Source organism: Carcharodon carcharias, chromosome 17 (genome assembly GCF_017639515.1).
Source record: "Carcharodon carcharias isolate sCarCar2 chromosome 17, sCarCar2.pri, whole genome shotgun sequence".
Taxonomy (NCBI): Eukaryota; Metazoa; Chordata; class Chondrichthyes; order Lamniformes; family Lamnidae; genus Carcharodon; species Carcharodon carcharias.
Genome location: NC_054483.1, coordinates 20,261,664 through 20,322,611, shown reverse-complemented (window position 1 = coordinate 20,322,611; position 60,948 = coordinate 20,261,664). Strand labels below are relative to the sequence as shown.

At 42.8% G+C, this 60,948-nt stretch overlaps 1 protein-coding gene across 2 annotated transcripts; it reads right to left on the bottom strand.

Annotated features, from left to right (window-relative positions):
• Positions 1 to 9,176: 9,176 nt before the first annotated feature.
• Positions 9,177 to 50,910, bottom strand: LOC121290009 (receptor expression-enhancing protein 1-like). 2 transcript variants are annotated; one of them, XM_041210131.1, is made up of 8 exons: positions 50,528 to 50,910; positions 30,056 to 30,128; positions 22,626 to 22,702; positions 21,783 to 21,903; positions 16,419 to 16,532; positions 14,984 to 15,137; positions 13,236 to 13,426; positions 9,177 to 11,652 (listed from the first exon to the last, which is right to left on the bottom strand). In XM_041210131.1, the coding sequence occupies exons 1-8, from the start codon at positions 50,557 to 50,559 to the stop codon at positions 11,584 to 11,586; spliced, it is 831 nt and encodes a 276-aa protein (XP_041066065.1). In that variant the 5' UTR covers positions 50,560 to 50,910; the 3' UTR covers positions 9,177 to 11,583. The 2 variants fall into 2 exon arrangements, with proteins under 2 accessions (XP_041066065.1, XP_041066064.1); XM_041210130.1 differs by lacking the exon at positions 50,528 to 50,910 and adding an exon at positions 47,157 to 47,267.
• Between the last annotated feature and the right edge of the window lie 10,038 nt (positions 50,911 to 60,948).

Sequence of the window (60,948 nt, the reverse complement as noted above, 5' to 3'; positions counted from 1 at the left end):
CCATTCTTACCTGGTCTGACCTAGCTGTGACTCCAATGTGGTTGACTCTTAAGTGCCCTCTGAAATGGTCTAGCAAGCCACTCAGATGGGCAACAAATGCTGGCCTTGTCAGTGATGCCCACGTCCCATTGAAGAATAAATAATAAAAAAAAAATTCAATCAATGGTGGGTCATTGGCAAGGGAAAGCCAGTGTCTTGTCAAAATGACAAGCTTGCCAAAGAGGCATTACACATCCAATATTGAAAGGATAATAGGATGCAAAAAAATTACTTTCAGAAACAATCAACATGTGTTAATATAGTTATCCTCTACCTCAGCATGTCACAAAGTGCTTTAACTGAAATGTGTTCACTACTGTGATGTAGGAAACGCCACGCCATACAGCACACAGCAAGCTCCCACAAACACAGAAGTGTTTTCATGATGCCATTTTAAGGGCATGCTGGGAACTCTCCTTTTTAGAAATAGCACCATGGGATCTTTAAAATACACTTTTAACAGTGCTGCACTCAACTATCAAGAAGTGACAATAAAAATGGCTGAATCTCAACCCAGCAATGTTCAACAGCTTGCATAAGATAGCAACACAAGGTGGTTCAGGCACTGGGTGAAGGTTGAAATGCAAACCAACAGCACTTAAGATGAAATCTGCACACCATTGATTCATTAAAATGGTCCAACGGGTTCATTTGTGGTTTAAAGAAGCAAAAGAGGCACTTGAGAGTTTTTTTCAAAATACCCTAATAAATGCGAGGAATCAGGGTCATGTTTTAAGAACATACGAAACAGGGGCAGAAGTAAGCCACTTGGCCCATCGAACCTGCTCTGCCATTCAATAAGATAATGGCTGTATTACTAATTCCATATTCCCATCTACCCCCGATAACCTTTGATTCCCTAGTCTAACAAGAATCTATCTACCTCCACTTTAAAAATATCCAATGACCCCACCTCCACCACCTTCCGAGGCAGAGAGTTCCAAAATCACACGATTCTCTGAGAAAAAAATTTCTCCTCATCTCTGTCATAAAAAGGTGACCCCTAATTTTAAAAACAATTTCCCACATTATACCCCATCTGTCAGATTTTTGCCCACTTATCTGTCCGCAACCACCTTATGTCTTCGTCACAACCTACTTTTCTACCTATCTTTGTGTCATCTGCAATTTTAGCTGCCTTGCCTTTGCTCCCCTGATCTGAATCATTGAAGTAAATTGTAAAAAGTTCAGGCCTCAGCACAGACCCCTTGGGACTCTGCTCATCACATCCTGCCAATCAGACAAAGACCCATTTATGCATACTCTCTATTTTCTGCCAGCCAGCCAATCTTATATCTATGCAAATATGTTGCCCGCTACACCACAAGCTTTTATATTTTGTAATAACCTTTGATCGGATATCTTATCAAATGCCTTCTAGAAATCCAAGTACAGTACGCCTATAGGTTCCACTTTGTCCAGAGCACATATCACTCTTTCAAAGAACTCTAACAAATTGGCTAACCATGATTTCCCTTTTACAAAACCACGTTGGCTCTTCCCGATTACCTTGAACTTTTCTAAGTGCCTCTTTAATGGTCGACTCTAACACATTCCCCAAGACAGAGGTCAAGTTAACTGGCCTGTAGTTTCCTTGAAACTTTGTCTCCAGTGAACTTGAAACCTGAACCAGCACTTCACCCTGAGCCAACACTCGAATAGTTTTGTAACACAGGCCTTCCAAGTAACAAGGATCCACTCCTAGTGGCATCCCATCTATCGGTCTTTGCAGGTTGCTGGAGATTGCAGCATTATAGTTGAAAATGGTTTGTCGCCCCCCTAAATTTACCAACTGCAACTATCAATTTTAAATCTGTGGATTATTTTTCAAGTATTATTCAGTGTGAAAGCAAATACTATTGGCAAGTTTTTTTTTTACCATTCATTTGTCCTCTTACTCTGGATATTTTTGGCTTTTCAGTTTCCAACAACTCCCACAGTGCTTTCACTTACCCTGGTTTCATGGTGTTATCAATAATGCAATGAGAACAAACTGAGAACCCTCTTCAATGTGTTACTTATTTTATCACCCACACGCTCCCCCCATATCACTGCATCTTCACAAGGTAGGAGCACATTTTTACATTGGACGGAGACTCTGGCTTTAACCAAACATATTTGTTAGATGGTTAGAGAACAAAATAAGTAACAGCAACAAACTATATAAAAATTGAGCTATTAAACTTAACTACCTTCAAGCAGAAAATAAAACATTTTGAAAAGATGTTAATCTGCCGTAAGCAAAGGATGCAAGACACAACACTAGGGACATAGCCCCTGCTCTTATTGGGACTGAGGAATCTTCTACATCCACCTGAGGCAACAGACAGGGCTTCAATTTAATGTCTTATCTGAACGACAGCATCTCAAACAGTGCAGCACTTTCTCATTACTGCACTGCAGAATCAGCCTACATTACATACTCAAGTTCCTGCAGAGTGACTTGGCCCACAATGGTCCGATTCCAAAGCAAGAGTGCTACCCACTAAGCCAAGGCTGACGCTGAAGACATAAAAAGAAAACATGCTGGAAATACTCAGCAACTCAAGTTCTGATGAAACATTGTCAACCTGAAATGTTATTTCTTTTTCTCCACAGATTATCAGCCTGATTATCAGCATTTTTCTTTTGGTTTCAAATTTCCAGCATCTGCAATATTTTGCTTTTGTGACACTTAAGATAGTCTGTGAATTATCTTGAAAAAGTGACCAGGAGCAGTACATTTAAAATAAGCAAACCATTGCTAATTCAGTATGCATTTGAACAAATTGGCAAGTTGCTTGAATTTGAATTGTGATTGCCTTGGTACTTCTCAGGTCCACGAAGTACTGAACCAATCTTAAAGCTATCAAAAATAAGTGAGAGCAAACTCCTGCAAAGTGAAGTTGGTTTTAAAATCAGCTCATATGTAACTGAATCATCAACAAAAATGCTTAAGAGTCTAACATGTTTTGCTAATTGTTAAGGTCATTCAATAATTAAAAAGGCCAAAGGCAGAAAGCACAGGATTTGAGATGACTGTTTGAAGCACCTTTGAGCTCCAGCTAAGGATCAAGAGGAAAAGTACAACTAGTGCCAAATTCAGATTTGTGCTGAGTTACCTGACTGGGTGGTGACAGGTTGCTCAACCTGTAATAGAGTGGAATAAAACATGACTTTGTGCTTCAGAGCAGTTGCTGCAAAGTGTTTGTGTGGTGTACGTATGGTGCAACCACCTGGATCAGAGCCAGCTACGATGCTCGACTTGGTCAAGTAACATGGAATATCTGGCTTCACATGAAGAATGATGACTTGGAAGAGACACCAAAGGGCAGCTGGTGAATCAAGCCCTTTAGGTGAGGAATAGTGGGCAGGAAGACAAGTAACGAATTTATAAAGTCATTTCAATGTGTAAAAGTACCTGTGCAAGGTGTAGACAATTCTATGTTCTTCTTGTGCAGTTATCCCGAATCTACTCGCGCAGTTATCCAGAATCTACATGAAAGTCCAAAGTCCTTGAGAATCATCTACCCGCAGAAGTACAAAAGAAAAATGCCTTTGCTTCATTTTACTTCTCCACAACCTGCAATGTAACATGGCTCATTTACAGGCACAGACATAAGTCGTCTCTCCCAACTTGAGTACTCATCAGGAAGAAATGATATGTTGTTCTCAATGGGCTTTGGGCGCTGATGTATCAGCCTGCCAGGGCTGGTGCCAGTGCAGAATGAAGTATTAATAAATGTCAAACACCGCGACCCCAAAGGTGGGGGACAGGATGAGAGTTTGAAATTACAAGCCAAACTTATTAATGGTATGTAGGATTAAGGTAGTTTCAAAGAGATGGTGTGTGATAGAATAATACCACAATGTTAAGATCTTACTTCAAGCCTTCCAAAGCGCTATGACAACCTACCATATTCAGATTGTTGCAACAATCTTTGCACTGCTTTGAAATTGCCTCTCTTCCTTCTAAGCTTCAAGTGCACCAGAGCATAGATCAGATATCACAACACTAAGCAGCCCTGTACTGTTCATTGTCTACAACAATGATGAAGGGTAACTACGTAGAGTATCTGCAATGTAGAGTATGAGCTGGAATAAAAGCTACGGAAACCATGGTGAAGGCAGGGTTGGGAAGTGTGATGGAAGAAGGGACATGACTCTGCGAGTCCAATTCTCTATTTTCCAAAATCTTAACATTTTGGGATGATTTGCTTCCTAGCCTTACCTTACTGCTACAATTGATAGGTTTTTACAACTTTCACTTGCTATTGCCTGATGACAATTTCATTCATTTTACTTCCAATGGAGGAAGTTCACTGCAGTGGAATGACCTTCATTTTCTAGGGTTCCACATGCAACTGTCAAGCCTCATGTCCACGAGCATAGAATAATGTTCACTAGTGTTGCGTAAGAGGTAATGCACAAATTTAAGTTGTTGGTTGAAGAAGCCAATTGTCAACTTCAAGTTGATGCTTCATCCCAGACAATCTTGATTTTTTCTGTTATGGTGCCATCTACAGGCTCAAAGTACCACATAAAAACTCAACAATTTGAAGTGAGAATGTCTGAGAGTGACAGCCAATCCTGGAACTTCAACTCACACAGTAAAGCAAAGACATTAAGGTTCTTTCAATTGTTCTTTCATGGGAAGTGGGCAACACTGGCTAGGCCAACGTTTATTGCTCATCCCTAATTGTCCTTGAAAAGGTGGTTTTGAGGAACTTTAATGACTGCAGTGCACAAGGGAGTTCCAAGATTTTGACCCAGTTGTAGAGGAATGACAAGAGTTACAAATCAGGATGGTGTGTGGCTTGGAAGAGAACTTGAAGGTGGTTGTGTACCCATGCATCTGCTGGTTTATCTGTGTAGGTTTGGAAGGTGTTATCAAAGGAGCTTTGACAAATTGCTGCAACGCATCTTGTATATGGTACTGTTCTGGACACAAGGCCGAGATGAATTGAATTATTATTACTTTCCCCTCTTCTGCCTGTGACAGTGATAGTTACTGATGGCTCGAATGAGTTAATGAATTAAGGACCTTCATTAAAACCCATTGTACTTTGAGCAGGTAACTGTGGAACCATGAGCATAATTTTGGAAATGAGGAGTAACAAATAGCTCTGCCTTTGTCCAGAGCAGGCTGGGGCAGACATCTCATCTCGTTCTTTGTGCTGGCTTGGCTGGAATGTTCATACAATGCAAAGTGGGCATTGCATTCCAGAAGGATGATGAGTGAGCCTTTGTTCATTCGAACAACTTAGAATCTTCCATAACTACCAGTATGTGGCCAGCTGCAGCCATTTTATCAGTCCAGCAATTGTCCATTTTAAAATTAAATAGACCATAGAAGAGAAACAAATAAAGGTTCTTTTTTCTTCATGCCTTCTTGGCACGACTACACACTGCTGCCATTGTGTGTCAGTGGTGGACGGGGTGCCAATCTTCAGCAGGCCGCTTTGTCTTGGATGGTTGCGAGCTTCTTCAGTGTTGTGGGAGCTGCACTCATCTAGGCAAGTGGCGAGCATTCCATCATACCCCTGAATTGTGCCTTGTAGGTGGTGATAGTCTTTAGGGAGGTGCGTTACTTTCTACAGAATTCTCAGCCTCAGACATGCTCTTGTAAGCACAGTATTTATAGGGACGGTCCAGTTCAGTTTCTGGTCAATGATGACCCCAGATGTTGATGATGGAGAATTCAGCAACAATAGTGTCATGGAATGTCAAGGGGAGGTGCTTAGATTCTCTCTTGTTGGAGATGATCATTGCCTGGCACACAAATACAAATTGCCACTTACCAGCCCAAGCTTAAATGTTATCCATATGCAAGAACTAGACACTGACAGGAACAGGCCGGTTAGCTTAACATGCAGCACAGGGAAAATGTTAGAAGCTATTGTTAAAGGCATTATAGAGGGCACTTAGGAAAATTCAGGGTAATCAGGCAGAGTCAACATGGATTTGTGAAAGGGAAATCATGTTAACCAATTTATTGGAGATCTTTGTAGAAGTAACATGTGCTATGGATAAATGGGATGTACTATATTTCAATTTCCAGAAAGCATTTGATAAGATGCCACATCAAAGGTTAATGCAAAAAATAAAAGCTTATGCTGCAGGAGGTAACATTGGCATGGATAGAAGATTGGCTAGCTAACAGGAAACAGGGGCTAGGCATAAAAATGTCTCTTTCTGATTGGTAAGGTGTAATGAGTGGTGTGCTACAGGGATGAGGGCTGGAACCTCAACTATTCACAATTTATATTAAATGACTTGGATGAAATGACTGAAGGTATGGTTGCTAAATTTGCTGATGACACAAAGATAGGAAGGAACTAAGTTGTGAAGAGGACAGGACAAAGGGATATAGACAGGTTAAGTGAGGGGGAAAAGACCTGGGCAAAGACCTGGTAGCTGGAGTATAATGTGGAAAAGTGTGAAATTGCCAAATTTGGCTGGAAAAAATAAAAAAAAAAGCATATTGTCTATATGGTGAGACTGCAGAACTCAGATGCAGAGGGATCTCGGAATATGAGTACATGAATCGCAAAAGGCTACTATGCAGGGACAGCAAGTAACTAGGAAAGCTAACAGAAGGCTATCGTTTATTGCAAGGGGAATTGAATGCAAAAGTAGGGATGTTATGCTTCAGTTATACAGGGTATTGGCAAAACCACATTTGGAGTACTATGTACAATATTGCTTTCCTTGTTTAAAAAAGGATGCAAATGCGATGGAAGCAATTCAGAGAAGGCTGACTTAACTGATAAAAACAAAAAAAACTGCGGATGCTGGAAATCCAAAACAAAAACAGAATTACCTGGAAAAACTCAGCAGGTCTGGCAGCATTTGATGCTGCCAGACCTGCTGAGTTTTTCCAGGTAATTCTGATTTTGTTTTGACTTAACTGATGCCTGGATTGAGCAGGTTGGCTTATGAGGAAAGGTTGGGCAGGCTAGGCTTGTATCCTTTGGGGTTTATAAGAGTAAGAGGCTTCTTAACCAAAACCTACAAGACTTGAGGGGTATTGACAGGGAGGATGTGGAGAGGATGTTTTTTCTTGTGGGAGAATCTAGAACTTGGGGTCACTGTTTAAAAATAAGGGGTCACCCATTCAAGACAGATGAGGAGAAATGTTTTCTATCAGAAGGTAGTGAGTCTTTGGAATTCTCTTCCTCAAAAGGCAGTGGAAGCAGTCTTTGAATATTTTCAAGACTGAGATAGGTAGATTGATTCTTGATAAGCAAAGGTTATTGGGGGTAGGCGGGAAGGTGGAGTTGAGGTTACAATCAGATCAACCATGATCTCATTGAATGGCAGAGTAGGCACGAAGAGCTGAGTGGCCTACTCCTAATTAATATGTTCATTACCTGAGGATTCATGAGTGGTGCTAAAAATTGTGCAATCATTCACAAACATACGCACTCCTGACCAGAGGGAAGGTTATTGATGAGGGCCATGGGTTGGGCCTAGGACACCATCCTGAGTAACTCCTGCATTGATATCCTGGAACTTAGATGAGTGGCCTCCTAACAATCATTTTCCTTTGTGCTAAGTATAACTACAACCAGTGGAGAGTTTTCCCCAATTGCCATTGACTCCAGTTATGGCAGACTTTGTCAAATGCTGCCTTGATGTCAAGGGGAATTGCACACTCACCTCACCAAGTCCAGCTCTTTATCCATGATTGGACCAAGGCTGTAATGAGGTCAGGAGCTGAGTGGCCTTGGTGGAACCCAACTGGGACATGGGCAGGTTATTGCTGTCTCATTGCCACTTGACAGCATGGTTAACGTTTCATGATTTTGTTCATGAGTAATTGGATGGGTTGGATTTGTTCTGTTTTTCGTGGACAGGAAATAGCTAGAAACGTTTCCAAAATGATGGGGCAGATCAGAGTATTGTAGCGAAACTAGGACTGCTTAGCTAGGGCCTTGCTAGTTGTGGAGCACAAGTCTTCAGTAATATTGCAGGAATATTGTCAGGGCCCATAGCCTTTGCAGTATCCAGTGACTTAAGCCCTTTCTTGACATCACATGGAGCGAATCGCATTAGCTCAAGACCTGTGATGCCAAGGATCTCAGGAAAAGGCCAAGATGGATCATCCACTCGGCACTCTGGCTGAAAATGCTTCAGCCTTGTCTTTTGCACTGATGTGCTGGGCGCCCCCATCATTGAGGATATGGATATTTAGGGATCCCCCTCCTCCAGTTAAATGTTTAATTGTCTATCACCATTCATGACTGAATGTAGCAAAATTGCAGAGCTTTGATTCAATCTATAGATTTTGGATTGGATTTGCAAAGCTGTCTGTCACATGCCGCTTGTACTGTTTGACATGCCAATAGACCTGTGTTGTAGCTTCACCAGGTAGAAATTTTGAGGTATGCCTGGTGCTGCTCCTGGCATGTATTTCTGCACTTATTGAACCAGAGTTGATACCTCGGCTTGATGATAATGTAAACTAAGGGACATACCAGGCCATAAGGTTAAGATTGTTGTTGAATGCAACTCCGCTGCTGATGCCCCCAAGTGCCTCATGGATGCCCAGTTTAAAGTTGCTTGGTTAGTTTGTTCAAAACCTGTGCCATTGTGCAGGGTGGCAGTGCCATACAACACAATGGAAGGTATCCTCAATGTGAAGATGTGTCTTTGTCCTACAAGGACTGTGCCATGGTCACTCCACTCAATACTATATACATCTGCAACAGGTAGATCGGTGAGGACGAGGTCTGTGATATTGTCTAAGGTATGATTGAGAGTTTTACTCTGTCAGCCCATTGCTTGGCTAGTCTATGGGACAGCTCAATTTTTGCACCCAGATGTTTGCAAGGAAGACTTTGGAGGGTTGAAAGGGATGGGTACGCCATTGTCATTTCCAGCACTTGGGTTGATGCCGGGTTGCCCTTTCGGTTTCTTTGCTTTTTCACTTTTCTCCAAGTGGTTTGGCAAAACTGCTTGCTAGGCCATTTCATAAGGCAGTTGAGAAAACTACATAGCTTTGGGTCTGGAGTTGTATCTTGGACTGACCATGTATGGAAAGGAGACTTCCTTTCCTAAAATGAAAATGGAGGTGACAGCTGCCGAAATTATATCTATTATTGCTGAAGAGATCAAAGACTGAAAAGAAATGAGACAAACTAAAAACACCAAACAACAATTATCCAACAACTTTATTGTGAAAACAATATTGACTTTAAAAATGACCCACTTGTAAAGGATTAAGAAACAATGGATATCATACATGAATAGCAAGTAGAGATGTGGATATGAAGAGGTACTGACAGGAGGATTCTGAGTGACCAGTTGGGTTCCCTGCAGTTTGTTAGCTTAAGATTCAGTTAAGAGGAACTTCTCATTTAGCTGACAACGAACTTTGTCAGGCTTCACAAAACTTGTTCTTTCAATAAATCGTGCTTTAAAAAAAAATCAAGCGTTGACAGCCCAAAGCAGCTAAACCCAATCTGCCATCAGAGGTCTGCCTAATATACTTCAAGCCAGAAGTTGGATATCATATGAACAATTGCATGTTCCTCTGTTCAACTTAGCGACAATAGCAAAAAAAAGAGCCAGAGGAACTTGCAGTAATGAGAGCAAACTTGACGTACTTTAACAGGGATTATCCTCACTTCACATTATATACATCAGTGGTGATATCTCCCAACTGCATTGCCTGTTGGGGATCTGCTGCTGCTGAACCTGCTCACTTATCACATGGTCCTCAGCTGTCACTGGCTTATTACAAAGCCTTGCCATTCAAGAGCTGCAATTGTCTCACTTGGTAAAACGTGATGCAGAACTTATGTCCAGGTGAACAGGACAGTTTCTGCCATAACCAAAATGATGAGGTATATCCTTTTCTGTTACAAGCCCATTCTTGTGTCCCCATTCTGCAAGTCAGAGAAGAACAGTGGAAAAGGTAGCAACTTGCTATCACAGAAATGCCACTTTCCTTTTTTCAGTGGTAACATTCATTAAATATAAAATGTAACTATTTAAGACATCTTGAACTATCCAAATATAAGTCACTTGTTTGGAATTGAGACTTCAAAAGACCTGGCAAAAAAAAACTTAAGGGAGTTTTAGTGCTCATTTTAAACTGGAAAAGCAAGCATATGCTCCTTGTAGTCATTAGTAGGTAGTGGAAATTGAAGATTTTCCAGTTAAGGTGACATTTCCACCTAGATTCATGGGTATGCATGTGTGAACAGTTGCCATTATTTTGGGAAATTGCTGATGAGCTCAATGACCCAGTGCATTGATATTCATACTAATACCAACCATGACTGAAATAAGGTGGAGATCAAGGAAATTCCTTGGTTACTTTGAGGCAGAGATTCTCACCATACTGGTAAATTCTACTGCCTGAAAGACAAGCGAGATGTACGTGTAGTCCATCACACTTAGCTTACTTTTGAAATGGGGAGTACCCTAGAAGGAGATCCGTGAAGCAGAGAATACAAATATTTAGACGTTTTAAGCAACTTAAAAACATGTCAAAATTTAGCTCTAACAAACTACAGGACCGCCCAGATAGTTCCAACACCCAAGAATTGCTCCACGCAAAACCGAATTGCTAATGACATTGAAATTGCTGAAGTAAACAAATATGCTCCGTTAATAGACGATATTTGCAATGACCATGTGAGTGGATGACAAAATATCACAATGATCTTTGAGTTTTCTACCACTTGAAGCTTCACTCTAGTCTTCATCTCTTTATGTACATCAACTCACAGATGCTGCACTCCTGGCATTCTCATACATTTCAGCACATGCATATGACACATTATGTTCTGCTGCACAAACATGAAAATTCAAATGGCAGGAGGCCCTTCATTTTGACAGAGCAGTGTTTGCATTTCAAATAAATACATATTTGACAAAGAGAAAAAGATCCACACTTTTCCATGGGTTACATTTATCCCACAAGGCAGCGATATATCCACTAAAATGCAAACCATTAAGAGGAGCTTTAACTCTAAAATCATTGAAGTAGTGACAAAACAGGGATATTCTGATGTCATTAAACTCAAAATTATGGATAAAAGGCAGAAAACAAACCTCAACATTTGTGAAAGCAGTCAGTGCAAGCTCATTATCATCATCATTTTGCTGTTCCATAGTAAACTTGAGAGTAAGCCACAAACATGGCACGTTTATATTTGGAATACAACAAAAGGGAGTTCCAGACTCCCTCAGAACCACCCACACCAAGCAAGCATTCCTTGACAGGGGACAAAATAGATTTATTAAAAGAAACACTTGTAAGGTGCCCCTTGATACTCATTTGTTAATTCAATTACAGACGAGGGCTCAACACTCTTTGGCTTAAGAAGAGTTTTTGTCTTTAATGTTGGTCCAGCCTGTGGCACCATTGTCTACAGCAGAATTAGCTTTTAAAAAGGGGCATGCAACAACATGGCAAAATATTTGCCCCAGTTTTACAAGATTACAACATTCAGCCATTTGAAAATTGCCAGTGATTTAAAAAAAGCAGCGGTAATTTTTATCCACGAGCTCAGTGCTTCTGACGAGTGGTGCAATGCTCTCTGCTGGAGTTCATAAAGTGTCAAAATTCGAACGCAGAGTCTTCTTCTTTGGTCTAACTTTGACTGATTTTATCACACCCTAGGAATAGACAACATATCAATGAGATTTATTAAAATATAACATGCCCCTGTATTTACTCAACACTAGTATATTGGCTGCTTGTGGGAGCAACTTTCAGTGAACATTGTATGCTGGTGGAGGAAGTTGAAGCAGCATCTGGGTTCTTAAAACCAAGTTATCTTAGATGGCAAATAATTCCTTCTGGCTTCTGTATCCCAAGCTTTGCGCAGGGGAGGGTAATGCAGACTGTCTGAAAACAAACAAACAAACATTCAGCATGATTCTGCCTCCGAGTGAATCCTGCTGAATGCAGGAGGGCCAAGATTAGGCTTTGTTGTGATGTCTCCACAGTGGAATGACCTACCAACACTATCGAGATTCACACTCAAAGCATTGCGAAGTGGGAGAGACAGGGTTGGTCGAGTTACTGCTTCGGGCAACGGACAGAAGTCAAAAAGGGAGGGATGGTGGTTTTAGGATTTTACATATTTGGATAAGGTACAATTTTCTGTGAGAAAAGTGATCCTCTGTTTAACATATGAAAAAATCTTTGGTCAAGGATTGCAGGAGACCTCACTCCATCAGCACAGACTGCCAAGTCAAACTGGATGCAGTTCTCATTGTCATCCACTGGAGGTCCTCAAAGCATCACAGAAAGCAACCAGCTACATTACCATTTCATCAAGAACCATGTTTGGAACAAAAACAGAATTACCTGGAAAAATTCAGCAGGTCTGGCAGCATCGGCGGAGAAGAAAAGAGTTGACGTTTCGAGTCCTCATGACCCTTCGACAGATGGGTCATGAGGACTCGAAACGTCAACTCTTTTCTTCTCCGCCGATGCTGCCAGACCTGCTGAATTTTTCCAGGTAATTCTGTTTTTGTTTTGGATTTCCAGCATCCGCAGTTTTTTTGTTTTTATCACCATGTTTGGAAGTCTGCAAACAGATGTTGCAGTAAAATGCATTCAGTAATAAGTTCCAATAAAAAGCAGAATGCAATTCAAGCAGAGGACACTGTTGATTAAACACAGGTTGACAATTTAGCTCACCCCAAGCATGACCATTTTTACATCTTAAAATTGAGATTATTTTAACTTAATCACATGGAGCGTGACCTCCAGTAAATTGCAAGATCAGGAGATCAAAAGAAATCAAACATACAAAGCAAATACAAATACCAAGCCCAGTTAAAAAATGATCTGATAGAAGACCAGACAAGTTAGCATCATAAAATTGATGAAGATAGCCTGTAAGCTATTAGGTGTAAACAGTAAAATTATGTTTATAACCAGTTCTGTTTTTCAGCAACAGGATGATAGAACTACCGCAAACAGTTTGGAATTGTAGAAGCACAGCGTGCTTCAGTCAAGACACTGCTTCCTCCAGTAATTTGCAACAGCCAGGTCAGGATGCCAATTAGACATGTCAATTTTTCCTTGGTGACTAACGTTCTTGCGCATTTGAAAATAACCTCAATTTTCTGTGCAAGGCAAGTGCAGAGCAGGGTGGCCATGTGGCCCATACAGAAGATAGCACATATCATTTCAATGGGTCAAATAACCTTGAAAGTATTTCTTTGATGATACAGAAGACTTGTACCTCTTTGCCCTGCGGCTTTTTTCTGGACACTTGATGGGTCTGGACTCGTCTGGTCCGTTTGACGTTTTGTACTTCATGACAATGCAATGGACTTCTCGGGTTTTCAGCTTCCCCATCAGACTTGTACTCAGCTGGAGAGTCACTCTCATCCATGTATCGATCATTTAGTGCGGTCACAGGGAGTCTTGGAGCTGAAGAACAAAGCATTACTCAAAAATGAGATCAGAACAGAAACACTGGTTTCACCTCCCAAATTATAGTTTAATGCAAACAATAGTTGGCATTTCCTCTTTTCCTCTCCTGTAAACCCTGACCTTAGCTAGAATATATATGCGAAGTACTGTTGGGTTTTTCACTCAGCAGCTATTCTACATGATGCAAGGCTCTAGTGATTTAGCAAGCCACTAAGCTCCACAGTACAGCCCCCATCAGTTTCCCAGAAACAAGCATTTTGCTGTGGGCATCACTGGATAATCAGAAGGAACCTCTCATCTTCTCTTTAAATAGGAGCACTGAGGACCACTGCTCAGCTGCAACTGCTAAGATGAACTTGCAACCTTCTTGATCTGTACAGCTCAGGACAGTCATCTCCTTGAGTTTTCACTGGGACTCGCTTCTACCAATGCCATTCAAAAGTGAGAGACTTGAACCGATGATAACTCAAATTGTCCTTCAGCCTTTAGTCTCCTGTAGCTTCTGACCCCAACAAGATGCCACTTATTAGCATTTTAACTTGTTATCTCATACATGTTAGAATTACAATAATAGAGTACAATTTTTTAAGCTGTGACCCTAACAGTTTGATTTGCTACATGGACACAGACTTGATAACTAGTCTGGAAAACTCCAAATTTCCAGTCCAATCAGCAACACAGGACAAAACACAGATGACCCACCCAGATTATGAATGCCAACTGCCCTGATGGGGCAAGCCAAGTAGAGGCCACCACTATAGACCATTTTTTTCCTGTATTTTCCTCTATTGGATTGGTGGACTCAATTATCTTAAGACCAAATATAGTTAGAAGAAATTTCAATCTGATAAAGTATGGCTGACATGATACCAAATAATTCAAACTTGGAATTCTCATGACATCCATGGAGGTAATCGTGCTTTAATGTGCATGTCAGAATGCCATTCAAATAGGCTTGTGCTAGAGTTTTACTTCATTTTCAACTGTCCCTCAGTACTTCGGACATAGGTTGAACAGTCAAAGTGGTTACCTCTAATTGTAATATTGTGGTTGTGATTCGCTCAGTCTTTACCCATAAAACTAGGAACATCATTGACAGTTCTGTACTCAATTCACTTTTAGAGCTCCAAGGAAGGAAACTAAACACAGATCAAGTCCAGAGAATAGCTACAGCATATGCAATAAACATCAGCTTCCCAATCTGCAAGTTCAGATTTTCATACCCATATACATGTATAGATGATATGACTGACTGACTGAAGGCCCATAAAATATTCATCTATGTATTAGTTACCTCCAAAACAAGAACAGTCAATTTTAAAGCGAAGTAATTTAAAACCCCACAATTCTATACAGGAAAATGACTCATTGCCCAACTGAAGGCTGCTTTGAAGATTGCATTGATTGCAGAGCACATTGGTGTATTCAGTTATAAAGATCATTTAACCCATTTCTCTTTAAGCTTCTGAACAGGAAATGAAACTAACTGGTCTCCAAAGTGAGTCTCTAGTGTCCATTTCCTCAATACCTTGTCAACAAAATTGATAGACTCACAGTACTTTACTCGTGCAGCAGAGATAGGTTCCCTTCCCATTAGCTCCTCCTCAGGATAAAGAGGGTCTCTGTAATGTACTGGCTCATCGCCCGGAATGCTCGTTAAATCCTGCATGCTGAAACTACGCAGGCGTCCAGCAATAGCTCCCTGGCTCTGCAGTATCAGGAAAACAAGACAGAAATTTCACTCAAACAGCAAGTACTGTTCACACTAAGGTACCTGAAAGTGAAATAAAAATAATTGAGCAAAACACACAGGTGGTCAACATGTAAAGGACAGCCACATTTCCAAGGATGACCCTTAAAAAAAATTAAATCTTAACCCAAATGGTAAGTAAATCAATAAGAAAATAAATGACTTGTCAAACATGTTGTGAATCTCCAATGCTTTTTCTCCTTTCATTATGTAGTATTGAATATCACCCTGAAGGGGAACATTTTCATTGTTCATCAAGTTGTTTTTATGCACTCTCTTTTGAAACTTGTTTAATGAGGCAGCATGAAGTGCTGCCAAGCTGGTAGACAAATTAAACGTACACTCCAGTTAAAAAGGGTGCAGCAGCAATCCCCAAGGTAGTAGACAATCAGCCAGTATTGAAAACTTACATAACACCACAAGAAATAGGCGTAGGCGTAGACGTTCAGCCTTTAAAGCTCGCTCTGCCAATTATATCATGGCTGATCTTCAAATTCAACACCATTTTCCTAAACTATCCCCATTATCCCTCGATTTTTTTTAGTCTTAGAAGTCTATTCATCTCAGTCTTTAACATACTCAACAACTGAGTTTCCCCTGCCCTCTGGGGCAGTGAATTCCAATAATTCGCCAACCTCTCCGAGTGAAGAAATTCCTCCTCATTTCAGTCTTTAATGACTCGCCGCTTAGTCTGAGACTGTGTCCCCTGGTTCCAGAACCACTGCAACCTTCCCCACCACAGCCCAGCCAGGGGAATCATCCTGACTGAATCTACCCTGTCGAGCCTTCTAAGAATTTGGTACGTTTGAATGACATCATCTCTCATTCTTCTAAACTTCAGAGAATAAAAGTCTTGTCTATTTAACCTTTGCTCAAAGGACAAACCCTCCATCCCAGAAATTAACACTTGGAAAAATCAGCCACTGTTAATAATGAAGCCCAGCTTCACAAGGATGCAAACATACATACTGGTTATGCTAGAGAAGCTGCAAATTCATATGCCAAGTGTCCTGCATTGAGACAAGAACAGTGCAGGGTGACCTAGCAAATTTGGTATGGTGTTTCCTTCATGCTCTGCTACAAGGTCCTATCTTGCTCAGTAACTCTTAGTAAGCCAGTCTAAACATTGCAGTAAACTATCTGCAGCACAGTTATCATGGTCTGGAAAAAATTACTTTGAAAAGTCACAAGAATCACTATCTAATGATTAAAGGATAGTCCATGGTTACTAATAATTACCTTTGCAGCAGCACTTACAGCAGCAGTTGCTGCCATGTTTAATCCCTTCCTGCCAAAATTCACCATGGTTTCATAGCCACGCTCCTTGGCTTGACTGATGTAGCAATCAATTTCCTAAGGGGAAAGGCAGAAAATCAAGTTAAAAGCAGCCACTCTTTCATATCCTATTATCCTGGCAGTATAGATCCATTCTGGGGAGATGGTGGCAGAGTGCTATTGTTACTGGACTAGTAATCCAGAGGTAATGTTTTGGGGACCCAGGTTCAAATCCCACTACGGCAGTTGGTGGAATTTGAATTCAATAAAAATCTGGAATTCCAAGGCTCATGACTCATTATTAAATTGATCATCTAATGGCCACCATGAAACCATTGTCGATTGTTGTAAAAACCCATCTTTTTTAAATTAATTGATGGGATGTGGGCTTTACTGGCTGGGCCTGCATTTATTGTCCATCCCTAAATGCCTTTGAGAAGGTGGTGATGAGTTGCCTTCTTGAACTGCTGCAGTCCATGTGGTGTATGTACACCCATAGTGCTGTTATGAAGGGAGTTCCAGGATTTTGACAGTGAAAGAATAGCAATATTTTTCCAAGTCAGGATGGTGAGTTACTTGAAGGGGAGCTTCCAGGTGGTTGCATTCCCATTTATCTGCTGCCCTTGTCCTTCTAGGTGGTAGGGGTCATGGGTTTGGAAGGTGCTGTCTAAGGAGCCTTGATGAATTACTGCAGTGCATCTTGTAGATGGTACACACTGCTGCTACTGTGCGTCAGTGGTGGAGGGAGTCAATGTTTGTGGATGTGGTGCCAATCAAGCAGGCTGCTTTGTCCTGGATGCTGTCAGTGTTGGGAGAGCTGCACTCATCCATGCAAGTGATGAGTATTCCATCACACTCCTGACTTGTGCCTTGTAGATGGTGGACAGGCTTTGGGGAGTCAGGAGGGGAGTTACTCACTCCACAGGAATCCTAGCCTCTGACCTGCTCTTGTAGCCACAGTAGTTATATGGCTAGTCCAGTTCTGTTTCTGGTCAATCACCCCCAGGATGTTGATAGTGGGAGAATTCAATGCCATTGAACATCATGGGGCGATGGGTGGATTCTCTCTTGTTGGAGATGGTCATTGTCTGACACTTGTGTGGCTCGAATGCTACTTCCCACTAGTCAGCCCAAGCCTGGATATTGTCCAGGTCTTGTTGCATTTGGACAAGGACTGCTTCAGTATCTGAGGAGTCTCGAATGGTGAACATTGTGAAATCCTCAGGTGAACATCCCCACTTCTGGCCTTATGATGGAAGGAAGGTCATTGATGAAGCAGCTGAAGATGGTTGGGCCTAGGACACTACCCTGAGGAACTCCTGCAGTGATGTCCTGGAGCTAAGATGACTGACCTCCAACAACCACAACCATCTTCCTTTGTGTTAGGTATGAATCCAACCAGTGGAGAGCTTTCCCCCTGATTCCCAATGACTTTAGTTTTGCTAGGGCTCCTTGATGTCACACTCTGTCGAATGCTGCCTTGATGTCAAGGGCATCTCACCTCACCTCACCTCGTGAGTTCAGCTCTTTTGTCCACGTTTGAACTAAGGCTGTAATGAGGTCAGGAGCTGAGTGGCCCTGGCAGAACCCAAACTGGGCGTCAGTAAGCAGGTTATTGCTAAGCGAGTGCCGCTTGACTGCACTGTTGATGACCCCTTCCATTGCTTTAATGATGATCGAGGGTAGACTGACGGGGAGGTAATTGGCCCAGGTTGGATCTGTCCTGCTTTTTGTGTACAGGGCATACCTGGGCAATTTTTCACATAGCTGGGTGGATGCCAGTGTTGTAGCTGTACTTGAAGAGCTGCCTGGGGGCATGGCAAGTTCTGGAGCACAAGTCTTCAGTACTATTGCCGGAATATTGTCAGGGCCCATAGCCTTTACATTATCCAGTGCCTTCAGCCATTTCTTGATATCACGTGGAGTGAATCGAATTGGTTCACTAATGTCTGCTGTCCTTAGCTGGTCTGGCCTACATATGACCCCAGTTGACTCTTAAATGCCCGGAACCTTAACCACATGGACTGCAGCGATCCAAGAAAGCTGCTCACCGCCACCTTCTGAAGGGCAATTAAGGATAGGCAATAAATGTTGGCCTAGCCAGCAATGCCCAAATCTCATGAACGAATATTAGAAAAACAAATTTATTTGGCCATCAATTTGCTATTTGAGATTGGCTGCTGAATTAGCCTATATAACAATAGTGACTAAACTTTTAACATGTCCAGAGAACACAAAAGATGCAATATAAAGCTATTTTTTCCATAACACTAGCAAGTGGAAATGAATCATCAGACTCATCATATAAATGACTGTGGGTCATGGTGCTACCTGCCCGTGTTAAGACCAAATGTCTGATAATAGGATTCCCAAACAAGATTGTAATTCTGTTGTAATTGACGAAAAATTGCACCAGATTTCCTGGTTGTTAGCTTCTGACTTCATAGTCAGAAACATTATGCATCAACAGAAGGTGCAGACAGGATTGTGCTCACTAGTGCTGCCTGGCATTGAGTAAACTGCCATCAGGCAGCTTTGATCACAATTCAAGTGAGGTCACATACTCAAAATATTGGAGCTAAGCATTTGCTCATGCAAAAATACCTGAGCAAAACGACTGTTGTATCTGAAGAGGGAAAACTGAAGCACGTAAAAATTGATGTTAAGAGATGAAGTAGAAATGAACAAAAAATCTTGGCCACCAGTCCAACATAGAACTGAGCGAGTTCTACAGCGTCATAGGTCCCATCTTTCAGATGAGACATGAAACAGAGGCCCCATCTGCCTGCTCAGGTCCATGTAAAAGATCCCTTGGCACTATACTGAATCAGAACAGGCAAGTTATTCCCAGTGTTCTGACCAATATTTATCCCTCAAAAACAGATCATCTGATCATTATCATATTACCTTAACATGGGAGCTTGCTGTGCACAAATTAGCTGCCACCTTTCCTACATTGAAAACAGTAACTACACTTCTAAGGTAGTTCACTGGCCGTCCAGTGCTTTAGGGCACCCTCAGGTTCTGCAAGGCAATAAATAAACTGCAAGTCTTTATTTTAACTAATATGTTACATTTTTAGTCACAGTTAGGTAGATCCATGACAAGAAAAATCTCGATCTTTTTGGTGATCATTTAGCAATACTGACCTCTACCATTGCATGTCAAACTCGTAAAACTCCATTATCTCTCGTTATTTTTATGGTCATGAAAAAGAATCAGTTACATGCCAGATCTGGGGCAGCTTGAAATTAACATTAAAGCTTGTATTCTGTTTGGTTGCAACAAGCTGTCTTCGTAGGGCACTATGTCCACGAAACATGGTTGGGCATTTAGCTTGCCAAGTGCACCTGGTACATCGCAAAAGGTTTCCTTTCGCATTGTTGCATGTCAAATGTTACCACTTTTCCTCTTCACACTTGAGGGTGGCTATCAGGGAGTTGAAAAGCCTTGTTTGCCAGGTCAGATATTTTTAGCCGTTATTCCGTGATCTCTCTTTCCTCGCCTCTTTTAATTTGGCCTAAACTGAGATCGTGATTTATCCAATTTGGGCAATGATGTATCTCCTTTGATGCTACTTCAATTGGAAATGAAATACATCAATATTCACTTGGTAATAATCTGTTTTTCTTCACCAGATGATAAGAGATGGGTATGTACAACACCAAAATATCAATAGAAAGTAAAATTTCTGATACCAAGCTCCCACTATTAAAAAAAACCCTGCTTGCATTTCAAGAATATCACTGACAGGCCAGGCAACAACACAATGGCTTACATGAGCTGATGGTTGGACTACAAGTCAAAATTTAATTGCTATGTTGATCAGAACTCAGTCCGATTAATTGATGTGGTTCAGATCATCTAACCACAGGAATGATACTGCTTCTGAGGTTTCAAACACGTGTAAAAATAAATGCTTTCCCACTTGTCAGAATTCCCACATAGAGGTGAACATTTTGCTCACCTCAACTCATGTGCTGCTGACATCCTCATTCATGCCTTAATTATCTCTGGACACAACTATTTCCTTGCATTCCTGGTTTGTCTCCTACATTCTACCCAATGCAAACTCATCCAAAACTCTGCTGCACATGTCTTAACTTGCAGCAAGTCTCATTTCCCTTTCACCCGTGCTCCCTGACCTACACTGGCTCCCAGTCAAGTAATGTCTGCATTTTCAAGTTGTCATCCTTGTTTTTAAATCCCTCCATGGCCTTGCCCCTCCTGAGTTCCTTAAGCCCCTCCAGCCTCACAACCTTTCATGATGTCGGAGTTCCTGCAATTCTAGCCTCGAGCATCCCCGATTTTAATTGCTCCGCCATTGGTGGCTGTGCCTTGAACTGCCTAGGCTACAAGCTCTGCACTTTCTTCCAAACACCTCTTCCCCTATACCCAATTACTTATCATCTAACCCTAACCAAGCTTTTGGTCATCTGACTTAATATCTCTGTTATATTTTGTTTTATAACGAAGAGCCTTGGGACATTCATTATGTTAAAGGTGCTTGTATAAATTTGAGTTCCTAAAAGTAGCTTACTGCAACTATTATTTTCCATTTTATGGGCTATTTAGTGAGCAAGGTGATGGACCTCAGGATTGGGCAATGGAACACTTTTGTAGTTCAGCAACTCAAGCCTCCGAACCTCAGCATCATTGTAATTTAGTCTTACGTGACGAGGAAATAGTTCAAGTACATAGCGTGCTAATCCATACCAGGTTGCATGGTTATCCACGCTCATCCTTCAAAGCTCCTGCAGTGAGGGACACGGTGACAAGGTTGGAAAATCTCAGTTTAGGCCAAATTAAAAGAGGTGGGAAAAGAGAGGTCACAGAATAGCAGCTAAATATCTGACAAGGCGAACAAGGCGTTTCAACTCTGGTAGCCACCCTCAAGTCTGAAGGGGAAAAGTGGTAATATTTGACATGCAACAATGCAAAAGGAAATCTTTTGCAATGCACCAGATGCACTTGGCAAGCTAAGTGCCCAACCATGTTTCGTGGAGATAGTGCCCCAAGAAGCCTGCTTGTTGCAACAAAATAGAATATAAGCTTTAATGTTAATTTCAAGCTGTCCCAGATCTGGTACAGTGGAGCCCTCTGTTCTGTCCAGTCCAATAACTGCATGAACATGTGTTATAAAAACAAAAATTCAGTTCTTTTCAGTTGTAGCTGAACACCAAAAACCATTGGACTATCAAATTACTTCATTTTTAATAACTGATCAGCTTTTTAAAAAGCTTCAGCACCAACTTTCCATAAAAGCACACTTATTTAAAACTGCAGCCTAACATAATTGAAGAGATGGAGTTAATTGCTTTTATTTACCTTCTCTTTTGAAGAGAGTGTAGGATGAATAAACTTCCTGTAAATCATGCTGGCACCCTTGGTGTACGGGGATAAAAGCCAGACAATAAATGCAACCTTGATTTCATAATAGAAAGGGAACCTGCGGGTGAGAGAATTTCAGGCTAGTTATCAAGTAACAATTACACACCCTTGTATAAAACAATCGGCAACGGTCTGATTCAGATTCATTCACCAACTGGGGGAAGATTACCATATTTAAGATCTGTTACAACACACAATTTGATACCTAGTTCAAGTTAATAAATAAAATGTCATTTCTGTGTTCCACATTCACCTATTTAAGGTAGCTACAATGCAATATCTTCGGCCAACAGGCTTTGGAAAAGTGTACTGGGTTACATATCATAATAGATGTAAACAAAGGAAGGATATGCAAGTCATGTCAAAATTCATATGGCTGGCCTTCTGCCTGGGCAGCCAAAAAATCAGGTAGCAATGGCATTGACCATTTGCTACAGTGGCAGCAGGGTTTTGCCTCCAAGGTCGGAGTTAAATCCACTTTAAGCAAGCAATGCTAATTTGCTTGGTGTCAGTCTACTTTATTTAACTAATCCCACGTGCAGATCTACTGTTCAACTCCTACCATGCTGTTGAAGCAGCTTTATGTATTACCCAGCACAAAATTCATGTTAACATGAAGTCAAGATGCCCAATTCAAATGAAGCAGTTGGACAGCTTTACCCCTCTTCACCCCCAATGATCAAATTTCTTGAATCCCTCACTCTCCCAACAAGTACACTTAAAAAGGGTGCAGTAATCGCTCAGCTACCTATAATATGTTAGAGGTAGTTTACAACTTACCAGGAAACGAATATGTCCATGAAGGTTTCTACAGTTGTGAAGATTGCAAACACAATCCAATACATCATCCATCGGACCTAAGGAGAAATCAGATGCCCGTTGACTTAGCTGCACTATCAACAGAACACAAGATTGCTCTCTAAGCAGTCCAGAGTCCAAGCTCCTACTGTCTTACATGGAAATGAAAACTTCTGCGGAGTGACAATCACAGTTGGATTGCCCCCCACTGCTCCGAGTTACTTACCCCTGAAATGCAGCTGCACCTTTCTGCCCTAAGTTGGAAGCTTGGGCTGAGCAGTGAGCTCCCGAAGCCTTGAGTCAAGGACAACTGAGTTGAAGGTAAGGGCCACATCCCCTAGCTGCAGTAAAGCAGGTAGTTTTAAAGGTCTAGCCACATTGAAAAGTTAAATGTTCAAGTTAAATGGGTGATCCGGGGTTGGGAGGTCAGTCAGGGCTTCCTGGGAGGGGATGGGGGGCAGCATTTGTGTTATAGTAGAGCACAGTGAGTAGCAATTTTAATCCTAACTTTTCCTGGGTAACTATTGCTTCAAGACAGTCAGAACCATCTTAAGTCTGCCATTTAAAATTGCAGTATCAAATGGTTCCTAGTGCAGGGTATTGCCCAACCTAAGTTTGAACTTCCTGGGCAACTGCCATGCAATCCTTATGTGGGATGGGAGAACGGTGCCTGTCTGGAGATAGGAAGTTGTTCGCCAATCCATGATGCTCCATCTCCCATTTAAAATAAATGCATATTAGAATTCATTGCTGCACTAAAGATTAATAGGCACCCCCCCCCCAAAAAATGTTAAGCAAACTTAAGTGAAATTTTTCACCAAGGGCCATTATTTCAACTTGGATGAAAAAAGACCTTGCATTAGATATTAGGAGACAATTAATACAATTCAAGCCCAGCAACTTTTCTGAAGTAGTCAACCAAAAGCTGCAATCGTTGTAGATTGTTTTCTTCGACAGTTAATTATTCCCCCCCACCCCCCAAGTTTCCTATACTCACAAAGCTGTCACACCTTAAATATAAATCTGCAGCAACACCACAGCAAAGTTGCTCACGTGCATAATTGATTAATTCACCACCCAAAAAGACTCGGTCAGACAGACCAAAACAGACATAGATTTTTGTGCATTTCACCCTGGGCAGCAATTAAGGCTTTGCAGCTAAGTTCAGAACCCATTGCTAACTGGGGTGAGTGAGAAAAGGACCTAGCTATTCACTGAACCCAAAGCCTGTAGGGGTGGGATGAGGATGACATCAGGCTTCACCGAGTCACCTGAAATTGGACAGTGACTGCATTCACTGTCCACTCAGGGGAATAACATGGAAGACACCTGATAATAGATACCTATCAGGAAATGTTGTGAGCAGCCTTTTTACCATCCTTAAGACTTATTGACATTGTTATTGTCGTGTTAATGCAAGCACAAAATACAAGAAAATCAAAACTTTCAACACCAAGACAATATTGATTGCAATATGCTAATAGAGTGGCAAACAGTGGCCAACTCAAAGTGTCTGGGTAATCTATATATTGTTCACCCTTCAAAATCATAAAGGAAGGCCATTGTTGTACTCTACCCAGTATTGCAACACCTTTAGGGAAGTCACTTCAAACGCGCAACCTCTATCACCTTGAAGCAAGGGTAGCAGGTGCATCGGAGCGCCAGCACCTGCAAGCTCCCCTCCAAGCTCCACACCATCTTAACTTGGAACTGTATCGTCATTCCTTCACTGTCTCTAGGTCACAATGATGGAACTCCTAAGGCCACCATGGGTGTACCTACACAACAAGATTTGTAATGGTTCAAGATGGCGGCTCACCATCTCAAAGGCAATTAACGATGGGCAATAAATGTCAGTGAAAAATATTTTGAAACTCCATTACTCATTTTCCACAGACCAAAAGTACTGGTAATGATCCACTAACTGCCACATAAAGGCTGTCAGTGTGAAGAATGCCCATTTTTGTCATTTTCAAACATGCTGCAAACTGTCAATGAGTATAAAATAAAAATACAGGTTCATTTTTAAAAGATCATCTCAACAATTTCAAATTCAAGCTTCAATGATATTCAGATGTTATGAATTTCTTAAGGAAAACTTCTCCAACTGAAGCTATTGTGTAGTCTATTTACATGGCACACAGATGCAAGTAAAACAAATAAGTTTTATCTAAGCTTAAGAGTTCAACATGTTTACATTTTGAGACAGATTTCACAGTACAGAAGGTGTGTGTACGAAACAACTGCTAAACTTCATGATTTCACTCTCCCCACTTCCTGATTCCTCAACCTTCTCAAGCTCTGTTAACTGTATTGGTGCAAGAAAAACAAGGCCATTGGAGGCAGCTTAGCCACCTCAGTTACAGTACTTTCAAACATCTGATGTCTGGGATTCAAGAGCAGTGGAAAAGCTGCTTGGTAAAAAGAGTAAAGACTGAAAACCAAAAAGTATACTGTAGCTTAAGGGCTGGGAAAATCTGAGGGATCATATTTTGCAAATAAAGCTCGAGAAATAGCCTTCATTTTCACATTCTGCCATTACAGTTTGCCAAACAGATAATTAACAGCAATTCACTAAGTTGCTCACATTTCTGATTCAATTTAATTTGGGTTGTTCAGGTCAAATGCATGACTGTCACTTCTTTCACATTTGTCTTGCTGGAGCACTTCCTGCTTTTAAACCTGTCTAGCCACAATAAAGGTCCCATCACAGACTGGAGGGATGGGAGAGGAAGAAATAGATGATAAAATGCAATTTAACAAAAAGGTTTCTTTTTGGTTTCTCACCCCCTCCCAAGAAAGCAATTCTGAACTTGAGTTTTCCCATGCCCTATGCATCGATCCAAAATTGTACATTGACACATCAAAACCTAACATCATTCTGTTCTGCAGCACATTTATTTGAGTTGCCCATCTTGTTAAACAGGAACTTTTGAGGGAGGCTTCTCAGAGATGCCTCATGCAGGTGTGCCTTAAAGTCTGTCCAGAGGTCCTACAATAAGGATGAACCCAAAGCTTTCAACCAGCTGAGTTCTCAGATCCCTAATGCAAGTTTGCATCTCAAGCAGGCAACTTGTAAAGCACATACTTGATAATGAAAGCTCAAATTATTTCAAGGTAGGGGGGTGCTTAAAGGAACTAAGCTTTCCTATATACTTCGACTTGAGGAGGGATGAAAAATTGGGGTTCAGACTGCTTGTTCTGCTAAATCTTCAGTCTCAGAATGTGGAGATAGTTTGAGTATCAGAACGATTCATTTAGAGTTAAATTAACTCTCAGACAGTCTGAAGTCGTAGCCCCTCCCACCAAGCACAGTGGACTTGGGGTCCTCCTATGCCCAGTATCCCAAGTTTCCTTTCTTATAAAATTATGCCATCTCTTCTTTTAAACTTGTGGAATGTTGCCATATATTGTCACCCAGATTCATACATGGGCAAAGATTTGAGTATAATAAATAAATAAGTTTCCTAATTAGCTTATTCTTCTTCTAAGATACTTCAACACAAGAAATAGGAGCAGAAGACCATAAAGCCTGTCGACCCTGCTCCACCCTTCAATATAATCATGGCATACTTTGGGCTTCAACTCCATTTTCCTGCCAACCCCCCATATCCCTTAATTCCCTGAAACCAAAATCTGTTTTGCCAGCCTTAAATGTATTCAACGATGGAACATCCACAACCCTCTGGGGTAGAGAATTTCAGCGATTCACCACCCTTTTAAAAATGTTACAACAGATTCAGTATAACATTCCTTAGTAAATCGATAACAGAATCATCTGGCAACAGGCTACCTGCTGTAGCTTATGAGAGAGTTTCATTGCAAACTGGGGAATGAGAGCATCATAGAATCACTAGCAGATGCCTTTTGTTTCAGTGTCCGTTCGCTACAAATGGCATCACACCAACAAATGTTAGGTGAACTGTTAAGTAAACGATTGGGAAAGTAGGCAATATATTTTGTTAGAACCATATCTTCAAGAACTACATTTTCTTTTACAATTTGGAAGGACATCGCATTATTTGGACACATGGAAGCAGACCTGTATCTTTTTTTTAAAAAAAAAGGGTCATGAGTTCACCTTGGACTGTTTTTAAAAAAAAGGGTCATGAGTTCACCTTGGACCTTTTCTAATGCTCACTGACCAGCATGGTCTTTGAGGTGGGGGAAAGTTTTTTGCTTAGTTGAACTGCAATTTCTTCAAATTTATGGGGAACGAAACTGTTTTAAGGGCAAAGACCCAAAAAGATTTATTAGAAATCATCTGAGGGAGATAAGCTTGTCTGCATTTCGCAACCCAAGAGACTGAGACAAGGAGGATTGATCTGACTACTCTCTGCGACACCAAAGCTCCATTGATGAGAACCTCCAGGCATCTACTGGGGCTGGCAATCTGTCTTCACACAAGGGAGCTCCAAATTGACAACATTGAAACCCTGCTACCTTTAACCTTTTTTCCTCTAAAGTCTTTTCTTCAACTGCCCATCTCTGCAGTGTTATGGCCAGGATGGGAGAAGTGCATGTATGACCTAGCCCACTAATCCAAAGGCTGTACCATGAATTTGAAAGTTTAATTTTCTCACCAAAACAGCCAATCATCCATTTAACCTACTGTTGCTCAGAATAAAAGAATCTTCAACCAGGCTTCTTTCAATCAACTCAGAACGATTGCTTTTAACAAGTTGCAAGTACTGGTTAACACGCAATTGTAATCGTGAAGTATAAGTATCTATCTCTTCCTAAAGAACTGCCCCCAGGACACACACACAGCAAACAGAGAGAGTCGCTGTAGAGATGAGCTTTAAAGGATGGGTGTTATAAAATAAAGCACAAAGTTTGCAGGGTCTCAATGCTGTGGACCTGGAGTTCCCTCATGTGAAGATGTCTGGAAGTTCTCACCAACTTTTCTCAGCTTTGCAGGCCCAAATGTGGTCCAGTTTCACTCAGATGAGGGTTCTCTGGTTACAGGTTGATAGCCCTACACAATTTCAGGCAAGGGAGAGAGAGAATTACAGCAGCCTTCCTCCATTTCTTCCCCAACAGGACTGCTTTCAAAACCAGTAGGTTCAAACTTTAGTTTTTTTCTCTCTCCCAAGTGATTTCCAGCAAATTACCAAGCTTTGCCTTTTCAGTTTGCTCCCACCCTCAATTAAAGTGATTGCTGTTCAAAAACAAACAACCAGGTCTTCAAGTACCATAAAGGTCAGCTGATTTCTAGGAAGAAGCCTGCTTGTTCACAGTTCCAACGTGAACTTGTGACTTGTTTTTAAGACAAAGAATCCCATCCAATTGCACAGATAATGCCATGTCCTTCCATTTTTTTTTAGAAGAAAAATTCAGCTTTAAGAGATATGATTCTGACGGGAAAGACCCTATTTGTTTGTCTGTGCATGCGCTCGGGAATTTTCAAAGTGATAGATACGCTACCAGATTACAAATTGTGTTAACCAATTCTTGCAACTTGTTTTGGATAAAAAAATGTTGTTTTAAAATAAATCAATCATGAAACAAAAATGGTTAAAGTCTCTTTTGTTCTGGGTCTAATAGTAGCGAAGGTAAATAATTGACCATTTGTGAGAGAATTAAACTTTTAAACTAATGGTGCGACCTGTGCAGCAGCAGAGCTAGATAAACTGCGCACTCCTCTCATCCCAGTTGCAACAACATACCCTTTTAAATAGTACATGAACATGACGAATTGCAGAACAAAGTGCTTCAACTGCAGAGCCAATTACATGCTCAAACTTGCAGATATAGATCTGAAACACACTGCTGTGTTCAAAGGCCCTAAACCTCTTTCTTAGAACAGATCCTGAACCAAAGGAGCTACAACACAATAGCCCAAGCCAACAAAGAGCACCCACTGTTAGGCCAGTTGCTTGAAGCGAGAGATGGAAGGAACACAATTGCTTCTACAATCCATATTGGATGGCAGTGAACAGCTAAGGTAACTGGGTAAATAAAAATACAAAAATGTTGGAAAAACTCGGCAGGTTTAGCTATATGTGTGGAGAGGGAAACAGAGTTCATGTTGAGTACATGTGACTCTTCTTCAGCTGTTTCCATATGACTCTTCTTCAGCTGTGAAGAGTCATATTGACTCAATGTCAACTCTGTTTTTCTTTCCGCAGAAGCTACCAGGCTTGCTGAGTTTTCCCAGCAACTTATTTTTATTTCAGATTTCCAGCATCTGTAGTATTTTGCTTTTATTTAAGGTAACTAGGTACCTCCTTAACAAATCAGGGTGAAAGGAACAACACAAGATCGGAATGAGAAAACAAGAATGGTGAAGCCAATGCCCAATCAGGTACAAGAGGGAAGAAGGGGAAAAAAGAGAAAAAAAGTCAGGAGATAATCAAGCTTCAACTGCAATTCTATGGCCTGCTTACTTGGGATCTACAGGGCAAGATCAGAAACTGCATGTCACATAATTCATCCGAATGGGGAGCCAGCCAGCAAGTTATTCTTTTTGCAAAGCTAATGGTGGACTGATACATCACCCTTAATTGCTCAATTTGTGTTTAATGGGGCATGCCTTCACCTGAAGTTGCTTTGGCATTTTCACAAACTGAGAGTGCCTTTAAGGTCTCTGCCAATTTGACAGCAATTTTTGGGCCAGTGTTTCAAACTCCACCCATTTTGTTCCTTCGTTCCAAATTGTTGTCCAACTGTTAAAATTACATGGTCAATAAGTTACAATTCTTCCCTTTGGGGTTAAAAAATAGACAAAACAGTTGGTCCATCATTGAGCAACGTAAATAGCTGTTTTTGTTTGAACAGATGTTTTAAGCAAGGAGCATCAGCTAGCAGCTCCTCATCCAAAGGCAAATACACTTACAGAATAAGTTACCAGTGACAAGTATTGCAGCTGATAATATATATGGCTTCACTAAAAGCTGAATACTTTTACAGAAATCAGATATTCAGGGATAATGGTTCAAATGGGAGTCTTAAGAGTTCACATTTTACAAACTATGCAGCCATAGCTGTACATACCATATTTGTTATTCGATCTTAATTTCATAAAAAGAGCAAAATGGCAGCCAATCTGAAGGTGCTGTTCCTTGCTGGGATTAGTCAATAGGTACCTCAACCAAGTGGCCAACTAGAACAAGTAACGTCCCAATTTCTGCACTGATGGATCTTCCGGAAGAGCTGCCAATTATCCATTTGAACTAAGAAACCTGGCATATTTTGTCCTTTCCTGGGTTTTAAGACATGCTGCACTGCATCAACTGAGACCCTCAAAGTCAGCTGAGACCAGTGAAGGAATGTGGACCACCCTATTCTTTACGACTCAGCTCTCATGCTTCCAGTTTGAACCGCCAAGGTGGCGTTGAGCAAACAGTTGTATGCCAATTGCAACAGAATGATTAAAAACTATATTGATTGTTAAAATATACAGTACTCACATATTCCTTCACATTTTTTGTCTTGACAGCTTTATATGATGTGTAGGCAGGATACAATGTGCCAAATGTAAGCCTGTTTAAAAAAAAATAAAAGTTATAAAGCACATAAATGATATCAAATTCACAGCATATCAATTGCCAGTTAGATGCCACAGCAAAAAAAAAGTTCAGCAAGACAATAGCTGAAAACGTTAGCATGTGGGATTGATTCATTGCCTTTTTACCACTATGTACAATAACACACATACACAGCTATACTGTGTCTTGGAACATATATAGACTTGTGCCATTTACACTTGCATTGATAAACAATACTGCAGTGTTTGGCTTTAAAAAGTTGTTCTTTTTTGAAAGCATATACACAGACTTCAGCTTCACACTGTAGCAGAAGTAGTAATATAATAATCATAGCGAAGTTTAACCAAACATGATTGAATCTCAAATGTTGACTTTGTATGAAAAATGATGACTGGTTATGGAGTTCAGAGCAAGGCACATGGATTTTTTTCTTCTTTATTCTGTGATGGGCTTCACTGGCAAGGTCAGCATTTGTTGCCCATCCTGAATTGCACTTGAACTGTGTGGCTTGCTCGGCCATTTTAGAGGGCAGTTAAGAGTCAACTACACTGCTGTGGGTCTGGAGTCTCGTGTAGGTCAGACCAGGTAATGATGGCACATTTCCTTCCCTCGAGGACATTCGTGAGCCAGATGGATTTTTTCCACAAGTGATGATAGCTGTCGTGGTCACCATTACTGAGACTATCTTTATATTCCAGATGTTTTAATTGAATTGAAATGCCACTAGCTGTTGTAGTGGGATTTGAACCATGTCCCCAGAGCATTAGCCTGAGCCTTTGGATTACAACTGCAGTGACATTACCATTACATCATCTCTCCCGCTTTAGGTTTCCTTAACTTGTGTCACCAAAAACAATTACTGGACAGATATGCTAATATGACTCAAAGAGCATTCAACAGAAAAGTTTCTGTTAGAGTTTCAGTACTGCATACTTGTCAAAGAAATCCAATATGAGTTGCTAACAGGGGATACATAGGTGGAAAATGAACAAACAGCTTATTGTAGCAGTCCAAAATACAAAAAAAAGACAGTACACACAAAACAGGTAGTTGTTGAAATATGCAATTAGCTGAACAGCAGCTGCAACAGCATACTTATTACTTATTGCCCTCTGATGGCTCTCTGGTTAGCTGTTAATTACCTGTACATCTCTATTTTAACAAACATGGTCAATTGTTTACCCATCAGATACAAAAAAAGGTTTTCCTATAATTTTCATGTTAAGACTCCCGAGAGCCACAAATTTATTTAACTCCAACTTCCTTTTAGAAAAACTAACTGTTCTTTATATAAGTCTAAAGATTACAGAAACTCAGCAATTCAGACAACTGTCATACACTGTTTCACACTAGCCAGCAACATGTTGCACAAATACAGCTCAGCATCCAGAATTTCTCAAGTTACCTTTCACACACACACAACTCACAAGCATGCAACAGTTGGCCAGATATGCCAAAAACATGGCACAGGCATGTTCATTTTTACTTTTACAGCTGTCTGAAAGAGACTCTTTGAACAAGTGATGCATCAACTCACTGCTGCTTCATGTGTTCAGGGAGCACTATATATGGCATGAAATCAAGACTTCAGTTTGTGTGAGAGTTCACCAATATTCAAGCCCACTGAAACCCATCTTTAACAATGGTGTAATATGGAGTGAAGGGTTCAAGTCTGCCATTTCCTCATTTGAACCTTCAATTTAAATCATGCTACTCAGAGATGTTGTCAAGTAGAGGCCAGGTTTTTTTTTCTGACAGGAAGGGAACCATAAAACTACAAAAATACAGTTGATATTAACAGGCCCTTATAAAATGGACCTTTATCTGCAGGATTAAGAATATCTGTTCAGCTGCCTCTGTTTGTTCCCCTTGCCTGCCAAATCTAACTTCTCAGCCTGCCCACACCCTTACTTCTCATATTTCTCTCATTTCTTTCTTAGTATTCCCCCTCATGCTCTTAGAAGTTCATTTTACTTACCCACAAGATCTACTTCCTGCTCTAATCAGCTTATTCCCACTGAACTGGCCACAGCCCTTCTTTGCTCCCTTATTAGTTCACATTGTTGGAAGATTCCAGCTCCTCCAGTACTGTTCACCCTTTCCAATCAACCATCACCCCATTCCTCAGAATCAAATAAACACCCATAACACCTCTGTTCTTGGGAACTAATACCCTATCTCTAACCTCTTGCTCTCCAGAGTCCTTGAATGCATCAACTCCCAAATGCAGCTCTCCTACAACTCTCTGTATGAACCGCTCTAATTTGGTTTTCTCCCTTGTCACAGCACTGAAAATCCCCCATATCTGAAACAGACAAGAAGCTACATGTTTTATTGGGTGCTGCTTTAGACATTACCGAAAGCATGAAAATAGCGCATATGGGGAAAAGGGGTAGGCTGTTCAGATCTTAAGTCTGTTCCACCATTTCATCTTACTTGGCTTCATGTGCTTAATATCCTTGGCTAGGAAAAGTATTAAATGTAAAACAAAATGTGATATCATGAATCATAGCTCGACATATGGGTTTCAGTCAAGTGTGTCAACATTAAGTTCAATTTACAGGTTCAGGCAAATACTGCTAAAACCCATTTTTAAAAAAGCATTTCTCTTGCTTACAGAATACATTTAACATTTCTTATCAATTTGTATCACAATTATGAACTCAAATCAGTTTATCTAAATCCCCATACTGCAACTTTCCAGTTATCTGAAGCAAAAACTTACAGTCCACAATCAATAGCAGTGAAAATCAACCCGAGACACAAGTTGAACATTACCACAAAGTGTTGACAGATAGCAGCTTCTTCTGCATGCTAGGAGCTTCAAGATTCACTGGAATAAAAGGATTCAATCTGTGCCACACAGACCAGCTGACAGTTCACCACTACAGCAAACAAAAGTATTTAACACTAATTAGTTTTCAACTTAAATGGAGCACAGGTGTGGACAGCAACAACATACTGGAGACCTTCCTCTTTTATGATGCATTAATCAGTTTTTGTTGTCAATGGTTTGGGCAAGATAGCTCCAACCTTAACTTAAACAAACCATTCCATTGGCTCAAATTTGCTGCAACAAGGTCACCTCCAAAAAAAAAACACACCAATGTTGAACAAAATGAGCAATGACGCAGCTGCCACAAGTCAATTTTTGGCCAACTTGTAAAACAATATCCAACTGTATCACTTAGGAGATAAAACCTGGAAGCTCTGGTATTTTACCATTCAATTTTATCCTTAAAATCTGATTTCTTACTCCAAATTTCCTCTAATATTGGCAACTGTGTGTGCAGCATATAATCCCATGAATACTATAGTGACTGCTCTCCCAATTCCTCAACCAAGCAACGGATCTTCAAGTGTGAATAAGTTATTCACACTTATGCAGAGGACATGACAGCCAATCTGGGTTTTGTCCTGAACCAATATTCATCTTCAGTTATCAGCTAGTGATGGCAATGCTCATCATAAGCAAAAACGCTGGCTATGAGATTTCCTCTTCCTGTTCAAAGATTGTAGCTAATTCAAGTACTCAGCCAGATTCAGACAACTGATTCACTTTCTACAGCTCACAATCTGCTAATTACTCAGCTACAGTTCAAATGATTTTAAGAATTGAGGGAGATTTTTTCATGTTAATCAAACTTCAAATTTTCTCAGTGGCTGAGGTACAATAAACTTGTGTCTTTCTCTCATGTCTGCCTTCATGTCCTCTTCAATCTCACCTGATGCATGGGACCATCCACTGCTCCCTCAACTCTATGTCCACAAAACTGCTAACCAGTAACTTGCCCTCAGCTGATATTGTTAGTTTTCTCTCTTCACTTGTTATCCCCCTCTACTTCTCTACCCCTCTGCTCAAAAGAGCCATCTCACTTGCAACAGCATCTCTCCTGTTCCTGCACCTGCACCATTATCTATCCTTCACATTCTCCTATTTCTCATCTGCTTGCTGCCCTTCAACGACATGGTTATTTTTCACATGACATTCACTAAACTCAGCTTGAGCTCACCACCACCTCTCTCTAATCCTCCACTGTTGCTAAATTATTAGACTGCTTCTATGACTTTCAGTATAGTGGACAAGCAGACATTTCCTCCAATTAAGCAGTGGGAAGACAGAAGCCATTGTCTTAGTCTCCACTCCAAACTCCATTTGCCAACTACCAGCTCCATCCCTCTCACTTGCAATGGTGAGACTAAACCAGACTGTTGACAGTCTTATCATATTTGACCCTGACCCAAGATCCTGACTGTAACTTATCCCAGCTATTGTCACCTCTTTAACATGACCCAACTTGCACCCCATCTCATCTGCTGTCGAGACCCTCATTCATACCTTTGTTACCCCGAGACTTGATTATTTCAAAGCAGTCATGACTGGTCCCCCATATTTTATACCTTCTGTAAACAAAGTCATCCAACACTTTGTTGCCTGTCTGTCTTAACTTGTATCAAGTCCCATTCCCCTATCAGCCCTGTGCTCGCTGGCCTACATTTGCTCCCAGTCAACCAACATCTTGATTTCAAAATTCTCTTCCTTGTTTTCAGATCCCTCCATGACCTAGCCCTCCCAATTTCTAATTTATTATAGCCCAACAACCCTTGAAGATATCTGTGCTCTTCTAACTCTGGTCTGTTGTGCATTGCCAATTTCAATTGCTCGATCATCAGTGTATGAACCTTCATTTGTCTACACCCCAAGTTGTGGAATACATTCCCGACTCCTCTCTGCCTCACCTCACCACCACCACACCACACCCCCCCCTACCCCCCGCCTAAAGACGCTACTTAAAACCTCTCTGCCCAAGCTGTGGGCAGCCTAATTATCTCACGTGGCTTGCTGCCACACTTTGTTTTACAATGCTCCTGTGAAGTGGGTTGGGACTTGTTATTTCGTAAAAGGCAGTATATATACATTGTTGCTATTTGAGTTTCTGCTACAGTCGACACACACCAGCTCTAAACTTCAAACACATCAAGGCAAGGAAACTCAGGGGTGTTGAGAGAGATCTTGGGAGGTGCAGGTTACATACCTTGCATTTATGTACATGTCAAATGTGAAACATCACCCAGTAGGATAATTATATGTTTTGTCCCATACTGTGGTTGTGCACGCAGCAAGCATTTTTCAGCCTTTTAATACTTTGGCATTGAACTGGTGGTAGTAGTGATTGGAGAAATTGCAGGCAATGGATTCTCACATTAAGGTTAAGCACTAATTTTCCTACAATCTAACATCAAGATTAAGCACAGGACAGAAAGCACCTGAGGAAAAAAATCATTACTTTTGAAGTGTAGTGAGAGGAGAGAGCATCAAATGACAAGACCAATTAACAATATCATAATGCCCATTTTATTGCAAATTACCCAAGATAACCTAAGATTAAAGCAAGAGGATTGGAAAGGGTTTTCCACCCATGGTGGTTGGCAGGGCCCTCAACCGTGTCCGGCCCATCACACCCTCACAGCTTCATCCCCCTCCCAGAACCACGATAGGGTCCCTTTCGTCCTCACTTATCACCCCACCAGCCTCCGCATTCAAAGGATCATCCTCCACCATTTCTGCCAACTCCAGCACTACCATACATATCTTCCCTTCACCCTGCCCCCGGTGGCATTCCGCAGGGATCATTCCCTCCAGGACACCCTAGTCCACTCCTCCATCACCCCCTGCACCTCAACCCCCTCCTACTGCACGTTCCCAAGCAACTGCAGAAGGTGCAACACCTGCCCCTTTACTTCCCCTCTCTCACCCGTCCAAGGGCCCAAACATTCCTTTCAAGTGAAGCAGCATTTCACTTGCACTTCCCTCAATTTATTCTACTGCATTCGCTGCTCCCAATGTGGTTTCCTTTACATTGGATAGACCAAACACAGACTGGGTGATCGCTTTGAGGAACACCTTCGGTCTGTCCGCAAGCATGACCCAGAACTCCCTGTCGCTTGCCATTTCAACACTCCACCCTGCTCTCATGCCAACATGTCTGTCCTTGGCCTGCTGCAATGTTCCAGTGAAGCTTGACGCAAACTGGAGGAACAGCACCTCATCTTCCGACAAGGCACTTTACAGCCTTCCGGACTGAATATTGAGTTCAACAACTTTAGATCATGAACTCTCTCCTCCATCCCCATCCCCTTTCCAATCTCCTTTTTTCCAATAATTTATATAGATTTTTCTTTTCCCAATAATTTCCATTATTTTTAAATGTATTTCCATCCACTGTTTTACCTCTACCTTTTAGCCTATTTTGATCCCATCCCCCCACCCTGCCCCCACTAGGGCTATCTGTACCTTGCTCGTCCTGATTTCTACCCTTAATGTCACCTATTAGCACATATCTTAGCTAATGTCACCACTGTCAATACCTCTTTGTCCTTTTGTCTATGACATCTTTGGCAATCTCTTCTTTGCCTCTACCTATCACTGGCCCTCTATCCAGCTCTACTGGTCCCACCCTCCCTTAAACCAATTTATACTTCACCTCTCTTCTATATTTCCTTAGTTCTGTTGAAGAATCATACGGACTCAAAACGTTAACTGTATTCCTCTCTGCAGATGCTGTCAGACCTGCTGAGTTTTTCCAGGTATTTTTATTTTTGTTTTTGATTGGAAAGGGTTCTTGAGTATGCTCCAAGGATGACAGAGAATGATTTTCTTTATATTCATCAGACTGTCCTCAAGTCTATTAATATTATATAGGTTATCGTTGGAGTCTCTCTCTTGCTCCATGATCTATCCTCAATCCCCCTCCATGTCTCATCTTTGCAACGTTATCCAAAAATACAGCAAGTTCCATATATAGACCGTCAACGCTATCTCACCATCACATCTCTTGGCCCCTCCATTGTCTGATTGGTCACTCTCACTTCCAGTAGAAATTTCCTCCAACTAAATATTGCCTTTGGTCTTCAAAACAAGTTCTGTTCCTGATCGACTGCTTCCATCCCACTCTCTATGTAAGTGGCTGAAGCCAGGCCAAACAATTCACAAACTTGGTGTTCATCGGTCATTCGACTCCACCCTTGTCTCACTCATAACTGTTACCTCTAGACTGACTAAGCCAATGCTCTCCTGGTCAGCCTCCTATCTTCCACCCGACAGAAATTTGTCCTCATCCAAAATCAATTCCCATATCTTAACTTGCAGCAAATACTATTTACCCATCACTCCTGCCTTGCTCTCAATTTTAAAACCCTTATATCCTTGTTTTCCAATGGGATAGCCCTCCCCTCTCAAGATCACATCCATCTCTTAAGATATCATCAGTACTTGTCCAATTCTGTTATCGTCCGCTACCCTGATTATAATTATTTCACTGTTGGCAACAATGCCTTCACCTAAGACCTGGACCCTAAAACCCTTAATTAAGAACTCCCTCACAACCTCACCCTCTTAGTTAAGATAGTCCTTAAAACCTATCTCACTGACCAAGCTTTTGGTCATCTGTCTTCACATCTCCTCCTGTGGCTTGGTAACAACATACTTATTGCTAAGGCTCTTGTTCAGCACCTTTGTACATATTGCACTATTAAGGTAGTTCTTGATTTCTCTGTATATTGTTCTTATATTAGCTTTGAAGTTGGATAGTTAGGATTAGTATTAATATATAAAAACCTACCCACAAAGTGTATGCATTAATAAATTCAGAGAAGACTCAAGGGGCATGAAAGGGTATTTGACATTCTGGAGCTGCTCAAAGCCTGTGTAAACATGAGGGAGATAAAGGAAATTCAATTCCAAACAGGACAGGAAGGACCAAGCTGAAAGATGAGATAACATCTGCTTTTCACGTATTGTTTAGCTCACTGATTAGGTCAAAGAAACAAGGCGATCTATGTATTAGAATAATCAGTCGTTAGCAGCTGGTAACAAGGGACCTGGCAGTAATGTTAGCAACTGAGAATTATAAAAGGGTGTGGTAGATGGTAAATTTTTGAGAAACTTCCCTTGGCTGACTCAGGAGCTTCGCCCGTGCATGCTCAAATAAAAGCGTTTTACTTACATGAACCTCAGGCCCTAGAGTGGCTGTTTTTTCTCCAAACAGCTGTTAGATGGAGGGCTGCAAGTTAATTTTAAAATGGTGACCACTGTAGAACCAAAGCTGACTCTCCAGCGGTGGTCATTTCAAGATTAAGGAAACACTTGGTAACAAAACTATTTTAAGACCTGCCATTGCATTTTAGAGTCTTAAGTTTGAGGAAGCAATAATCATTCATATTAGGTGCAGAGAAAACAGTTCCACCCTTCGTCAGCTCTGACCTTTTCCAGATATCCCTCAACAAACCCAACAGTCTAGTTTATGACCTTCCATTCATCGCTGTACACCAGCAGGTAAGAATCTACTCAATCAAATCCTCACTATTAACTTTGGTGCACTTGTCCCTAGTAAAACCAACTACCTGTCCAAACCTGTTCGTTTCCCTTCGTACGGACCCCAACTCCAGAGTGTTCCCTTAAGTTGAAAGATGACAGACTCAAAGGTCAACTGTGCACATCTAAGTTAGTCATTAATTGGTAGATATCGACTGCATCCAGCACCCTCAGTCCCTGCCAAAGCTGCTAACATTATCCTGGAATACAAACAATCACTGGTTTCTTTTCTCTGCTGTCAACTGTCTCTAGATCCCTCTTCCTTTCATCCTTGCTTCCAACAATTGAGAAGAGCTGATGGGCTTGTTACCAAGGTTAAGGCCACATGTTCAACTGCCTTTGCTGCATCCCTTTCTTCCTCTTTCCTCAAGTGTCTGAACAGATAGTGAAAGAGATTGAAGTGGTTAAAAATGGCATTGACTAGAGAGCATAGCTGCATCTTGTGCTCTGCACAGGGATTCTGGTTGTAGCTTTCAGGTGAATATGCACAAATTACAGGATTACTGCGTGCCACAGATGTGGTAAAGTTATAACAGCTATTATCACCAGTTAGAGAGTTATTGCATTACTGTTGATTTAATTTTTTTTACTCATTGTTTTATGGGATGTGGGTGTTGCTGGCTAGGCCAGAATTTATTGCCCATCCCTAATTGCCCTCGAGAAGATGGGTGGTGAACCCAGTGCTCTTAGGGAAGGAGTTCCAGGATTTTGACCAGTGACAGTGAAGGACCGTTGATCTCGTTCCACGTCAGGATGGCCTGAGACTTGGAGGGGAATTTGCAGGTGGTGGTGTTGCGCTGCATCTGTTGCCCTTGTCCTTCAAGGTGGTAAATGTCTCAGCTTTAAAAAGTGATAGCAAAGGAGCCTTGCTGAACTGCTGCAGTCTATCACTGAGATGACACACTGCTGCCACTGTGCATCGGTGCTGGAGGGAGTGCCGATCAAGTGAGCTGCTTTGCCGTGGATGGTGTCTAGCTTCCTCAGTTGTGCAGCTGCAATTATCCAGCCAAAAGGAAAGTATTCCATCACATCATGACTTGTGCTTTCTGGATGGCGGACAGACTCTGGGGAGTCAAAAGATCAGTTACTTGCCACAGAATTTCCAGCCATTGACCTGCTCCTTAAATGGGATGTGGGTGCTGCTACCAAGGCCAGCATTTGTTGCCCATTGAGTCAACCACACTGTTGAGAGCCTGGAGTGGCATGCTAACAGACCAGCTAAGAAAAGCAGATTTTGTTCCCTAAATGACATTAGTTACTAAATTTACAACAATCAATGATGGTTGTCATGGTCACCATTACTGAGATTAGCTTCATGTTCTAGGTTTAATAATTGAATTTAAATTCCATCAGCAGTGATGGTAGGGTTTGAACCTGTGTCCCCAGAGCATTAGCCTAGCCTACTGAAATTACTCATGACTGAATTACTACATTACCACTATCCCACCATCTTAGTGTTATGATTAATAACTGGTGCAATTTCACAGTTATTTGTGACTAGTGGAATCCATGCTTCTCCCAGTTCTGGTGACCACCACCATCCCCAACCTCTACATTTCCCCTCTTTCTGAACTTTCTGATATGAGCAGGATGATGATCTAATCAATTAAAAACTAGCCTCTGAAATGTCACAAAAACTCAGGTATTTTTTCTTAAAATCCATGTTCCTGTTTGATCATTTATCCAAAAATCATGTTGCTAATAATATGTTTATTCTGAGCTGTGGCAGAAACTTGCAGAACTACATTAGTAGATGAAAGAAGACAGTTGTTTCAAATGGGACAGAAGAGAAAAAAAAATCAACTTTCAATAAAGGAAGAAGAAATAATTGGCAAGTGTTGCAGACCCTTGTACCCTTTCCCCAAGTGCGCACCAGGGTGTTTTTTGAAAAGGAATATGTATTTCTTAGTCCCAGCGTGTGTGCGTTCAACTTAAACATCAGCAAGCTATCAACATGATTATTTATTGACGCACTATGTCTAAACATGACGACACACACACTATACATGTCAAGAGAATAGTGCAATTTTACCAAGTTCAAAACAAAGGAAGAGTTCCTAGTTCACATGTTTAGCTCCTCATAGGAAGAAGAGTAATTGCAGGCCTGTTGCAGACAGTGTTTTCACTCCAAAAGGATAGTTTAGGTGGGGTCAATAGCTGGAGTCATAGATCAGAATTATTGCAAGATTCCTTCAAAGAGATGGAAGATCACCAGGTCATAAGAGTTAGTCACTTGTAGTTTTTCTTACTAGGTCGTCAAATTTCTTTACAGGTGAACTTGGAATAGGAGTCAGGTTGGGAGACTTAAAATGTAGCTGTCTCCAGGTTTAAAAAGGCGTAGATGAGGTTGCCCTGTTCTGCAGCTCATAATCTCATGGGGGTTCTTTGCAGACTGCCTCGTTTCTCCCTTGTCCTTGGGATAATAAAAATGATCTGAAGACAGTTTTAGTCAATGACCATCCATAATGCTTTTAAAGTCTGAAGTCGTGGCTACACAATAGAAGATCAATGATGGTGGTTAACTGGTTCCTCCAGCTCTCTTTTGGTAAATTTAGAACTTGGAGACATGAAACCTTGAGGTATTAACTTTTGAGATTTGCTAAATCACAAACAATAGATGTAAATTGCACCAATGGGTTCCATCTGGGGAGGTCCATTCAAGGGGGAGGACCACATCCAAGGTTATTCAAATCAGGAGCTTTGCAAAGGCTTGAGGTCATGTGTGTTGAATTTAAAAGTCACCTGACCCTTCCCAGTCAATTTAAATAGCCTGTTTAATTTACATTTTTGAAAGTAAAGGCAGTTCCAGAAACTTACATATGCAATGCATTTAGAGTTATGTTTAAACTTTTGCAATCTCTCCTTTGCCTCCAGCTATCGCTGGCCTTCTAAACAGCTTCACCTGTCCCACCCTCCTTAAACAGTATATATTTCACCATATTTTTACTTCTTAGTTCTGAAGGAGAGTCATACAGACTTGAAAAGTTAACTGTCTTTCTCTCTACATTTGCTGTCAGATCTGTTGAGTATTTCGAACACTTTTTGTTTTTATTTAAAGTTATGAATAGGATATGCCTCACTGGACACAAGTAAGACAAAAACAACTTGGATTTACACAGTGCTTTAAAATTCCAAAGCACTTCACAAAAGAGTCACCAAATAAAATAACATCAAGCCACATAAGGAGATATTAAAACAGGCAACCAAAGACTTGGTCAAAGACAATCAGCCAAATGCAAAAAAGGCCAGAATTGAAAGAGTGCAGAGAGCCAAGTGTTGTGGAGATGCAGGAGGTTGCAGAGACTGGGAGGTTTTTAAAATTCATTCACTGCCATAACAAATATGAGAATTTTAAAAGCAGGATCTTGTCAGGCTGGGAGCCAAAGTTGTCACTGATGTTTTCATTGGTTTATCACTGATGTTTTCATCGGTCCATATTGGGGTTTGACACAGAAAACAAAAAAGCAATATTCAAAATCCAAATTTAAAATAATGTCAAAAATCTCCTGCATTTAAATCAAATCTTCATTTTCAAGTCCACAATACAAAAACAAAATGAAATGTCATTGGAATATGGGGGCTGAATTGCGTACAATTGTCTTCAGTGCAAATAAGCTTTTTGAATGCAATTAACTCAGCCACCTCTGAATGCAATGCTGTCAAGCATTTTAATTGTTAACAACTGATCTCTCAAATTAAACATGTGGGGAAACTTAATGGGCTAACAGGACAGTTTAATTTAGATTTGGGTGTCCTGCCAACAAACTTGGTGCTCGACTGAATACTTTGAATCTAAGTAGATTTTCCATTGGCTGGCTAAATGCAATGGCAAGGTTCATGTACAACTATATCAATTCAAACTACACTGTAATCTATAGCAATTACAGGATTTACAAATTCCAGGCCATATATTTTGTGAAATAAGGCTTCAAGATAAAACATTTATTTTCCATTCAAAAAGGCTGTTCCATTTCCAGTCTTTCCACTCAACCTTCATATCACAAAGCTATTTAATGGAAACTCCCAGAGTAAAAGATAAATTATTTTTCTTTATGGCTGGAAAGAGAGGTTGCTGGATCTAGCACTGTTTTAATACTCGCCCATCAAAATTGCCTGTTGAAACATGAACAAATGCCTAATTGGGAAAGGTGCCAGACTATTACCTCCAGGACAATATACCAGCAAAACTCAGCACTTTTGCAATAGCATGGGAGAAATGTCAAATGGAAGTAGAAAAGGCTTCTTGGCAAAAAAGTCACCTAAAGATCCTCTCTATTCAGTTTACTAATAGTGTCAGCAATTTTACACCCTCAAATCTGGCCCCAATTGTCATTACATCCAACAACTTGCGAACTTAGAATTACTTTTTTTCTACAAAAAATCTTCCAACAGTGGGAATGGGGTTGTGAATTAAACAAGCCTCCATATGCTTCAAAGTCAACATTCAATTCACAGATATACAATTCAAGATTTGTTGGTGACACAAATCTTCATTTCCCCTGTTCCCTGAAGCGCACACAATCTGAAGCAAGAAAGTGAGTAAAGGATTGACTTCAAGGCCTCTGTCAATGCCACTTGAGCCAACAAATGGGCTACTTTTCTAACTCCTCCAAAGTATGCTACATCAAATATTATCCGAACTAGAGCCGACATCAGCCAGGAAGGGAAGCACTGAAGTCCTGCCAAAGAGCACAGATCACCCAATAGGCTGTGCCAATAAAATGCACTAAATATATATTTTGCATCTTAACTGCTTTTTCCACACAAATCCTACCACATTCTAAGATCCTAAACAGTGAACCTGTAATCTTAGTTTGTAACCAAGCAGACCGGCTAGCAAACACTGCAGAGTTAAATGGAGCACATACAATTACTTTTAAAATGATATTTATTTACCCCTATCCCCTTGTATCCCTCAGCATTCTCAAACCCCACACTAACCTCTTCCAACCCCTCTTCCTTCTGTGACCACCTCCAGGGAAAAAACTTCACCCTCCAAATGATTTACAGCACCACAAGCAAACCTGCAACTGTCCAGTCTTTGATCTTCCATTCACCATGACATCTCCTGGCCATTTCTTCGCTCAACCCATCTGCTACTTTCACTTTTAACACCATCAACTTCTACAAAGTCTTCACTGCTTATCCAAGTATTATGACCCTCATTTTGCTCCCTCAAGTTCAAGAGATACAGATTCAAATGCATGTGGCACACAACCAGCTTGGTGGCCTAGTCTGGCCAGATCAATCATCAAATTCAAAAGGGCTTGCTCTCCTCTGCAAGACCCTATATACTGTTAAGAATCATCCTGGAGAGCTCAGGTAACATTTCTTGTCCCCACTTTTTCCTTAAACTCCTTTCTACTGCTGGTTCCAACCTCACCTCCACCAAGTATTACAAGTTTGTGGATTTGCAGCAAGATATAAAAGAATCTCAAGCTACATCTGGCACTCAAGCTATCAACCCTGTATGAAGTACATTTGTTTCCAGTCCTTCAACAACTGTTATTTGTGAATGCTCACTGTATTTTGTTGCCTTGATGAACTCAACTCTCCCTTTGTATAATCTCTTCAGGCTCTAAAGAGAAAAATACTTCCATGACTGTAAAGCACTTTGGGACATTTTTAAGTTATGAAAGGTGCTGTATGATTATAAACAAAAACAAGAAATGGTGGATAAACTCAGCAGGTCTGACAGCATCTGTGGAGAGAGAAACAGAGTTGACATTGAGTCCGCATGACTCTTCTTCAGACTCTTCTTCAAACGTCATACGGACTCAATGTCAACTCTGTTTCTCTCTCCACAGATGCTGTCAGACCTGAGTTTTTCCAGCATTTTCTGTTTTTGTTTCAGATTTCCAGCATCCGCAGTATTTTGCTTTTATCTTATTGTATAAATACAAAGTATCCTTCCTTCTAACTGTCATCAGGCTATGTCTCTTTTCAACACTCACCTGGTAATGATTGAGTATATGATGGGAGAACATGCAAGGTTATGGGGATAAGGCAGGGGAGTGGGACTAGGTGCAGTGCTCTTATGGAGAACCAGTGTGGACTTGATGGGCCGAATGGCCTCCTTCTGCACTATAAAAGGTAGTGCAACATCCTTCAATGTTAAATAGTGCAATATACAAATTTATACAAATAGTTCCTATCAGATTAAACTCATCCACAGTTTGGTGGAACATCTGTTACACAGTGCCAACAAATGAAACATTCCCCGTACACTGTTGATTTAAAGGGGAATAATGTAATTTGGTAGATTATCAATGATTCCCTAAATATTGTATATCAATAGTGTAAGGATTGGAATGAAAACAATACTACACAAATAATCAAAGCTGTGGAATGAGAGTATTTCACAAAAAGAATGACAAACAACAGAATTTGGATCACAGAGCTTTTACAATAAAGAAACCTATCAGCTGATATTTCATGCCTTCTTTTTGAAGCATGGACATTGTATAATTCCATCTGAACTAAATAATCCACGACTCAAATCAGCAGAAAGTTCAGAAAACAGACGTTAATAATCAAGCAATGTTCATTTGCCTTGGAAATCAATCCCTTCTACACAACAAATTTAAAATTCATACTCCAGGGGTCAGAATGCCAGAAAAACACAGAAAGAGTAACCTTACAAATGTCACTCATGGCATAAAAGGTGCTGTTACTCAAAATGACTTGCTTTATTGGGACCTTATAAAACCAAATGTTTGGAGAGATACAGCTTAAGGAGCCTGCACAATGAACACTGGCTTTAGTAACAAAAACAGAATTACCTGGAAAAACTCAGCAGGTCTGGCAGCATCGGCGGAGAAGAGTTGACGTTTCGAGTCCTCATGACCCTTCGACAGAACTTGAGTTCGAGTTCAAGAAAGAGTTGAAATATAAGCTGGTTTAAGGTGTGTGTGTGTATGTGTGTGGGGGGGGGGGGGGGGGGGGGGGGGGGGGGGGTGGCGGGGAGAGAGAGAGAGAGAGAGAGAGAGAAGTGGAGGGGGGGGTGTGGTTGTAGGGGCAAACAAGCAGTGATAGAAGCAGATCATCAAAAGATGTCAACAACAATAGAACAAAAGAACACAAAAAAAATGTTGTTGACATCTTTTGATGATCTGCTTCTATCACTGCTTGTTTGTCCCTACAACCACACCCCCCCTCCACTTCTCTCTCTCTCTCTCTCCGCCCCCCCCACACACCTTAAACCAGCTTATATTTCAACTCTTTCTTGGACTCGAACTCAAGTTCTGTCGAAGGGTCATGAGGACTCGAAACGTCAACTCTTTTCTTCTCCGCCGATGCTGCCAGACCTGCTGAGTTTTTCCAGGTAATTCTGTTTTTGTTTTGGATTTCCAGCATCCGCAGTTTTTTTGTTTTTATCACTGGCTTTAGTAATCCATTCATAGGTCCGCTCAAGGCACAGTGCGGGCTCACTGACGTCAGTCTGATGGACTAAGTGCAAGATTACTATTCAAACGGCCAATGAGACCACAGTGGATAGCACCTCCCATAATCCAAGAAAACATGCAGACAAGATCAAGCTGCAAGTGAGGCAATACTAAACAAAAACAAAAATATCTGGAAAAACTCAGCAGGTCTGACAGCATCTGCAGAGAGGAATACGGTTAATGTTTCAAGTCCGTATGACTCTTCACCAGAACTAAGGAAAAATAAAAGAGAGGTGAAATATAAGCTGGTTTAAGGGGGTGTGGGACAGGTAGAGCTGGATAGAGGGCCAGTGATAGGTGGAGATTGCCAAAACAGCACCGAGGCAATATTAAACTTGGGATTTGAAAAGAATAAAATAGACATGCCTCATTCTGATTCAAACCAACTCTGCTTGCTTCCTCTTCAGGCTTTTAAAACATAAGCTCTGTGTCACCCAACTTCCAGACTTATCTTGTGATTTTCTGACATTTTCGGGCACAAGTTACTAACTTAAAGAGCTTAGAGATTGTGTTCTGATGAAGAATCATAGAGGCTTGAGATGTTAAACTCTGTCTTCCTTTCCACAGATGCTGTCAAATCCGCTGAGTTTTTCCAGCAATTTTTGCTTTTGTTTCAGATTTCCAGCATCTGCAGTATTTTGCTTTTATTTGAGTTTAGAGACTCTAACTAGAGGCTGAGAGTATAAAAGGAGTACACCAAGCCCTGGCTCGACCATACCTCGAGAATTGTGTACAGTTCAGGGCACTGCACCTCTGGAAGGATATGATAAGCCTTGAAGAAAGTGCAGTGCAGATTCGCCAGAAAGTTTCCAAGGCCCCATGGCTAAGTTTATAAGCAAAGTACATAAACGAAGCTTGCATTCTACAGGAGGCTAAGAGGTGATTTGTTAAAGATTTTTAGGCTTTTAAATGCAAATAATAGATTAGAGAGAGAATCTTATTTGGTGAGACTGTAAACCAAGGGGACTAATTTCAAAATTAAAGCCAGGGCATTCAGAAGTGAAATTAGGAAATACTTATTCGTGCAAGTGATGGTACAAGTGTGGAGCTCTCTCCACCCCCCCAGAAAAAATAAACAGCAGATGCGAGCTCAATTTATCATTTTAAACCGGAGATGGATAGATTTTTGTTACACAAGGGTCGGAAAGGCTACGGAGCCTAAGCAAGTGGGTCGAATTGAGATGCAGATCAGCCGTGATCTCACCCGATCTTGACCGCAGCTTCAGTTTGTAACCAAAAGGAGGTCATTCACCCAGTCCTGAAAAGCTCTCCATTCCGAGAGTGGTCCCGACGCAATGACGGTAACTGGACGCTCGGTCCCTGCAAGGTACCTCCAGCGCCGTAAGGTTTGTGCAACGGGGCTGAACAGGGAAATGCAGCTGAACCACGTATTAGATCATCAGCGCGGTAGCTTCTTGCTCACGTCCGGCGGACTATTAGCCCAGAAGGCTGGACGAACAATCCGAAACACCCGGGGAGGAGTGGGGGGCTCGGAATCCGTCCACGGCAGCTGTGGAGAGCAACCGGCTCATCGAGTCCAGATATCAAACAGCCGACAACCGGGAATAGCCAGACCAGGAAAAAGCATACCCAACTGATTCGTTCACGTCCATCAGGTCAAATGTGAAAAATCAAACTAGATCTACCTTTTATGTAGGGGGAAAAAAAACACAAGCTGCAAAGTGCACAGACCCATTTGAGAATTGTCACGCAGAAAAAGGGGGCAATTTAACAACGATTCGTTCTGATTCTAGGCTTCAGGACTCCAGAAGTCCAGACTTCTAAATGACACAAGAAGTAGTACTCAGTTCAGAGCCAGGCCCCTACTTGCCATCTCCACATTTTTATCCAACCCGGCTACACTCTTAAGTGTGTTATCCAAAGCCAAGGCAACCCTTTCTGATTGCAAAAGCTGGAGGACAAGACAAGACTTCTGCTGCTGCTGGTGCAGAAAGAGGGAGAAACAAAAAATGAAAGCGTCCAAAAATAAAAAGAATGAGGGAAAACAGATTTAACTTTTTTTTAAAAAAAACCAAAACGGATTCAAAACTTGCATTGAGGAGAAACTTAAGCAAAAATAAAAACGAACAAGTGTTCAAAGGAAGGTCCCACTAAACTTCCGAGGCTGGTGCAAACTTTAGTCCCAGCCCGAGCCTGATTTTTTTTAAAAAAAAGGGGATTAAAAAAAGGTCGGGGGGGGGGGGGGGACACAGAAAAGGTCGGGGGGGGGGGGGGGGGGGACACACAGAAAAGGTCGGGGGGGGGGACACACAGAAAAGGTCGGGGGGGGGGGCCCCACAGAAAAGGTCGGGGGGGGGGGGAAACACAGAAAAGGTCGGGGGGGGGGGACACACAGAAAAGGTCGGGGGGGGGGGGACACACAGAAAAGGTCGGGGGGGGGACACACAGAAAAGGTCGGGGGGGGGGACACACAGAAAAGGTCGGGGGGGGGGAGACACAGAAAAGGTCGGGGGGGGGGGGAGACACAGAAAAGGTCGGGGGGGGGAGACACAGAAAAGGTCGGGGGGGGGGGGACACACAGAAAAGGTCGGGGGGGGGACACACAGAAAAGGTCGGGGGGGGGGACACACAGAAAAGGTCGGGGGGGGGAGGACACACAGAAAAGGTCGGGGGGGGGAGACACACAGAAAAGGTCGGGGGGGGGAGACACACAGAAAAGGTCGGGGGGGGGAGACACACAGAAAAGGTCGGGGGGGGGAGACACACAGAAAAGGTCGGGGGGGGGACACACAGAAAAGGTCGGGGGGGGACACAGAAAAGGTCGGGGGGGGGACACAGAAAAGGTCGGGGGGGGGACACAGAAAAGGTCGGGGGGGGGGACACACAGAAAAGGTCGGGGGGGGGCAAACAGAAAAGGTCGGGGGGGGACACACAGAAAAGGTCGGGGGGGGACACACAGAAAAGGTCGGGGGGGGACACACAGAAAAGGTCGGGGGGGGGGGACACACACAAAAGGTGGGGGGGGGGGGACACACAGAAAAGGTCGGGGGGGGGGACACACAGAAAAGGTCGGGGGGGGGGACACACAGAAAAGGTCGGGGGGGGGACACAGAAAAGGTCGGGGGGGGACACAGAAAAGGTCGGGGGGGGGACACAGAAAAGGTCGGGGGGGGACACACAGAAAAGGTCGGGGGGGGGACACACAGAAAAGGTCGGGGGGGGGGGACACAGAAAAGGTCGGGGGGGGACACACAGAAAAGGTCGGGGGGGGGACACACAGAAAAGGTCGGGGGGGGGGACACAGAAAAGGTCGGGGGGGGGGACACACAGAAAAGGTCGGGGGGGGACACACAGAAAAGGTCGGGGGGGGGACACACAGAAAAGGTCGGGGGGGGGGACACAGAAAAGGTCGGGGGGGGACACACAGAAAAGGTCGGGGGGGGGACACACAGAAAAGGTCGGGGGGGGGGGACACACAGAAAAGGTCGGGGGGGGGGACACACAGAAAAGGTCGGGGGGGGGACACACAGAAAAGGTCGGGGGGGGGGGACACACAGAAAAGGTCGGGGGGGGGGACACACAGAAAAGGTCGGGGGGGGGGACACACAGAAAAGGTCGGGGGGGGGGACACACAGAAAAGGTCGGGGGGGGGGGACACACAGAAAAGGTCGGGGGGGGGGGACACACAGAAAAGGTCGGGGGGGGGGGACACACAGAAAAGGTCGGGGGGGGGGACACACAGAAAAGGTCGGGGGGGGGGGACACACAGAAAGGTCGCGGGGGGGGGGACACACAGAAAAGGTCGCGGGGGGGGGGACACACAGAAAAGGTCGCGGGGGGGGGGGGACACACAGAAAAGGTCGGGGGGGGGGACACAGAAAAGGTCGGGGGGGGGGACACAGAAAAGGTCGGGGGGGGACACACACAGAAAAGGTCGGGGGGGGACACACACAGAAAAGGTCGGCGGGGGGGGATAAAAAAAGGCCGGGGGGGGGGTAGATAAAAAAGGCCGGGGGGGTGGGAGATAAAAAAGGCCGGGGGGGTGGGAGATAAAAAAGGCCGGGGGGGTGGGAGATAAAAAAGGCCGGGGGGGGGGGGGGGAGATAAAAAAGGCCGGGGGGGGGGGGGGGGGGGAGATAAAAAAAAGGCCGGGGGGGGGGAGATAAAAAAAAGGCCGGGGGGGGGAGATAAAAAAGGCCGGGGGGGGGGGGGAGATAAAAAAGGCCGGGGGGGGAGATAAAAAAGGCCGGGGGGGGGGGGGGGGGGAGATAAAAAAGGCCGGGGGGGGGGGGGGAGATAAAAAAGGCCGGGTGGAGGGGGGGGGGGAGATAAAAAAGGCCGGGGGGGGGGGGAAACAGCTGTGTCAGAATTGTTTCAGCTTTTTTTTGGGGGGGGGGGGAAGGAAGTCGAGCAAATGAAATATTTATTTTCTTCTTTGCAGATATTGGAAACCGACAACCACAAACCGGGAACAAACTTTCAAGACATTTTATTTTTACTTTTTTTTTGGCCAAAAGAAAAATTAAAAGAACAATTGTTAAACGAATAGGAATGACAGGTGCCGGCTGCATTGTTAAAAGACACGCGGGTTAAGATAAAAAGTTGCCTACTCACACCACCAGCCTGGATATGAGCCACGACACCATGTTTGCAAAAACCCGCCGCCGCCGACGATTCAAACTTTCAAACCAATTCCGGCCGTTGGAAAGTGCCGAGAGCGGCACGCGCAGCTTCCGCGCGGGGGTGGTCGGGTCGGACACACACACTCTCTAACCGACAAACTCACTCACTCCTCTCTACCCGGTCCGCAAAGGGCCGGCGAAAACTTCACTCAAGGCTGGGTTGCTCCTACCCGGTCCTCTTTTACCGCCGAGAGAAAGAGAGAGAGAGAGAGAGAGAGGGAGGGGGATAGGTTGCTTCTATCAGGTCCGCATCTGGTGGGGGGGGGGTGGTGGAAATTTTGTCCGTTGATCGGTTCTACCGGGTCCGCTTTGCTGGTTCTTCCAGCCCCTCTCCCTCCCCCTCCCCCTCCCCCTCCCCCTCGCCTCCCCTTCCCTTCCCTTGACAGCTGTCGCTGGCCGCTCTCACCCTCGGACAGATTTCCGAGGAAGGGTGGTGGGTGAAATATTCTAACGTCCTCCTACTTGTTCTCGGTGGGGGTTAGGGTGGGGAGAAATGGGGTGTCGGCTTAGCGTGTGTGGTGCGGGTGAACCCGATTGTGTCGCCTCACCCCCACCGCCTCTGTATGTTTTAACCACCCCCCCCCCCCCCCCCCCCCCCCCCCCCCCCCCCCGTGTTTTGATTGCCCCTACTGAGTCCGCTTTCTTCAGTCCCAAAGTGGGGGAGGGGGGGGGGGCGGGATGTCGGGACAGGTGTGAGCGACGCCCCTTGATCGCCTCTAGCCGGTCCGCACGAGCTCGACGAACGCCCCCACTCCTCTTTTCCCCCTTGTCTCTAAACGGTCCGCATCTGTCCCGGGGCTGCTTCCTCCGAGGTCCGCGCTCTGCGTCCAGTTTAAAACTTCTCGGGGACCGCCTCCCACTGCGCCTGCGCGCTGGTCGTCAGCTGCCTTTCTTTGTCTTGTCGACCAGATGAGCAGTGATGTGATTGGCTCAAAGTTTACTTTTCTGGTTGTGTTGAGCACCGCCACCCACCCCCCCCCAAAAAAACTGCACTTGATCTCGGCACCAGAACTAACTTTCGTTTTGCCGGAAAATGAAAAGGGAAACGAAGAACAATATTTAAAAAAAAATCTCCAGTGGATCTTCACAGAATCCCAGAATTGTTTTTTTAAATCTCCAGTGGATCTTCACAGAATCCCAGAATTGTTTTTTTAAATCTCCAGTGAATCTTCACAGAATCCCAGAATTTTTTTTATATCTCAAGTGAATCTTCACAGAATCCCAGAATTGTTTTTTTATATCTCAAGTGAATCTTCACAGAATCCCAGAATTTTTTTTTTAAATCTCCAGTGGATCTTCACAGAATCCCAGAATTGTTTTTTTAAATCTCCAGTGGATCTTCACAGAATCCCAGAATTGTTTTTTTAAATCTCCAGTGGATCTTCACAGAATCCCAGAATTGTTTTTTTTAATCTCCAGTGGATCTTCACAGAATCCCAGAATTGTTTTTTAAATCTCCAGTGGATCTTCACAGAATCCCAGAATTGTTTTTTTAAATCTCCAGTGGATCTTTACAGAATCCCAGAATTGTTTTTTTAATATCTCAAGTGAATCTTCACAGAATCCCAGAATTATTTTTTTAATCTACAGTGGATCTTCAGAATCCCAGAATTGTTTATTTTTTAATATCTCAAATGGATCTTCACAGAATCCCAAAATTGTTACAGTGCAGAAGGAGATCATTCGAGCCGCCGTGTCTTGTGCTGGCTCTCCTCAAGAAGCTGTGCCTCTCCCCGGCCTTCTCCCCTTAGCCCGGTGCATTCTTCCTTTTCAGATAATAATCCACTGCCCTCTTGAATGCCTTGAATGAACCTGCTTCCATCTTGCTGTCAGGCAGCGCATTCCAGATCCCAGCCAGTCGCTGCATAAAAAAAGCTTTTCCTCCTGCCTCCATTGCTTCTTTTACCAATTACCTGAAGCCCACAGCCTCTTGTTCTCAATCTTGTTTGGTCGATCTTGATCGGTGCAAGCTTCCTACAATGCGAACAGTTTCCCACCCCCCCCACCCCTCTGCTCTGTCTGTTCTGCCCCAGATGCCTCGTGATTTTGTACCACCTCCATCATATCTCTCAACCTCTTTTCTCTTTCCCTTCTTTCAGCTAAGTTACCTCAGGCTGTTCAAATAGAAACATTATTACCTCTTCAAGGGCAATTAGTGTTGGGCAATAAACACTGACCTGACCAGCAATTCCTACATCCCATGAATTAATTAGAAAAGGGTCTGAACTTCATGGCTTTCCATACTCAACATCAACTTTCAGATGAGAGCCACGGCTCCTCACCTTTCAAGCAGAAACTATTTGTAATGATAAAAACAAAAAAACTGCGGATGCTGGAAATCCAAAACAAAAACAGAATTACCTGGAAAAACTCAGCAGATCTGGCAGCATCGGCGGAGAAGATCTTCTCCGCCGATGCTGCCAGGCCTGCTGAGTTTTTCCAGGTAATTCTGTTTTTGTTAACTATTTGTAATGGTTCTGTGATTGCCATATACCCCTCCTCCAGGCGCCATATTTTTTCTTTACTTGTCCCATTTCCACCTTTTGCCTTGCACCATCATCTCTTTCGTCATTTAATTTCTCCTGCCATCCATTCATTCACATACATTTTGTCCTTTCATCAACTTCACCCTCTTCCACTGGTGCTGTGACATTTTCCAATGATGACGGAAGATCATTGACCTGAAAGATTTCTCTGCCAATGCTGCCTGACCCATTGAGTATTTCCAACATTTCTTGTCCATATTATTAGATTATAGTCACGGCATTGTGTGTGTGCTGATTTGCTAGAACGATTAAATATTAATCCCACTGCCCTGTTCTCTCCCATATGCCTCTTGGGTGGGAGGAGTGTCAGTATTAAGAAGAGCATTCCAGTGCTGGAGAAAGAGAATGTCCCAGAGGGATCAAGGACAGAACCTACTTGGCTAGAGCTAAGGAACAAAAAAGGCACAACTACATTGCTTGGTGTAGTCCATAGGCCACCTACTAGTGGGAAAACTGTGGAAGAAAACATTTGTAAGGAAATTACAGGGAGGTGCAAAGATTATAGAGTGGTTATAATTGAGGACTTTCAATATCCTAATATACATTGGGATAGTGGTAGTGTAAAGGGCAGAGAGGGGCAAGAGGTCCAAGAGTGTGTTCAGGAAAATTTTGTACAGCAGTGCGTTTCCAGTCTCAACGAGAGAGGAGGCGCTGCTAGACCTGGCTCTTGGGAACGAGGTGGCCAAGTAAATCAAAGTGTCAGCAGGAGGACGATTGGGGGACAGTGATCAGTGCATCATAACGTTTAGGCTGGCCAGGGTAAAGGACAATCCAGTGTGATAATAAATAACTGGGGGAAAGTCAGTTTCAAAGGATAAGAATGGATATGGACCGAATCAAATGGAATCAAATAGAAAAACTGTAATTGGTCAATGCGCTACCTCCAAAGAAGAGATAGTTTGGGCACAGTCAAGATATATTCCTATGAAGGGGAAAGGTAGGGCAAAAAACTCCAGAGAACCCTGGATGACAAAAGAGATAGAGATTATGATGAAGAAGGAAATTTGTGCTGACAACAGATAAAAGCAAAATACTGTGGATGCTGGAAATCTGAAATAAAAGCAGAATATGCTGTAAAAACTCAGCAGGTCTGGCAGCGTCTGTGGAGAGAGAAACTGTTTTTCTGCACAGATGCCGCCAAACCTGTTGAGCTTTTCCAGCATTTTCTGTGCTGACAGCAGATGCCAGGTAGAAACTGCCTTTGAGAACCAGGCTGAACATCGGAAGTTCACAAGGGGAAGTGAAAAAGCAAATAAGAGAAGCAAAGAGAGAGTATGAAAAGAGGCTGGCAGCTCACATAAAAGGGAATCCCAAAGTCTTCTATAGGCATATAAATAGTAAAAGGGTGGTGAAAGGAGGAGTCAGGCTGATCCAGGACCAGAAAGGGGGTTTACACATGGAGGAAGGGGGCATGGCTGAGGTATTAATTACTTTGTATCTGTCTTTACAAAGGCAGAAGATACTGTGCAGGTCATGGTGAAAGGGGAGGCAATTTGGACACTTGAAGAATTTAAAATTGATAAGGAGACATTGGATAGGCTGTCTGTACATAAAGTTGATAAGGCACCAGGACCTGTTGAGATGCATCCAGGAATACTGAGGGAAGTGAGAGTGGAAATTGCAAAGACACTGGCCATTATGTTCCAGTCTTCCTTAGATTTAGGGGTGGTGCCAGAGGACTGGAGAATTGCAAATATTACACCCTTGTTCAAAAAAGTATGTGTAAAGATAAGCCCAGCAACGACAGGTGGTGGGGACACTTCTAGAAACAGTAATCGGGCAAAATTAACAGCCAAATGGACAAATGTGGGTTAATTAAGAAAAGCCAGCACATATTTGTTGAGGGAAAATTGTGTTTGGCTAACGCTGAAGTTTTTTTGAGGAAGCAACAGAGAGCGTTGATGAGGGCGTTGCTGGTTATGTGGTGTACATGGATTCCCAAAAGATATTTGATACAATGCCACATAACAGACTTCTGAGCAAAGTTATGGCTCATAGAATAAAATGGACAGTAGTAATGTGGATACAAAATTAGCTGAGTGACAGGAAACAGAGAATAGCGATTAATGGATGTTTTTCGGGCTGGAGGAAGGTTTGTAGTGGAGTTCAGTGTTGGGACCCCTGCTCCTCCTGATATATATTACTGACCTCGATCTAGGTCTACAGGGCATGATTTCAAAGTTTGAGGATGATGTAAAACTTGGAAGCATTGTGAACTGTGATGGAGATAGTGTAGAATTTCAAAAGCACACAGGTCGAATGGGCAGACAGGTGCAGATGAAGTTAAATGCAGAGAAATGTGATGTGTTTCATTTTGGTATGGAGGACATGGAGAGATGATGTAAGATGAAGGGTACAACTCTAAATGGGGTGCAGGAGCAGAGGGACCTGGTTTTATATGTGCATAAGTCATTGACGGTTGAGAGCATGGCTGCTAGCATACAGCATCCGAGGCTTAACTAATGGGGCATAGAGTACAAGAGCAATGAGGTTATGTTGAACATGTATAAGTCACTAGTTTGGCCTAATCTGGAGTATTGCATCCAGTTCTTGGCACCACACTTTACGATGGGTGTGAAAGCATTGGAGAGAGTCCAGAAAAGATTCACGATAAAGAAGTTCCACATCCTGGAACCAGTTATAAAGATAGAATGGAGAAGTTGGAACTATTTTTTTGGAGAAAAGAAAGTTGAAGGGAGATCTGATAGAGGTATTCAAAATCATGAGATGTCTGAACAGAGTAGGTAGGGAGAAACTGTTCCTACTCATGAAAGGATCAAGAACGAGAAGGCACAGATTTAAAGTAATTGGCAAAAGAAGCAAAAGCGAAATGAGAAAGAACTTCTTCGCACAGCGAATGGTTAGTGTCTGGAATGCATTTCCTGAGATTGTGGTGGAGGTAGGTTCAATTGAGGCATTCAAAAGGGAGTAAGACTGTTATCTAAAAAGGAAGAATTTGCAGGATTACGGAGAGAAGGCAGGGGAATGGTACTAGGTGAGCTGCTCATTTGGAGAGATAGCACAGACATGATGGGCTCAATGGCCTCCTTCTGCGCTGCAACAGTTCTGTTATTCTCTATTTCATATCTTCATATTCCCTTCCATTTTGCAATGCTGTCTGCCTCAGACTCTCCCCTGCATATTCTCTGCAATGGCATTTCTCCCCACTGCCCTATTCAGCTTCTTGGTCATAAAATCATTGAATAGTTACAGCACAGAAGGATGCCATTCAGCCCGTCATGTCTGTGCCAGCTCTCTGCAAGAATAACTCAGCTATTGACGACAACTTTAAATTGAAAGCCCTCATAAAAAAAACTCGCCAAACAGAAGAAATAATCTTTCTCTCTTTACCCTATTGTGATTCACTCGTTGCATGTTAAATCTCCTTTTAGCTTTCTTTACTATTGTAGAAATACTTACACTTTGTGAAGTTAAGAATAGTGTCTCAATACTTATGTCCTTCTCTCCCTCTGTGGCATTCATGTCCTTTGTATTTTTTTTTCATTCTTTCATGGAGTCACTGGCAAGGCCAGCGCTTATTGCCCATCCCTAACTGCCCTTGAATGGCTTGCTTGGCCATTTCAGAGTCACCCATGTGTCTCTGGGGCAGCAGACTTACTTTTTTGAAGGACATCAGTGAACCAGGTTGGTTTTTACAACAGTCGATGATAATTTATTTTCCCTATTTTCAACTGAATCCCACCAGATGTTGGGATCTGAACCCATGTCCCAGCCTGGGCCTCTGGAGTACTCCCATTGATGTTATCACTTTGCCACTGTATCCTTGTATGATGAGGTGCCCAGTGGCACGCGGTACTCTAAGAACTAAGCTGCATTTACACATCTCTTTCCACAACTTTAGAATATGGCAAAATACTTTACAATCAGTAAAGTACTTGTGAATTGTAGTCATTCTTGTTGATAGCACTGGAGACATTTTGCGCACTTCAAGATCCCAGTAATTGGGGTTAATCCAATACTCTAAACAGATTACATCCTTGACCAGAACCACAAAATCAGCCACCAACAATGAGTGAAAGGTTGCTTCTTGCTCGATATGCCTGAAGTTAACTTTCCAGCTTTGAGGGTTGGGCGCCAGGCAGAGGTGGCAATATTCAAGGGGCACTGGACAAGGTCCATAAATGTTGAGGCAACACCTAAACTAGGTGGTGACCTCTTCAGCTTCCAAAATGGACTGGACCATGCCAGCTACATTATGTGGTGGCTGCTCAATTTACATTTAAATTGGGGGCCAAAGGAGTCAAGCTGACAACCAGCACCCAGCTCTCACCTCTCTTTGTACTCACTGCCTGCAATGTTGGAGCCTTGAGTATTTACGTGCATTGTCGGCTTCGCACTGTACGTTTGGGCATTGGTGCCCGTTGCCTTGAACGTCCCATACTAAAGACTTTCTGTATGGTGAGGTAGCTGGACCCGATGACCAGCAGGTTGCTCGAAGCTCCGCGTCAAGGATGCTTGCAAGTGTGACGTGAAGGCGCGAGACTTCCGATTATCACACCTGGGAGTCATAAGCTAACAACAGAGAAAAATGGCAACACCTCCTGTGGGCTGGTGGTGCACCACCATCATGACCAGCGGTTACGGTGGCTTGGTGACAGACACCAAGCACCGAAAACAACAGCCCACAAGGACACTTGGCAGCTTCATGTGTGGCACTTGTGACAGAACCTGTCTCTCAAGTGTTGGCCTCTTCAGCTGAGAGCAAATGTACTCCATATGAAGAACCCCCCTCATTTACCCCCCAATCTGAAACGGATTTGTTTGCTGCATGTCCATCATCTTTCATAGATGGAAGGATGCCTGAACCAGCTTGTTTTATTGAACCACATCACCCGCCTATCACATTATCTGCCCCCCTTTTTTAAAGTTGATTTTCGAGTGGGCCCAGTCTTAAAGGACATAGCTGCGAGACTGGGTCTGCAGCAGGTGGGAGGGAACCAACAAGACCTCATCCTCACTAACCTACCTGTCACAGATGCATCTGTCCATGACAGTATCGGTGGGAGTGATCACCGCACAGTCATTGTGGAGACAAAGTCCCGGCTTCACATTGAGAATACCCTCCATCGTGTTGTGTGGCACTGCTACTGTGCTAAATTTCAAGCAGATCTAGCAACTCAAGAGTTGGCATCCATGAGATGCTGTGGGCCATCAGCAGCAGCAGAATTGTACTCAAACACAATCTGTAACCTCATGACCTGGCATATCCCTCACTCTACCATTACTATCAAGCCAGGGGATCAACCCTGGTTCAATGAAGAGTGCAGGAGGGCATGCCAGGAGCAGCAGCAGGCATACCTAAAAATGAGGTGTCAACCTGGTGAAGCTGTAAAACAGAATTACTTACCTGCCAGACAGCATAACCAGCAAGTGATAGACAGAGCTAAGCGATCCCACAACCATCGGATCAGATCTAAGCTCTGCAATCCTACCACATCCAGATGTGAATGGTGGTGGACAATTAAATAACTCATTGGAGGAGGAGGCTCCATAATTAACCCCATCCTCAATGATGGAGGAGCCAAGCACAGCAGTACAAAAGGTAAGGCTGAAGCATTCGCAACAATCTTCAGCTAGAAGCACTGAGTGAATGATCCATCTTGGCCTCCTCCGGAGATCCCCAGCATCACAGATGCCAGTCTTCAGCCCATTCGTTTCACTCCACGTGATATCAAGAAACAGCTGAAAGCACTGGATACTGCAAAGGCTATGGACCATGACAATATTCCGGCAATAGTACTGAAGACTTGTGCTCCAGAACTTGCCGCGCCCCTAGTCAAGCTGTTACATTATTGCTAGAACACTGGCATTTACCCAGCTACGTGGAAAATTGCCCAGGTATGTCCTGTACACAAAAAGCAGGACAAATCCAACCCGACCATTTACCGCCCCATCAATCTACGCTCCATCATCAGTAAAGTGATGGAAAGGGTCAGTGCTATCAAGTGGCACTTGCTTAACAATAATCTGCTCACTGATGCCCAGTTTGGGTTCCGCCAGGGCCACTCAGCTCCTGACTTCATTACAGCCTTGATTCAAACATGGACAAAAGAGCTGAACTCCCAAGGTGAGTATTTGACCGAGTGTGGCATCAAGGAGCCCGAGCAAAACTGGAGTCAATGGGAATCAGGGGGAAACTCTCCATTGGTTGGAGTCACACCTAGCACAAAGTTAGATGGTTGTGGTTGTTGTAGCCCCAGGACATCACTGCAGGAGTTCCTCAGGGTTGTGTCCTAGGCCCAACCATCTTCAGCTGCTTCATCAATGACCTTCCTTCCATCATAAGGTTAGAAGTGGGGATGTTTGCTGATGATTGCACAATGTTCAGCACTATTTGCGACTCCTCAGATACTAAAGCAGTCCATGTCCAAATGTAGCATGACCTGGACAATATCCAGGCTTGGGCTGACAATTGGCAAGTAACATTCGCGCCACACAAGTGTCAGACAATGACCATTTCCAACAAGAGAGAATCCAACCATCATCCCTTGATGTTCAATGGCATTGCCATCACTGAATCTCCCACTATCAACATCCTGGGGGTTACCATTGACCAGAAACTGAACTGGACTAGCCATAATCAATACTGTGCTACAAGAGCAGGTCAGAGGCTTGGAATTGTGTGACAAGTAACTAATTTCCTGACTCCCTAAAGCATGTCCACCGTTTACAAGGCACAGGAATGTGAAGGAATACTCCCTGCTTGTCTGGGTGAGTGCAGCTCCTACAACACTGAGGAAGCTTGACACCATCCAGGACAAAGCAGTCCGCTTGATCGGCATCCCATCCTCAAACATTCACTCCCTCCACCACCGACACACAATAGCAGCAGTGTGTACTATCTACAAGTTGCACTGCACGAATACACCAAGGCTCCTTAGTCACCACCTCCCAAACCCACGACCACTTCCACCTGGAAGGACAAGGACAGCAGACAGATGGGACACCACCACCTGAAAGTTCTCCTCCAAGTCACTCACCATCCTGATTTGGAAATATATTGCTGTTCCTTCACGGTCGCTGGGTCAAAATCCTGGAACTCCCTTCCTAACAGCACTGTGGGTGTACCTACACCACATGGACTGCAGCGGTTCAAGAAGGCAGCTCACCACCACCTTCTCAAGGGCAACTAGGGATGGGCAATAAATGCTGGCCCAGCCCGCGAAGCCCACATCTCCGTGAATGAATAATAAAAAAGTGAGCATTGCTGACAAGGCTGGCATTTATTCACCCACCTCTAGTCGCCCTCAGAGAAGGTGGCGGTGATTGAGTGGCTGGTTAGGCTATCGGTCCAGAGTCACAGATACGCCAGACTGGGTAAGGACGACAGCTTCCCTTCCCTATTCGTGCAACAACTGGGGTTTTTAACGACAATGTTTGCTTCTTCGCTCTTCCGACCAGCTTTTTAACTCTACATTTATTCACTGAGTTCAAATTGTCAGACTGCCACGGTGAACTTGAACTTGCATTCTCTGGATTAGCAATCCAAATTTCTGAATTGTCCTAGTCCAGTCGCAACCAACGTCTGCCAAAGCCTAAGCTGTTAACAACAATGACAGCTTGCATTTATATGGCACTTATAAAACACCCCAAGATGATCCACACAGTGGGCAAGTGAGTGAGTATAACGTGTGAAAATGTGAAGTTGTCCACTTTGCCAGGAGGAATAAAAAAGCAGGGTGTTACTTAAATGGAGAACGACTGCAGGGGGATCGAGGCGTTCTTGTGCATGAGTCACAAAAAGTTAGTATTGCAGGTACAGCAAGTAATTAAGAAGGCCAATGGG

Bases quoted from the DNA above. Each gene is read 5' to 3' on its own strand.
- LOC121290009 (XM_041210130.1), bottom strand. From the start codon at position 47,200: ATGACCTCCTTTTGGTTACAAACTGAAGCTGCGGTCAAGATCGG. The intron at 21,904-22,625 runs GTAAGTTGTAAA...TCTCACCCGCAG, and splicing joins ATGGACATATTCGTTTCCTG to GTTCCCTTTCTATTATGAAA. The intron at 15,138-16,418 runs GTAATTATTAGT...CTGATACTGCAG, and splicing joins CTGTAAGTGCTGCTGCAAAG to AGCCAGGGAGCTATTGCTGG.